A 72,089-nucleotide genomic window follows, 5' to 3' on the forward strand; every position below is an offset into this window, starting at 1 on the left:
GGGGGGGGGGTACCTCCTTGTGACCACTCTCCGGCGTGAGAATCAGACTAGATTGCTCTTGAATATAAGTGTATATTAAGAGATTGCTAGAGCAGATATCAGGTATAAGATGTAAGATACAAGATAAGATGAGATGATCATACCATTTGGGGTATTTATAGCCGAAGGTAGGTTTCCAAGAGGGTATAGCCGGTTGAATAGTATTCCTGTTCTACCAACTGTGGCCTACGCACGTGCCATGCTGGTAGTTGGTGGGTAGGCAGCGACTGACAGTGACCAGGCCTGCTGTGTACTATTCCTTTTCCACCAACTGCAGGCTATGCACGTGGTATGACAGGAGTTGGTGAGTAGGTGGCGGCTAATAGTGACATACAGTACAAGAGCATGCTGCTCGCCATACTGTTGTCAATGGGCTGTCGTATCTCTGGTCAGATCTTTTGCCCATACCTCGTCAGGTACAGTACAAAAGATCTTCCAGTATCGTACGGACTGGCTCATTTGGGCGGGAGTATTCCCCCTCCCGCCTTTGTGCGGGATTGTTCCCGGCTTTGCTCATTCCTTCAGGTGACTACTGAATTACTGAGAGCTAAGTGCCTTGTGCGTGTAGCCTTGCTGCGCGGGTGGCCTTCCCTGATGGCTTGTATCCGCAGCTGCGGGAACAGGCAGAGTACACCATTGGGAGGCATTTCCTGCGGGAACAGCTTGCGTACTGCGCGTAAGGACGTCACGTCTCTGAGCATGGTGGGTCCTGCGGATCCAGTTGGTTTCTGCGCAGACGTCTCTCTTCAAGGTGAGTCCTGTGGGTCCAACTGGGCTCTGCTGGGACCTACCTCTTCAATGGTAGATATATATGAAGACCACCCCACCCACAAAAGCAAAAATAATTGAACGGTCTTAGTATTTTAAAGAGTTCAAAAAATGGATATTGCTTTATTCCCCATATAATATGATACAGATTTTGATGTCATGTGTTCAAATATCACGGGCTATCTTCAGTCAGACATTCTATGCCATCAACTCAACTATTTATTTTAATGACCAGCAAATAAAGCTTGGTCACTTTGGATATCCTAATGGCAAAAGACACTCACGATTACAGATAATGCTGGGTAGTCCAAGTCTGTCATCTCATGTTTCAGGGAAAACTCATCGCTCGAAAAACCACTGCAATAAAACCTAATTAAGATCAGATTCGAACTTAAGACCTTATAGTCTTCTACCCAAAACTTCACTTCCCCTCCCATCAACTCAACTAGTACTTCGGTCAAATGAAATCCACAAATAAATTTTTGCTTTGTAAATTGCAAATTACATAAAATTTCGTTTTTAAATAAATTGACTTAGAGGGTGTTTAGGATTTCTTTTGAAATTTACTTTTGCACATTTTAACTTTAGAAAAAAAGTTATAAGGAGTTTGGTAGTAAAAAGTTGAGTGGGGAAAACAAGATTTTTGTTAGTGAAAGTTGCAAAAGTTCCAAGAGTCACAATATTATGACTTTTCCAATTTTTGTCAAAAGTAAATGGAGGCTCGTAAAAGAAATCCCAAACACCCTGTTAATGGGATTCTAATTAGGGGTGTTCGCAAGTTCAAGACTGAACAAACAACGTGAATGATTTGTTGAACCAAGGATAGGATCGTAAAGGTTTAGCAATCCCAGTTTAATATGATTTATATCAATAAGTTATTGACTACAACAGTAAACTAAGTTTTATATAAGAAAGTCAAAAGTAGTAGCCAAACGGTTTTCAAATTTTACTTCGTAAAATAGAAAATTTTATATAACTTTGTGTTTCACGGAAATTCATAAGTTTAATTAGTCAACATATCACCATTAATAATGTTGTTTTCTACTTTTGTTAATTAAGGTTACACCAACTCAATTGGATGTAGGGCTGTAAACGAGTCGAGCTAGAGTGGGCTCGAGCTCGAGCTCGAACTTAATCGAGGTCGGCTCGTTTTCTTTATCGAGCTGAAAAATCGAGCTCGAGATTGACTCGTTTAAAGCTCGAGCCGAGCTCGAGCTCGTCGAGCCAGTCTCCTTTAATTTTTTTGAATTTTGTAATTTTTAATTTTTTATTTTTTAATTTCTTATTTTACAAATTTTGATATATAAAAGATAAAAAAAATATAATTTTAACATACATATTATATAAAATTAATAATTAGAACTTTATATGTTTTATTTTCATTATTCTTTTATAAGGTTTTGGGTATCGAGTGACATAATATATGTATAAGTATGATATTATTATATATAAATATTAAAATTTAGTGTTTGATCTAAACGAGCCAACGAGCCGAGCTAACGAGTCGAGCCAAAACCGAGCCACGAGCCGAGCTGACCCTGGCTCGAGCTCGGCTCGTTCAGAAATCGAGCCGAGCTCATTTAGAATCAAGCTTTTTCTAGCGAGCCGCGAGCTTTTTGAACACCCCTAATTGGACGAGTGTGTGATTTTGTACACGCTAAATCAAAATGATATATTGTGTCACATTTTTTTTCTAAACCATGAATGACGATTATAGATATTATTTAGAAAATATTAATTATACAGATGGATAAGTTTGAAGCGATATCAACATGCATACCACGAGACTGAGAAATAAAAAAATATATATAGAGGTCTCAATAAAGTTTAATTACCTATGTCGGTGTCCAAAACTGACGGACCAACGAGTTCTCCACGTGGTAGCATGTGTTGATGTCACGTCAACGATTTTTTGTTTGTTTGTTTTACGATTTATGTTAGCACACACCAATGGTTAACATTCAGAAGAACTATAGGTGCTTTGCAATATTTGGTTTTCATGAGACGTGACCATAAGATTTTCATATATATATACTTTTTGGTCTCTCAACTATAGTTACAAGCTTTGGTTTGTTAAAATTTTGCGACAAAGTTTTATATATATACTTTCTTACCTCTCAACTTTGGTTTTACTTATATAGTAAAATAGTCCTTCAACTTTGTAATTAGACTTTCGCCCTTTCAACTTACATCTTTAATTTTTTGTCCCTCCACTTTGGTTATGAAACTTTTGTCATAAAACTTTTACCATAACGAATTCAACCTATACCGACCGACTTCCCTTCGCGTGCCCGCTGCAACGCATGGTAGTTTTCGAATATGTAATGCGTTTAACTCGCTACGTCGCCATGTGCGTGTATAAAAATACTTGTTTTTTTTCCCATATTGAAAATGTATGAAGAACGACAGATGTTTTATACGAACTAGGAAGTAGTATAGTGTTGCTCGTTCAAACAAATATGCAAAGTGTTGTTTTCGACACACATAGTAGTTGAGTTACCTTGGTTGACATCTCTTATGAATTTCTTTTACATGTCGAGTGCTCACCTACTTTATAGTGCAACAATTTAGGGCCACTTATATTCTCACTAACTCTTTATTTCATTATCGAACATAACAAATTAAGATTACCTACATGTTATATGACATAAATTTGGCTCATACACTATTCACCGGTTATATTTTGAATGTTCACCAACCTTATGATATCCTTATCAAAAAGCATATACTCGTCCATTTTCAATCATTTTGTCAAGTTTTACGCCCTTTTACGAAGATTTGAGACAATACATTTTGCCAACCTTATGATATTTAGTTTGTTGTTTTTTATGAGTTTGCTTGCTATATAAACTAGTTTATTGGTTAATACGTTTTTACTTACAACGGGCAAACCTTGTGGTGTTGTGTCAAACGGGTCGTGTTGCATGGCTATTCAACCTGAAAAAGACACTTTTGGTAAATGCGTCAATAACTTAGACAATACCAAGAACATATCTTAAATAAGCAATTACATGAAACATCATATCTAACACGATCAAGTTGAAACCAATTCAGTAACATAAATAGCATGACACGACATACATAACCCAATTACTATATGCATTTAAGTACATCAAGGTTGATAAATATCAAGACATAACTAACAAAACAAAAGTTATCAAAAATTACAATTCATGAATTTCTTAAAATTTATGTTGTTTTGAAAAATGTGGGATGAGTTTGAGATGGCACCGGTACCAATCGATACCAGTACTGAAAACGCTCACCCCTAGTCTTAAACATGTTGTGGGCGTGACTCATCTCGTGAACATGACGGGACCTATTTAAAACCCGAACCAGTTTGTTAACCGATAGAGTAGTTTGATGAAAAGTGACCTCAACAAACACGCTTTTGTCAACCGCGATTCGATCTCCATATCACTCACTCTCTTTCGATAACTAAACACTTGTCTCTGTTCGGATTCTCTGATTGGATCAAATCGAATCTTAGGGTTTAGTCTCTAACAATAACAATGGTGAGCTCACAATTCTACTTGATTCTAGGTTTTCCGTTAATCTAATTACTATCATTTACAATCACATTGTTATCCAACTATTGGATCTGTTGTGCTAATCATGCTTCATTTCTGTTGCTTTATGTTTCAATTGGAGCCAGCCTCTCAGACTCGAGATCAAGGTACTGCTGTTATTCAATTTGAATTCACTCATTGCTGTTATTATTAGGTTAAGATGTTAATTCACTAGTTATGCTAATTATGATTATTTTTAACAGAGGAAACTCTCTCAAAGATCAGAAAGAGTAAAATCAGTGGATCTGCACCCTACTGAACCATGGTACATAACCTTTTACTAATTATAACTTGGTGACTGGTGTGTTTTTGGTATTGAATTGATAGGCAATGATTTCTAGGCTACATATTGCTTCTAGCAGCTAAAATCTCTAATGGCATAAGTTATTGGTGAGCTATATGTATTAATTGTAATTGTTCTTTTTTTATCTACAGGATCCTTGCAAGTTTGTATTCCGGGACGGTTTGCGTCTGGGATTACCAGACCCAGGTATGACGCTAGTTTTGCCAATTCGATGTGACAGATAATTTCATTTATGGGACACAGTTGACTTAGTAAAAGTAAACATATATACTTGCCTGCTTGATGCATAATTTTTATTAATGCAGCATCAGTAATGTCAGCAGAAAGGGACTTTAAATTAGGTTATTTTTCCTTGTAGACTGCTAGTTTAATTGTTTGATGGAGTTATTTCCGTTGTGCTGCATAGGGAATGAGGTTACTGTTAGTTATTTTTATTGGCATTGCAGTCAAATTGTTGGCGATAAAAACGTGACCGCACAAAACATATTAGTTTTGACGTGTTTATGCTGTGTTGTGTCCTTTCAAATTGACGCATGATAATTTAGTTTTAGATCGAGTAGTTTTTTAAGAAGGAAATAAACATTATATAAAGGGTAAGACGACATGCTTTTTACCTCCTCATTGGTTGATAAATTTTGCTTATTTGTTACTATCAAAATTTTGGTTTTAAAAAGCACACCTCAGATGTGTCTAGGCTCGAGGCTCACTAAGCACACCTACATATTTTAAAATTCTCTTTTTAGCATTTGCAGGTAACCTATATGTTATTATGATAAAATTTCAAACAATAATTGACATATGCCTTGTAATTTTTTTATTGCAGGTTATGGTAAAATCCTTTGAGGTTACTGAGCTACCAGGTATGTTATCAGAGTTTAAAATTTTCTTACGTATTTTAAATTTATCATGCATGGTTTTATAGCCTGATGGGAAAAAACATTTTGTTTCTGATGCTTACACAATTTCTTTGCAGTCAGATCCGCAAAGTTTATAGCACGCAAGCAGTGGGTTGTTACTGGAGCAGATGATATGTTTATCCGAGTATACAACTATAATACAATGGACAAAGTCAAAGTATACGAGGCACATACTGATTACATCCGGTGTGTGGCGGTCCATCCTACACTGCCATATATACTGTCATCATCTGATGACATGCTTATAAAACTTTGGGACTGGGAGAAAAGCTGGTACTGCACTCAGATTTTTGAGGGTCATTCTCATTATGTCATGCAAGTGACATTTAATCCTAAAGACACCAACACTTTTGCAAGTGCATCACTTGATCGCACTGTAAAGGTAATATTACAATTCTGAATCACTTACAGTGTGTTTGATTCGCTGAAATTCTACAAGATTGGTTTATGCATCATTATCTTTCATATATAGATATGGAATCTTGGTTCACCTGATCCTAACTTCACACTGGATGCCCATCTCAAAGGAGTGAATTGTGTAGAATACTTTACAGGAGGCGATAAACCTTATCTTATTACTGGATCTGATGATCACACTGCTAAGGTTTGTGGCCTTTCACTTTTTCCTCCTGTTATATTTGTAGATTTCTTTAACATGTATCTTATGTTATAAACAAATTTAAACAGGTATGGGATTATCAAACTAAAGCCTGCGTCCAGACTTTAGAAGGTCATACACATAATGTTTCTGCTGCATGCTTCCATCCCGATCTTCCAATAATACTTACAGGGTCTGAGGACGGTACTGTACGTATATGGCATTCAACCACTTACAGGTACATCGTGTGTATGACATTGAATTAAAAAACTGAAGTTTTATTTATAGCTTCAGAAAGTATTGTGATTATTTTCATTCAGTTTGAGGATGGTGGTTTAGTTCTAGTTTGTATTGCATTGCATTTAAAGGTAGAACATATTATTAACTCTGTAACTTGTGATTGCTTATTACTCAAAGCCATTAAAAAGTCATAATTTCACAAGAATTGCGAGCTTTTAATCTTTTTCGAGTTTATGCACTTTTTATTTTTCAAGTTTCCTCAGTCTGTTCTATTTTTTGCAGACTTGAGAACACCTTGAACTATGGACTTGAAAGAGTTTGGTCTGTTGCGTATATGAAAGGTTCACGTCGGTAAGTTTGTTTTGTAGCTATACAACTCAAGTTTTAGCACTCTTTTTTTTTGCACTCGATACAGCTAGACTTGTCATTGCATGTTTCAAGATTCTTCTAGGTTCCTTCAATGTTCATATGATATTATTGACTTCTGTTAAATGAAATGCTTGGAGCAAGAGATTTTCCTGGAGATCTAAGTATATTACAATATTGCTGATGATGCTTTACGTTATACTCAGAATATTCTTGATGCTTCTTCACTTATCTGGTTCAATACTTATGCAGTTCATAATTTCTTCTTACAGGATTGCTATTGGATATGATGAGGGGCTGATAATGGTAAAAATTGGACGAGAAGAGCCTGTAGCTAGCATGGACAATAGTGGAAAAATTATATGGGCTAAACATAATGAAATTCAGACTGTTAACATTAAGAGTGTGGGAGCTGATTATGAGGTTTGGGCTCATATGCCTCTTGTCCTGTTGAAGATGAAATAAAATAAAGGAATAATGCTTATATACTTTCAATACTTGTAAATTTTCACTAAAGTCAACTGGCCACCCATATACTAAAACCGTTTTAGAGGCCACCCAAGTATTATCTTGGTTACATAAATGCCGATCCTGGCAACAAACTTGCCATAAGGTTGTAAAATGAGAAAATGCCCCTAACTTTGAAATTGTCACTTCTAGAGTTGTAAAATGACAAAAATCCGTTCAGTCTACTCAAGTATGTTCTAAAACTCATATGGGGCTGACTTTTGAATAGATTCAGGGGCATTTTTGTCATTTATACTTCTCTTATTTTGGATGTGACAGATGCTTAAAAATGAAGGGTGTTTTGTCATGTTACAGTTATTCGGAAAGTTTTTTGCTAGGTGACCTAAATAGTTGATGGTTTTGATATAGACTTTTGAATACTTGGGTGGCCTATGAATACATTATTCCTAAAACATGCAGTTCTGTTTATTCTTTCCCCTGTGTCTGCCAGGTGGTCACTGTACATTTTTTCTAATTTTCTTTTATTTTTTTAAGGTTTCTGATGGAGAGAGACTACCTTTAGCAGTTAAAGAGCTGGGAACATGTGATCTTTACCCTCAAGTGAGTTGTGCTTGTTTTGTTTTCTACTTTAAAAAGCTGAAAATATAATGGACTCTAAAAGGCCGCATATGAGGGTGATATGAGTCCATGAGGGTGATTAGTTTTCAAATTTTTGGAAACCTTAAAAACACCAAAAGTTGGCACTTAAGTTTGGACATGTGACTTGGTTTTGACTAGTTTTTAACCGTTCGACTTTCTTATTTGTGTTTTTTTTGCAGAGCTTGAAGCACAACCCAAATGGGAGGTTTGTGGTTGTGTGTGGTGATGGTGAATACATCATATATACAGCTTTGGCATGGAGAAATAGATCCTTTGGCTCTGCATTGGAGATTGTTTGGTCAACTGATGGTGAATATGCTGCTAGGGAAAGTACGTCCAAGATTAAGATTTTCAACAAATCTTTTCAGGTTTGTACGGTTTCCGTATTTCATGTTTAGACCATTAATTGTGTTTTGCTAATCTGGATTAAGATTTATGTCTTGAACTCTTTTGTTAATCAGGAAAAGAAGAGTATCCGGCCAACATTTTCAGCAGAACGGATATTTGGAGGAACTTTACTGGCTATGTGCTCAAATGATTTTATATGTTTCTATGACTGGGCTGAGTGTAGATTGATTCAACGGATTGATGTTAATGTTAAAGTAAGCAATACCTATCTGTCTTCATTTATCATGTTATGTCAGCTTCAGTTAATGATCCACGCCTTGATTTGCGTTCATTTGTTCAGAATCTTTACTGGGCTGATAGTGGTGATCTGGTGGCAATTGCTAGTGATTCATCATTCTACATACTAAAGTACAACGTAAGATTCTTATCTACATTCATTCTTCGAACTTTTGCCGCATCAGCTTGTTTTGTTTTGTTTTGGGGGTATTATAGTGGTGTAAAAATCGGTCCCAAACTCTAAACCGGTTCTGGTTTGAACCAGTTTGGTTTGATAAAAAAAGTTAACATCGGTTTGAGTTTTAAATCGGTTTTTAGTAGTTTTGGTTGGTTTTTGCCCACTTTTCGCCTGGTTCAGTTCAGTTTAACCAGTTTGGAACCAGTTTCAATGGAGAGGATCATAAACCTATCCTGAACCTATGGTTTCTATCAGCTCCAAACTGGTTTCAAAAAGTACTGGTTTCAAACCAATTCGGTTTCTGTGCTTTTGTTGGTGCACCCGGTAATGAATACATATGCCACTCAAATTTTCAGAATTTTCACCAAGGCCACTCAAACAATACAACTTTAGTGGCCACTCAAGTAGCAGTTTGGTTTTGTTTATGCGAAATTTCAACAAAAACTGACAGGAAAATTGTAAAATAACAATGTACCTCCAACTTTGAAGCTTGTCACTTATAAAGTTGTAAAATGGTAAGGGTGCCCATAAATCTACTCAAGAATCAACTATAGATGGATTTTCAGAACAATCTTGAGTAGATTCCATGGTGTTTTGTCATTGTACAAACTTTAGATGTGACAAAGTTGTAATTCAATGCTTGGGTGGCCTATGTATAACATTATCCTTCTTTCTTACACATTTCCACATGAAAATTTTGATTAATATAATAAATTTAATTGTTTTGCAGCGTGATGTAGTGTCTGCACGTCTAGATAGTGGAAAAACTGTAGACGAGGAAGGTGTTGACGATTCGTTGAGCTTCTTTATGAAGTTAGCGAAAGAGTTAGAACTGGATTATGGGTTGGGGACTGTTTTATTTACAATAATTCTTCATGGAGGCTTAACTATTGTGTGGGTGGCGAGGTAGGGCCCATCCTTATTACCCATCACAGAAACATTATTTACTCATGTTTGTTTAATATCATGAATCATTACATGGCTGTTTATATTGTTCAGGTAACCACCATGTTTCATTTGGATCGGCCAATGTATCTTCTAGGATATTTAGCTAATCAGAGTAGAGTTTATCTCATTGACAAAGAATTTAAGTGAGTGTTATCTTTGCAGATGCAACAAATTAAGCATCGTTATTGACCTTATCTTTCTGATCATTCAAATTTTAGTGTCATTGGATACACGTTGCTTCTCACCTTGATTGAGTATAAGACGCTTGTGATGCGTGGAGAACTTGAACGAGCTAGTGAACTTTTGCCATCAATTCCTAAGGAGCATTATAATAGGTAAGAGTTCAAATCTGCTATTTTATATTGTACCCTTGTAGGGATGGTGGGCTCGTATAACGCAACCTGACCGGTTCATTAATCTCGTCGAAAAGTGAAAAGCCTAATCTTGACACTTTTGTCTAGTTCACTGCCCGTTTTCTATAAATACTGTCATTGATATCGAAAACTACAAGAAAGACAAAACAAACTAATATAAGTCAATACACTAAAGAAACTAACGTAAGATCAAAAAGACAGGAATTGATATAAGATGAAAACAGGTGCTTCTAGTGTGGTATGTTTTAACATCTCGTTTTTTAATTTTAATTTTGAACGGGTGTGTGGGTTGAAAACGGATTAGTCAGCTAAACCTGGCCTGTTTACAAACTGAACCGTTTAGCCCCAACTCTAACTTGTTTATAATGTGTGTGTGTGCGAGTGTGTGTATGTATAAATTTTGTACAATTTTCAAGGATGCAAACTCTGAAGTCTGAACATAGGAGGATCTATGCTCTCTTATAACAAAATTCTTGTATTTTAATAAGATTTATGGTTCTTTTTACAGTGTTGCTCGTTTTCTGGAATCACGAGGGATGATTGAAGAGGCCTTGGAAGTTTCTACAGATCCTGACTACAGATTTGAGCTAGCCATTCAGCTTGGTAAACTAGAGGTTGCAAAGGTGATTGCTCCCAACTCTTACAAGCACCAGGTTACTATATATAGACTGCTTTACAAAAGAATTTCTATAACTTGCACTTTTGTTATATCCAATGCAGGATATTGCGCTAGTAGCTCAAAGTGAGTCAAAATGGAAGCAGTTGGGTGAACTGGCCATGTATACTGGATTGGTATTTATTTAGATTTATCATCAAATGTAATTAAATTCATCCCTAGATATTGGAGAGTTTTAAAACAATTTTACACACAAACAGTGTAAAAAGTTTAAGACCACATAAAATGGTTCATTATGATAAGAACATTTAAGTGGTATCCGTAATGCCGCTTTTAAATTTCGTCACAACCTTTCTTATATCTATCTTATCTGATTATTAATGACTATGTTTTTTGCATATTGCAGTTGGACATGGCTGAGGATTGTTTGAAGCATGCAAACGATTTGAGTGGTTTATTGTTACTTTATTCTTCTTTAGGAGATGCTGAAGAAATTAGCAAACTTGCATCTCTTGCAAAAGAGAATGGAAAGAACAATGTTGCGTTTGCTTGTCTTTTTATGTTGGGTAAATTGGAAGACTGTCTACAGTTATTGGTTGACAGGTTAGTCCTTATATTTGATACAAATTTGGACATGATGGCATATCTGAAATTACTGTCTTTTACAGCAATAGGATTCCCGAGGCTGCTTTGATGGCACGTTCATACCTTCCAAGTAAGGTTTCAGAAATAGTCGCCCTTTGGAGAAAAGACCTTAGCAAGGTTAATAAATTTCCTACTGTGTTACTTTCTTTTTTATGCTTAGTTATATTTGTAATTCATTATATGAAAATATATAATCCTGGGCCATTTATACGACATAATCTAACTGCAGGTTAACCAGAAGGCTGCAGAATCTTTAGCAGATCCTGATGAGTACTCAAATATGTTTGAAGACTGGCAATTAGCACTAGAAATTGAAGCAAGAGCTGCAGAAACAAGGTTACAATGCACATCTTTGTGTCTATTAAAAGTAGCTTTTAAGTTTTAACCCATTTTTGTTTTACTATGTCGATATGAATTGGGTTTTATCTTAAATGGGTCAAATTAAAAACATATCTAAAGGGGAAAATGTTTCCAACTTCTAGTTTTAATGCATGAGCTCTTTTAATTCATCTTCATTCAAAATTTGTTTTTACCATTTTATTATTTACATTTTTCTAAGAATGGACAAAAGAGTGTTAAATGAATCCCTGAAATTGATTGTGATATTAATAAATAAATTTCCTCTAATTGTTTACAGAGATCATTACCCTCCAGCAGAAGAATATGTGAACCATGTTGATAGATCACATGTTACACTAGTAGAAGCTTTCAAACACATGCAGTTAGATGTTGAGGAACCACATGAAAATGGAGAATTGGATGTGAGGTACATCTAAAGGAAAATAAGAATTTGAATAAAGGTTAAATTCTTTCAAATTTTCATTTTATGTTACTGTTTTATGACACAGGATGTAGAAGAACAAAATGAAAAGGAAGAGGAATTTGTTGATGGTCAAGAAGTCAAAGAGGTAGATGCGGTTAAGGACAGTGATTCTTCAGATGGTGCTGTACTTGTCAATGGTCACGAGGCTGATGAAGAGCGGGGCCCGGATAGTGCAGAAAAGCCGTCAACCTAAAATCAGTTGCTTCGGCCGTATGAAAGTTTTAACTCTGATGGTAATTAATTCTTTGTTTTCTAAATTCCATTTTTTGATTTTGTAATTCAACTGTGGCCATGTACTTGTGATCTGGTCAATTCAATAAATAAATAAATTTTCGACCTCTTTCGTAAGGTGCCTCTGAACAGCAAATGGAGAAGGGCTGAATGCGGAGTTTCAGAATGGTGTAATTTTGTAGCTTTGAAGATATTAAATACAAACTTGAGCTTCAATTTCATAGTGAGTTTCTATTTATTTTGCAGGGGGTTGTTTTACCAATAGTCTTTTGACTTTATATTATTCTTACTTTCTTATTGTGGCTGTAGAAATATCTTAACAATAGAACATTAACAAGAGTGAAAAATGTATGTTGCATAAATTCTATAAAAATGTATGAAGATTGATCTATATCGAGATAAGGACGCCGCAAGGCTATTTAAACAACTTCTTACATTATATTCACAAAGATTTATTTTCATGGTTAAAAATATATAATACTTGATTCAACAAATAACTTAATCAAAAGAAGTTGAATTAAATAAATTAAACATTGCATTATTGGTATGTTTGACTTTGTAATTTAAATAACAATATAATACAAGTTGTGTTAGTTAGAAGTTCCACTTCAAGATGCAACTGTCAGTGCCAACTGTAAGATTCTTTTGTTACATTAAACGTCCTGCTATTATCATCAATACTCACTATTGGTCCCTAAGTTCTTGATTTAGGTTTAGACATGTATAATGTATAAACAAGTAAAACAGAATTCATCCTCTTTCGCTTATCTTGGTTCATTTTTATTGCACATGTATGTTAAGTGGTTCACATGTAACGCAATAAAACAGGTTATTTAAAAATAAATAAAATTAGTGAATCTATAACAAAGAAGTTGTAATTAAAAAATCGTAAGCGGAACCATAGAGCAGTCTTGATGGTTCATTGAACCTAGGGCTGGTAAAATTGTGCAATTATGGAGTTATCCTCTAACATCCGGCTCCTTGTACCATTAATATTGTCCGCTTTGCTCATGAAGAGCTAACAAATTTGTTTTTGGTTGCCTAGGTGAAGACTTCCCATGAAGTCACCCATCATGCTATTACTTCCACCTGATTATGCTTAACTGTGGAGCTCTCCACTCGTCCACTAGCATTAAGCCCAAAATGCGTTGGTGATTTAAGAGGAACAACATTTACTTATGAACTAAGAATCTTTCATGCCCACGACCGATGTTAAATTTGCCTAGGGTGTTACATATCCAATATGGTCACTCTTTATAGTTTGAAACCTCAAATGTCTACTAGAGTAGTTAAAAAAGAAAAGACAAATAGTAAAATACGTGATCCTTGAATTGAAAAGTTTTAGTTTCGTACTATGGAAACTTATCATTCAAGCAAAAAATAATAATTATTATTTAAAAACTTATTCAAGCATCATAAAAGCAAAGTTTACATCTTGAATGAAATAAGTAAAAATAACACGCCATCAACGTCAAGAAGCAAACTCCACTAAGATGACCGAGCGCTTGAGTGTGACATAATGAAAAGGAATTTTGATGTTGAGAGCAAATTTTTTTTTAAATATAACTATATACAAATTTAGTTAGTTTTCTTTATTTTTATTAGTATTAAAACTAGCTTCTCATATATATATATATAATCACCAGCCTTCTTTTCTTTAGTGCAAACACGTGTTAACTGTATTGTTTCAAACCAATTTTGAGAATTAGTATTTCAATTTCTTTGTTCAGAAAGATGAGTAACAGATAATAATTGTAGTTTCTCATGTGTATACATTATAAGTAGAAGGGCTTTCTGGTATTATACTTAAACTAAAGGGATAACACATAAACCAATTGAAATTTATGTTTTCAGACGCAAGTTGTTCAACTACTTTTCATTTCACTCAAGGCGCCAACAAACATATACACATACACACAGTTGTGAGCTGTGAAGGAAATCAAGACCAAATACTTGTACTTGCTCAGCTTCACTTCAGAAGTTGATCCGTCTCAACGAACCGGTACAGTTGATGAATCAAATTGATGTTTTCTTTATCAAACTGACGTTTTCATATATTCAAACACGAGTTGATCATCGGTCAACTCCGTTTTGCTTTCCAAACGAAATTAGGAGCGATCAGTTCATATCCTTTTATTCTAATCGCGTTCGCAGCAATTGATACTTAAGTTGTATATTGTTAGCCCCAGGATCTGTATAATAGTTATTTGTTTAAGCTGTTTAATTGTGTATAGATTTAAGTTGGATAGACAATTAGACTCTCATAATCTAAGTACTGATGTGCTATCATCTTACGCTGATTCAAATCGATTAAAAGATAGTATGGATGTGCAAAGAAACTCAGGTAAACAATCATCGCCTAGAGACTCTCCATTTAGAAGATTAAATTCTAGTCCAACTTTTATAAGGGATGGAAGAACCAATGGGTTCAATACTAATTGTTTCCGAAGCAATAGGATATTACTTTGGTTACTTCTGATCACTCTTTGGGCTTATGCTGGATTTTGTATTCAGTCAAGGTGGGCTTATTATGATGGCAACAAGGATGATGATATTTTTTGGGGACATGATGAAGTTGAAAAGAGTTTTGAGTTGAGTGTGAGTAACGTTGTGGTTACAGATGATGTTGTTAAGGTTAATGTCAGTCAATCTGGTGTGAAGACAATGGATATTGGCATTGAAACGAATGGCAGTCGTGGTGTGAAGAAAAGGAGCAAAAGATCTAGACGCGGTTCTAGTTCTAGTGCAAAACATGGTAATAAGAAAAAGGTTTTGGAAATTAAAAACAGTAATGAAGTTGGAGTTCAAGAATATGAAATGCCTCAAACGAACGCTACTTTCGGGATGCTAGTTGGCCCGTTTGGTTCACTTGAAGACCGAGTTATGGATTGGAGTCCCGTGAAGCGATCAGGAACGTGTGACAGAGAAAGTCAATTTGCTCAGCTCGTTCGGTCAAGAAAGTTTGTTTTGATATTTCATGAGCTTTCAATGACCGGAGCGCCACTTTCAATGATGGAGCTGGCTTCAGAGATTTTGAGCTGTGGAGGCACGGTTTCTGTAGTTGCTCTTAGCAGAAAGGGTGGATTGCTTCCAGAGCTTTCTAGAAAGAAGATCAAAGTTATTGAGGATAAAGATAAGCTCAGTTTTAAGGCTGCAATGAAGGCAGATGTTGTTATTGCAGGTTCAGCTGTCTGCGCATCATGGATTGGTGAGACCTTTTTCTCATATTCTGTTTTTAGTTTCTCAGTGTATTATATCATAAAGTTATGCAAATTGTTAAAAGAATTTGTTTTCTTTGATTGTTTTGTCATAAAAAAAATCTTTAAATCCTTACAAGCGAAAGTTCATTACACGGATAGTAACTGTGGTTTGAGTCAACAGTCACATTTTTTTTGTCTGAACTTTTGTTATCTAATGACAGTTTGTTAAATGATTACAGAACAATATCTTGATCATTCGGTGGCGGGAACGCGTCACCTTGTTTGGTGGATAATGGAAAACCGGAGGGAGTATTTTGATCGATCTAAGCTCGTTCTAAACCGTGTAAAAACATTACTATTTCTTTCTGAATCACAATCTAAACAATGGATGTCTTGGTGTGAAGAAGAAAATATTCAATTCAAAACCGCACCCTCTTTAGTTCCACTCTCAGTAAACGACGAACTAGCTTTTGTAGTGGGCATTTCATGTTCCCTAAATACCCCTGCATTCACCACTGAGAAAATGCTGGAAAAAAGACTTTTGTTAAGAAAGTTAGTTAGAGAAGAAATGGGAGTAAAAGATAATGATATGCTTGTTATGGCATTAAGTAGTATAAACCCTGGTAAGGGTCATTTGTTGCTTCTTAAATCGGTACACCTGGCAACTAGTATAAAACCAGGTGGAATGATTAATAATGATATTAAGCTTCTCATGGGTTCAGTTGGATCCAAGAGTAATAAGGTTATTTATGTCAAATCGCTCTTCAAGTTCTTATCGAATCATTCTGATTTGCAAAGTTCGGTTATATGGACTCCTGCAACGACACGGGTCGCCTCACTTTATTCTGCAGCAGATGTTTATGTTATAAATTCCCAGGTATTATACTTGTTAATAATATCTCAAACGGGTTAAGTAAAAAATATTATCTAAAAGTGGGAGCGAGTCAAATGGCCGGTTGAAAATTGCCTAAAAATCTACTTATGACTCATGCTTCGTTAATCATATTTTTTCATAGATTTAGATTTTTTTTATGCAATATACAAAGTTACAATAATTTATACAAAACTCTTAAAAGATGGGAAAAAATGTTTTAATTGTTTATCTGATTTTAATAAAACACGATAAGCAAATAAGTTGTTTAAATATAAAAAAATTCGACTGATTAAATGAGCACAGGGAATTGGAGAAACATTTGGAAGAGTGACAATCGAAGCGATGGCGTATGGTATTCCGGTACGATAAATAGATGTGCTTTCTTATGTTTTGTTCAGTTAATGAAAATGTATATGTTTCATATTCCCATTATACCCTTGTGTGTTGTTGATTAGGTGCTAGGAACAGATGCAGGGGGGTACAAAGGAGATTGTTGTACATAATGTGAGTGGTCTTCTACATCCCACCCGGCGTTCAGGAACCGCTGTTCTTTCCACACACCTTCAATATTTGCTTAAAAACCCGTCAGAACGACAACGTTTGGGACTTGAAGGGAGAGAAAAGGTGAAGAAAATGTACTTGAAAACGCACATGTACAAGATATTTTCGCAGGTTCTTTATAACACTATGAAAGTAAAGTAAATATCTTGTACAAGTTTTCATTCAAATCATGTCCTGTTAAAAGTGTAAATTATTTTGAAACTGATTATACGATCGAAAAAAGACTCAAACTGTGACACCTAAATATCACATCGGCCGTAAATATAAGAGATGGTAGGCTCATGAGAAACACGCGATCTAACTATCATCAATGTGTTTCTAGTGTATTGAAGGTCAACTTATAGGTTGGCAATTGCAATGTGTATGTTTATTTGCTTGTAACTTATTATTAAAAATATTCATTAATGACTTATGTATAAGATTTCAGAATTTATACTAGTCTTTGATTTCTAGCTATATACAAAACATTTCGGACTAAGGCGTTACATATACTTTTTAAGTACGGGTCACAAGACAGAATTAAAGCCCTAAACCCTTGGTTATACATAGGAACTCGATCTTTATCGGCTACAAAATTTTTACTTGAGTTTTCATTGAATCAACTGAACCACAATTTACTTAATTTAACATCCCTAAATATATTTATATGTTTTGAATAGACCCTTAACCGTTTTGATGAATAACTTAATAATTTTGATGATGAGTTTAATTGTGTATGGTTCCTAGATTTGATGGTTGTTCCGCAATTATCGTCCATAAATATATCCATCCTTCTTCATCTTCATTAATCTCTCTCTAGATTCAAACTTTTTCTGGTTTCCCACTTCAAAAATTGGATCAGATCACATGCATGGTATGATTTTATCCCATCCCATCATCAGAAAGAAAAAGAAAGAAAGATTCATATGAAATCATGCAGCGACTCGTTGACAACTTCCTCGCTGTCACAAAAGAGTTAGTAATTCATTTCTATTCTATTCTATTATATTCTTCCTCCCTCATGCATATATATATATGCATTATAATTTACATACGTACCTTTTAATCAAACACAATTCATAATCTTGTTTAATCATGCCATGCATGAATTTATATATTTGTATGTATGATTTTTATGCAAAAAAAAAAATATATATAGCTAGCTAGGGTTTTGTGTTTGATTCAGATTAATTGTTGGTTTAGATGCATGAGGTATAATTAGGGTTTTGTATGTGTTTGATTCAGGTGTTTTCTTTTTATTGTTAATTAATTTGTATATATGATTTAGGTCCGTGAAGACGATCACGTACGAAACGTTAAGCAACATAGTGAGGCTGATTAATGGAATATCTGCATTACTATTGTCTATACTACCTGGCAAAGCCAACATTCTTGAAGGAATTCAAGGCTGGGAGCTCCGACCCAAAGTTCGCGGACCCCGCTTTCCTAGATGGATGGAAGAGTAAGTATTATTATTATTATTTTTTATCAAGATCATATGATGACATGATTTTAATGTTTGTTTGTGTTGTTGGTAGTGGGGTGTCACAGTTCAATTCGTTTCGTTCATGAACTATCGGTGGATTTAGATACAATATCATCAGGTATTGAGCATCCATCAGAAGCTGATATGGAAGATGATGATGATGATGCATACGTTCCCTCAACTCCATTAACACCCAACATAATACTTTCACGAGCAACTAGCTTCGCCAAGCGCGAAAGGAAGAGGAGGCATTGGATTGTGTCTATTATGATGTTCCTTTTGATTCCTGCAAGACTTATGTTTGGGATACCCTTTTATTTCTGTAAAAGGATCTTTAATAAAGGTGTAAGGTCACATACTGCTAGTCATAGAGGAGTGTCGTCTGCGAATATTACCAAGAAAGCTTTGGATCATGTTGTTCAACGGGCTACCGATAGAAGACGTGGGATTATAGAGGTTTGTTTGTTATATATGTTTAGATACTCCATCTTGATGTTAACATGGTTTCTTGTATATTGACAGGATCTTCATATGGGAATAGAGATAGTAATAGAAACCATATTTGATGTTATTCATCATGTAACCCATTGTCTTCTTTCACCATTGGAATCTTTAAGGAAGTTATTAAGGTGGTCTTATTCTTCAAATGGTACTACAAAGATTAATGATGATGACAATCCAGATGCCATTGTTCCAACCACCACTCTTGCTAAATCTGATCCTACACCAACCCAAAAGAAAGCCTCCGTAACTGGCGCCCTAAACACGGATGCTAGAACATGTCGGGATGTCATTACCGAGCTCGGGTAAGGCCTCAATCGGTCCTTAGTAATTTACTATTGTATCATTTAAAGTTTCTTAACATGCAACTTACAGGTACCCTTATGAAGCTATAGATGTTGTAACAAAAGATGGATATGTTCTTCTTCTGGAAAGAATTCCAAGGTTGAACACTAGAAATGTTTCTTTTTGGGGTAAATTTAGAAAATGACTATCTTGACCAATGAGTTTGGACAAAATAGACTTGACTTATGTTTTACTAAAATATCATTTGACTACTCTTTATTTTAAGAAAAATGTTTTAGCCAACCAGAAGTCACGCCATGCGTTAAGGCGCAACAGATTCAATCTATCAAAGGGACGCGTGTAAAACACTGGTTGATTCGGTCAAAGCTAGTTTATCAAACTTATATGTTAAGAGTGTCATTTTGATGATTTTCCTTTCATTTCTGGATCTACAAATTTCATATGATTAACAATGCCCGAATTTTTGTTGTAGACGCCATTCAAAAAAGGCTGTTTATCTACAACATGGTGTTTTTGATTCATCTATGTCGTAAGTTGATCAAACAATTTGCGCTTTTAAATTGTTTCATTCAAGGTTTAATCATGGTTTTGGTCTTTTCTCTAGTTGGGTGTCTAATGGCATTGTTGGCTCTCCAGCTTTTGCTGCTTATGATCACGGTATGTTATCTTTGTCGTCCGCAACCTCAAGATCTCATATATATGATTACCGAAATGTTAAAATGTTGTCTTCATTTTCAGGATACGATGTTTATCTGGGAAACTTTCGTGGTCGGGTTTCCAAAAAACACATCAACAAGAAACTATCTTCACGACAGTAAGTTGTTTGCAAAAGTTCATGATCACGGATAAGCTTAAACTTGTGACTTCATTATTCTGTTTGAAATCGACTAAAACCAAACCGAGTTACAATTTTGGTTTCTCGTTTCACAAAATAAACTAAATAACCAAATGAACCGAATAACGTACCTAAATAAACCAAACAACAAATAATGGTTATTTAAGTTTTGTCATTTATCTCATACCATTACAATTTAGCACTACAGTCTTATTTAACCCAACTCATTTTTATCAAAAATAAATACATAGATAAAAAGAATATAAAAAGTAATAATAAAAATTATTCAGTTTATTCGATCGAAATTGAAAACCGAACCAAATGCACATTCGGTTCAGTCTAAACTAGCTTACTATGTTCGGTTTGGTTTTGCCTATGGCCGATTAAAATTCCAAACCGATTAAGCTGAAAAACAAACCGATAATAAATGCTTTCTTTTCACTAAACTCATTTCAATACAAAAAATGTGTGTGATCATATTCTCACGTGCCAGGTATTGGCGTTACTCAATCAACGAACATGGAACCCAAGATTTACCAGCACTAATCGAAAAGATTAACGAAGTCAAAACCGTAGAACTCAAATCATTGTCCCAAACCGAAGAATCAAACCAGGACCAACAACCTTACAAGATCTGCGTGATATGCCACAGTTTAGGAGGAGCCGCACTCCTCATGTACATAATAACTCGTCGCGTAGAAAACAAGCCACACCGCTTATCACGAACCATAATGTTATCACCCGCAGCCTGCAGGGTTCCATCATGACTCCCCATTCTTCTTCACCGTCATCGAATACTCCTGCCTTTGGTTATCCCCGGTTTTATCCCCAATATGCCCGGGTTTATACGTACCCACTAGGTTCTTTCGCATGCTGATCAACAAACTGGCTCGAGATCTTCAAAACTACCCCGCGGTCGGCGGGTTAGTCCAAACTATAATGGGTTACCTTGTTGGTGGTGATTGTTCAAATTGGGTGGGAGTCATGGGCTTGCCTCATTACAACATGAATGATATGCCCGGTGTTTCATTTGGTGTGGCTCGGCATTTGGCTCAGATTAAACATGCAAAGAGGTTTGTGATGTTTGATTATGGGAGCCGGGAAGCGAACATGAAGATTTATGGTTCGCCCGAGCCTATGGATTTGGGAGAGCGGTATAACTTGATCGATATACCGATTGATCTTGTTGCTGGGATGAAAGATAAGGTGATTCTGCCGTCTATGATTATACATCATTATAGGTTGATGAAAGAGGCAGGTGTGAGTGCTTCTTATAAGCAGTTTGAGTATGCTCATTTGGATTTCACGTTTTCGCATCGCGAAGAGCTTTTGGAGTATGTGATGTCGAGGTTGTTGTTGGTGGAGTCGAAGCATAGATCATCGTTGAAGTTGAAGAGGAAAGATGAGATCTTGTCGGTAAAGTGAATTAATAATGTGTTGTGTTTTATGTTGTTAATTTGGTGTGTGATTTTGCATATATAATAGTTAGCAAAGTCTTGTGAAACTAGTTGGTTTTGTGTATATGTATGATCAGTAGTTTCTATCTTATTCACTTCTCCATCTATGAGGATGGAGATGTTTGTTTGGTTAGTGATGTGTATATACTATAGAATGATGATCTAGTTAATTTCTTAGTATCCATAAACCAAATCTAGTTTAAAACATAATTGATTATGAAGTATAGTTAATATTACCTATATAAAAATCTAATATAGTCATCGACTCACCTCATCGGTTTGTGTTTATCGGTAGTCTACTATCATTATTAATACTCATTTGTCTTCTTAGTTGTGTGATTCATTTAGTCACACTTAATATTACACATGTTAAAAATCGGTTCTTTTAAAGTCTGGGTCTCAGTTGATATGCATGCTGTCTAATATTCCTCGAGAGTCGAGATGAAGGAAATGTTTCATATTTGTCATGAATTGGACCTTAAGAATGCCGTCTCGAGGACAATCTTGTAGTCATCTATTGACACGACTAATAAGCTTATTTTGTCTTTCTGTATGTCGATCCTTGCTTTGGCACATTATGATACGCCTTCAATCTTGTAGTTTTATGTTTTGTTTAGTTTTTCAATTTATATAAATGTATATCTTTTTTATATTTCTATTATACCCTGTTGTTGATCAGGTGGAAGGAACACCTTCAATATTTACTTAAAAATCCATCTCAAAACTATGTATAGAACCGTGGGGTGTTGGGTTGTCACGTCCCTATATGGAAGTTGGTACATCAATGCATTCTATCAGTCCCGACCAGGATACCACCCTCATAAGAAAACCCGTCATATGTGAGAAAATCTCTAACCTAACCCGATACCTTTATATTGTCACGGTAAGATTTGAACACAAGACATCCTCATTTGTAATGAAGTCTTTGGGTAACTTACCTTAACCACTTGGGCTGAGAATTATTTACAAAATGTTGTATTCAATTAAGTTTGTTGTGAGGAATAAATTACATTTGAAAAAAAGTACACAAATAGTAGGTTGACACCTAAATCTAATATTGAGGCTCACAAGAAATGTACAATTTCAAATGTCAACAACGTATTTTATGTGCATTAATTGTGTCAAATAAGAGTTAAAGGCAACAAAGAAAACATGAACTCCATGTACATATAAAACCTACAATATTAATTATTTTAAGGACTCGAAGTAATTGTCAATAATAAGATAGGTCGCAAGTTATACGATCTTCTTAATTTGACATTTATAGTTAGATAATCATTAAAAAAAACAAACTATTGTAAAACATTTACATCCTATCCTTCAAATTCATGTGAGAGGAGTTATAATAGGGTGATTTTTTGAGTGGTTGTGAGTGCAAGACTGAGGGTAGTGGGGGTGATCGGTGGGCGCGGCCGCCTACGTGGCTCGCGAACACCGCTACACCCCTCCGATGAGCGAGGGCGCGGCCGGCCGGCGTGGCTGTGGTCGCGGGGCTAATTAGCCGTTGGAGAGGTTTTGGTTTTTAATAATAATAATAATAATAAAATAGTATAGGGGTTACAGGAAGAGGAGGCGAGGTTATTTCGGGAGGGCGGAGGAACGACGGAGTGAGTGCCGACATCGGAGATGAAGATGATGGTTGTTGCCTGTTGTTGTAAATTAGATTGAGGACGGTCCGTACATCGGAGATGAAGATGGTGGTTGTGGCCTTTGTTGTAAATAGAAAGAGGATTGTGATTGTGATTGTGATTGTGATTGTGATTGTGATTGTGATATTATGAAGGTGAGGTTAGTGGTGGGAATGAAGGTGACTTTGATTTGGTTTTGATATTATGAAGGTTTGGAATATGATTTTTCTATTTAATTATGTAATATTTAAAATAAATAAATAATCAATCAAGCCTCTGATCATCTGGACCACTACACCCTCTGGGATTTGGTTGAGGGGCTTGATCCATGGTCATGTCATCGCCTACGTGTCAGATTTTGCTTGGCTCACCTGGGGCTTAACCAAGCCCCATTACCCTTAGCCTAAATTATAGGATGAAGAGAGGAAATGTAGTAATTTTGTAAATTTGGGAAAAACAAAGTTTACCCCTATTTATTTTTAATATTTATTGAATTGGTTGTGAGTAGAAGAAATAAAAAACTGTAATGATAAAAGTATAAAAAATATTATTTATTAAACATGAGATAAAATTATAGTGTTTTTTAGTATAATTATAAAGATTAGATGAGAGATAAGTTAAGAATGCTCTACGTGAACTTATAAGTGAATAAATGTTACGTGAACTTATAAGTGAATAAATGTTGACTTAGACAAGAGGCCAGACATAATAAACCAAGGGATCCACATTATAAAAAAATTATAAATGACTCAACCTTTGTGATTTTGATAATATAAACCAACGACACCAAACATCATTCTATACGTTCTGTATAGGGTAATACAAGGGGTGTCCCTAAACGATATTTTTGAATACCATTATTAGTATAAAATCTTGTTGGTCATCAAATCATCATAAGAATTACATGGTTAATTTTAAAAATCGCAGTTATATTTCCAAACAACAACCAGACTGTATATGACTAGAATATTCGTCTGGTATATTTGCCTTTATCCACGTGGAGCTCCTCATATCTAACACGTACAACCCAAGGCTCCCACCTGATCCATCAGATCCAACAACGAGCAATCGACCTCCACATTTGATCATACAAGAGACCAAATTCATATCGTTTGGTATCTTTGTTGTGGAGGAAGAATTCAGCGTTGCCACTTCTCCATCACGATACATGTATATCGTGCCATCCCCGTCGTCCACACACGTTCGTGGACACATGCCATCTCTCAAAAAGTCATCAACTATCGGGTCCCACCACCACGAAAAAGGGTCAAACGCCTCTGCGCTTTTCCCAAACCGCCCTTGCATTAAAGTTTCATAACCACCAATGACATAAAACTTGCCACGGTGGAACACAACTTTACATTCATCCCGCTCATTTGCCATGTCAGCAACCAAAGTCCATTTATCTTCCGTCACGTCATACATCATTCCCGATCGAAGCGCATTCTTCTCGGTATCATGCCCACCAGCGACAAACACCCGCCTCTCGTTATCCGACGCACACCCAAAAAACAACCTCGTACACCCCGGCATATCACACCCACGCCGCCACGTGGCAGATGCAAAATCATACACGTATACATAACTACACGCCTCCCAATTCTCCGGGTTTAACCCGCCCATAACCACAAGATTAAACCCGACGGAAACAACCCGGCAAAAAAGCGGCAACCCGTTTGAAAACCCGGGAATCTCCGGCAGCCCGGTCCAACTACCCGTTTCCGGGTCATAAACCGTGAGACGGTAAACCGGTGTAACCGAATGTTTACTCAAACCTGACTTCTGGTTGGGGTCATTTTGAGATTGCACCATGACGATGACGTGGCAGGTGAGTCCGGCGGAGTTGCGGCGGTGGCGAAACGACGGGAGGTGAATCTCCGAGTGCAAGGTCCGGCAGACGGTGACGGCGGAGGGGAGGTGGGTGTAAGGGAGTCGGATCAAACAGTCTAAGCTGACGTCATTGGGGAGACCAGGTATAATTAGCTGATCCATGTGTAAGGTTTGAAATAATGAATGAATATTGTTATTATTTATATATTTATAAAGGTTTCATAAAGGTGATGAGAAAATAAAGAAAAGAAAAAGAGATGAGGGAATGGAATCAGTGAAAAAGTGACGATGAAGCATTAGATTGGAGTTTTGGAGGTTAAATATAAATAGAGAGGGAAAGTGTATGTATGTATGTATAATGTACAGTGTATAATGTATAATGTATGTATTAAATGAAAATGGAGATAAGGACTAAGTTTGTTTTCATGATTATCTCTCTCATTTCAATATATAAATTTCATGATTTTATTAAATATAAATCATAACTTATTCATTCATTAATATTAATGATGAAACAAAAAAAATAAGGATATATTAAAATTGAAATCGCATGGATGTTAAAATAAAATTTTAAAGTCACAGGTAATTACAAATTGAAAACAAATAAAGGTGCATCGTTATCGAAGAAGTTAGATTTGTATGGTAAACTACAATTTGTTTTTAAACTGGGATTCAAGGAGCAATGCATAATATTTTATATAAGATTGGTTTAAAATTTGGATTTAAAAGTTTCTTATATGCATTTGAACTCAGGAAAATATGTATTTTCTTAATTTTCTCAAAACATTTTGTATAAATATTACAAACATAGAGAATACATATTATATATATTTTGGTGTTTAGCATTAAATCACTGAAGTTGAATATTATAAATAAACGATTTACCATATGACCTATGTATCATTTATTTATATGATTTTTTTGTGTAGTATAAAAGGTTTTAGCAACAAGAATTAATATTTCGTTTTCAATATTTTCTTATATAATTCAGACCAAAATGCTTCAGAAGCATATATTTTATAACTTGATTTATATTTTTTTATACATTTAAATATATTTAATTTAATATGTCTTATACGACAAATTACTTAATTAAAAACATTTAAAAATTTTAAACCAAAAAATTTGTTTTGATCTCATTCCACTATTTTCGCTTTCTAAAAATCATTTAAGATATTGAAACCTAGAATATTGTTTTCATCAGTTATTTACATAATTTTAATATTATATTAACTTATTAATTTTATTTTTATACAAACACAATGATTTATATTTAAAATAATAAAGCTATAAACAAAAAAAAAATAAAATTACAATTATAACTTTTGTTATTAAAATATGTTATAAATTTATTAAGATTCACAACTTAATTATAATTAATGTAACTTAATAGGAATATTTATTATTTTTATTTTTTTATATATGTAACTTAATTATGCTCCTCATTACATTTCAAAGATATTTCATTTTCACATTACTTTTAAAAAAATATTTAATTCGGTTAAAGTCATTTACCATACTTCCATAATATTCGAAATCTTTGCTTCTTTTTTTATCTATAAGTTATTAAAATATATATATATATATATATATATATTTATATATATATATATATATATATCGATTAATTAAATATTCTAACAACTCCTCATAATATTAACTAATAACTAATAATGCAGGATTAGTATTCAAAATTTAAACAATCATAATCTATTTTTTTCAACTATTATAAATAAGAATCATTGCATTCACTTTATCAACTTTAAATATTTTAATATTATGTTAACTCGCTATTATTTGAGCATGGCTAGCTTTAAGGTTAGTGTGTCTTTGTCATTTTTCGGGCAATTACATTCATACGAAATGAAACAAATTATTTTTATTTTAAGTTTAAGTTTTATATGTTGCTTGATTATACAATTGTAAATTGTAAAATATAAAATCAATTAAAAATTTGTCATAACAGAATATTAATAACAAAAAATTTATCATGATCAATCAATTTTAAGTTCTAAATATTCTAAGGATGATTATATAATCAAAGTTCAAGTAATCTGTTTTTTTGGATAAATATGAGTAGATGATCTTAAATGACATTATATTTTCATCTCTGAATGTACACCCAATGAATTTTAATTGATTAGAATATATGATATTTTATGTAATAAGATACATTATATGTAATAACATAATATTGCGTAATAACTCATTTACATCATTAAATGCATGTAATAACATAATATTATAGTAATAACACCCAATGTGACATGCAATACGTAAAATTAAATAAACAAAATATTTTTAAGGCATATCAATAAAAGAGTGATGTTGAAGCATTGGAGGTTAAATATGAGGCAAGGTGTGTATAATGGAAAGGTACAAGTTTATTTTTCTGGTTTAATAAACAAATAACGTAAAGTATCTATATATGAAATCAATACTGGTAATTAAAATTGCTTTAAGTGGTAATTTAGTAGATGGGTAAGGTTGTTAGGTTTGGTTATGAGTTAAATCTAATCTGTAGTTTGGTGTTTTAATTTTACTATTTTGTTAATTGATTGGTATCGGATGAGCTTATTTTAGAATGAAAGTTGGTTCAAATAACTTGGTCGGTGGTTTAGTACCATTTTAACTAATAAATCCAATTATATTTTATGTAAGATATAAAAAAATCACTTAGAAAGGAGAATAATGAAATAAATGATATACTGTTTATCTAATGTTGTAAATTCAAATTTTCATTTGGAAAACTTAATAAAGGGTAGTATGGAAAACTTGATAAAACTTAAAAATACATGTTTATTTAATAAATAAAGTAACACATTATGGGATATTTTCTCGAGATCAATTCTATGGTGAGAACTCTAAGAAATGATTTTTTTTTTTTACTATTTATTATACAAAGTGACCATAATTCATGTAAATTTTAATACGGTTTTAGAAAAAATGAAGTATAATATTTATAGTCTTTTGTCTAAACACATATATATTATATCCATATGAGTATATATCACATTTTTTATACTTTTATAAAATCACAATATCACATGATGACAGAAAAAATTAAAAAAAAAAACAAATGAAAGAAAAAAATGCATGATAGATGAAAAAATCAAAAAGTAGAGATAGAGAGAACAACTTTATTTTTTACAGAAACCTCACATATACGGTTCTAATATAATAAGGGTTTTAAAATAATCAGAATAATAATATATATGTATATAATAAATAATAACTCACTGCTATGTATATAACTACTAACTATGGGTTGTAATATATCTTATAACAACAAAATTATAAATATAAGTTACACACGGTTATATATACAATGTATCAATGTTCATAAAAAATATTTTTAAGCTAATATTATACTAATACTAAAATAAAAAGGGATATACTTATGGTACAGCTTTTATAAAACAACCAAAATTAAATGATATTAGATCCATTTTGTACACTTGTCACGTTTTTTATAATTGTGTATTTGATTGCACCATTTGTGAGTGAGATGAATACTTTTACTAAAATACTAACAATTAGCTGGTGATAATGATTTGTGAATACAGTCAAATAATATTGTGCAAACTATTTCTAGAAGGTTGGAGTGAGGCCGGAAATGATAAGAAAATAACGGGTTTTACAGACAGCGATGAGACGGAATTATCAAGGTTGTGTATATACTTAATACATAGTACATCGGCCGTATGTCGTCTTTTTTTTTTCGAAAACTATATTTTTATAAACAACAGGTAAAAGAGCCGAGCAAGCACCCTCCACAAGCCAGAGGGAAGCCACACACAAGAACAAACACCACTACATAAAGACAAAATTACACCAATTTAACCAATCAATTTGGTCCTTGTTCGATCTACGGTTATACCAAAGAAAACCTAAAGACTTGATCTCCCCAATTATATAATCGATCTTGACCTCCTTATTTTCGAAAAGTTTTTCATTCCTTGCCTTCCAAATGCTCCAACAAGAAATTAACACAATCCCGTGTAATTTTGCCGTATGTCGTCTTGGTTTCTTCCGGTTAACGCTTTCTCTTTTCCATATTGATAAATGTAGGTTGTAATAACATTTAAACTAGGAAACGTGTATATTAGAAAATAAACGGATTTATTTATAAGGGTCTTGATTAAATATAAATAAAATTAATAACGTGTTAATTGTGAAAATCAATGAAAGTAATTATATATATAAGTAGATTAATGTGTAATTACATTGATGTAATTACATAATTGTTTTACTTATATATATAATTACTCTACTTGATTCTCACAAATAGCACGTTAATTTCATTTGTACGTTAACTTTCCTCTATTTACAAAAAACATTAGGTTTCATAATTTAAAAGCAAATTAGAAATACATAATCTCACCTTTTGTGTACATTTTGTGTATTAGTCGATAATAATCTCACCTTTAAAAGTTATTGCCAACGGTCCAATCTTCCGACAATTTTTCTCTCAATGAACATTCGTTTAAAAACAACCGTTGTTTTAGGGCCTTTGATTGGAAGAAATATACAAGTCGACTGATGTAAAACTTATCTCGAAACGATGACTCAAATGGCTTTATTTTTGTTCATTGTAAATTCAAACACCCGAATTGAAACATCGTTTTGTCGTTAGGATCACCGTTTCGATATAAGTTTTACATCAGTCGACTCATATCCTCCATCCGATCAAAAGCCTTAAAACTTCGGTTTGAAATTCGTAAAGAAAACTTAACGACGTTAAATGTTTTTTAACAGATGCCATTAAGAGAAAAATATTAAAAAAGTTGAACCGTTGGCAGATATCTTTAATAATTGGATTTTTTATTTCCAATTTACTTAATTTAAAAGGTGTTTCGTATAACGATGAAATAAAAGCGCTACATGTCATTTCTACACATTGTTTACAACACTAATGGTAATATTTGGTTATTTTATTAAGGTAAAATGTTAAAAGGGGAAAAAAATACATTATAAAATTATCTATTTAACATATTGTTTGTATAGATACATTATAACTGGGGAGTACTAGCCGACGGTGGTCTTTTATCATTGGGTCACCCAACTATGTAATTCTTTGCTTGTTAACTGTTAAAAAAATGATACACCGTATTATTCCTTTCATTTGCTTTATTCTCGTATCTCATTCTCTCCGTAGGGTCGTGTTTATTTTATGTTATATCACGCTACAACTAAGCCTGTGATTAAAAAAATTAACACAAATATACAACAAAAAGAAAAGTTTCAAAACTTTATTAATTTATAGTTTTTTCATTTACATATAATTAAAAATCAAGATCTTCTAGAAAGTAAGGCAGTGATAAGCATTTAAGCCTTTTGAGTAGCTTCTATTTGTTTAATGTCTTTAACCCTATTAGATTTTCTTAATAAACTAACTATAAACAAGTCAAAGACATGTATATAACTAATCGCAAGCACTTAAATGATTTAAATTGTCAATATATTCACCAAACTTTAAGTTGTCATCACTAAAGATAATATATAAACCGAAGAAACACGTCAAGTGTTTGTAGGGGCAATTTGGTGCGAAAACTAAAGGCCAAAGCTCAACTTGGATCCATGCCATCCCATCTTTTTTGAAGTTCAGTGTATATAAAACCATACACGATACAAGTTAGTTTTACATTTGTACGCAAACAAGATTAAATAATAATATTTTGAATTGGACCAACTATATGTCCAACAGAAACCGTTGGATAAGGCTTTGTCTTTAACCTAGCAATATCAAGGTGTTGGATAAGGCTTTGTTTTTTCCTAAGGAGTAAGAGTTCAAGTCCCGTAGTTTTAAAAAATAAGTAATAATTTACTATTAGAGTTAGGTATGTCGTTCAGAAACAAGATATGTCCAAACCGGAAACCATTGGTGTCAAACGGATTGCCACGTTAATCCATAATGTAATTTACCGCAGATTCTTGTTCGATTTGAATGCGACTTACTTTTTTTCTTTTTGTTTTTGCTTTTATCTTTCGCTACGCAAACCTTAACCTTTTTATATGAATCATTTTAGTCTTCAGGCACTCGCTCTTTGACAACCTTGACCCGATAGTCAACTCTGTTTGACATCATTGTATGTTTTATTCTAATAGTTTGTTTATATCAGATTTCATTGTTGTGTAGTTAGTTCAATATCATTTTTGTTATTGATTACATGTCATCAAATACTTGTCTTTGTTATATTGTGGAATCATCGCTCAACCTTTGCCATGTTTTGCATTTTGTTAATATGAAATTTAGATGTAAGTTATCTGATACTTCAAATACGGAATTTGAACTTATAATCTAGAAATGTTCCTTCTAATAAAACATTAGTACATGAGACATTTGATTATGATGATGCTATTGTTCCAAGTCAGAATGTTCTAAAAGCATTACTATGATACAATCTAATACATGTACAAACTCTATGATTCTTCTAGAAACATTTCCCACAAGACAACCATTTAGTCAAAGTCAACTCTCATCATCGAAGTCAAAAGACTGCCGTCTCCTTAACGACTCAAGCACAGCCGACGACCTTCCCTTGAGCCTAGTCGCGCCACCAGTCGACGACTTGAGCTTAGGCACGTTCATGGCACTAAGCGACGGGGTCCCTGCACCCTGGTTCACATCCCTCAACACAGACTTAGCCGTGGCTTCAGCCTTCGCACCAGCCACGGCTGAGCTCACCTTTGCACACGTGTGCACGCTGCTCACATGTGAACTACCCTTATCGACAGCCTCTGCGGCTGTCGACCTGGCTTTTTGAGCCTCGTATTTTTGCATGTCATAAATTAGTTCTTTTTGTAGTTGTTTGTCTGCAACAAGCATCTCTTCGATCTCGTTTTTGTAATCTTTAAGGAGGATTCGAAGACATTCCATTAATGATCCTGTGAGCGGGCTGTTTTTACTCTCGAGTAGACGTTTTAGTTCAATGAATATTGGGATTGTGTTTTGGATTAAGCTTTTCTTGACTACTTGAGTTATAACTCGTCCTTTAACTGCGCTTTCTGAAGCGTCTTCTTCAAGTTCTGATGATTCCGTTGCTGATGAGCCTTTGTTTGTTGGGATTTTGATTTCTTTACAAGAAAGAACTTGAAATGCATCCTGTTATTTGAAACAAAACTGAAATAGTCAAATGTCATATTATAAACATATTTAATATTTAAAAAGGTAACTTAAAGATATACCTGTAAAACAGACTGGCTGGTAACATCTTCAATTTTAAGCATACCATCGGATGCAGACGCTAAAATCTCTGCACATACTTTTGCAAATGTAGCCAAAAGATGCTCTGGAGCCATTTGTTTCAACAAAGCAACATATATATGCATTCGTTGACTTCTTGACTTTTCATCATTCCCTCTAGCATGTCAACAAAAATAATAATATGTAAAAACATTTTACAGAAAACATAAAGTTATTTGAAGTTTGACACCACAAACTGTTACCGAATGCAAAAAAGTCGGCTTTCTTTTTGAGAACTCAAAGGGTTGCTTTGTCCGGTATGGGCATTACAGTCATTTAACACAAAGATTGCTTCAACAAAGCTGTTATAAGCTAAGAGTAGTGCTTTAACTGTCAAAAGATGGTTATACAAGTCAAATGAGAATACTAACATTTGCAAGGGTAATATGGACAATAATTTGTAAAAGAAATTTCACACCTTTTAATATATTCCCAAAAAGAAAATCAGCAAGTTGTCTAATTTTCTCTGATTCATCAACAAGTGATAACAGAAATCTAAGAAAAAGCACTCCTCTCCACTTCACATAGTCCCTCTAAACATATGATAAATTCCAAAAGCGTTAACACGTCATCAACCTTAGAAAGTAAAATCTTTAACATAAAAATGTTGATTTAAGTGTACCTGTAATAATCTGCAGAGAAGTGTGAATGTTTGTCTTCTAACCAGTTCACACGGGTCACGAAGACATTTGGTGATGCTTGGTATATAACTATAATAATTAAAAGATTGCATAGTTATAATTCATTTTGAAAGAGAATTGATTACACGAATGGTTTCTATGGTTTAGCCATACTGCAACTTTGAACTTTAGACCAAAATTTTTACACAGGCGTAACACCATTGATCCCTATGTTATTATGAATGTATATTTTAGGAGAAGATAATGCATACGAGTCTTACCAATCAACCAATGCTGTATATCGTACACAAAAATCGGTCATCATTACCACAATGTTGTTACGAAGTGATGCAATGTCACTCTTTTCCATCTCCTGCATCAAGAATGTTTAAATTACTTTAAAAATAATGTGGAAAGAATATTGAAAACAATCAGACTGCGACACTTACAAAGACAGAAAATAAGACAAACAACCTATAATTAAGACTTTTGAACCAAGTGGTTGTGCACTTGTGCTAGGGGTGTGCATGCTAACGAAATAAACTAACCAAACCCAACCCAAAACTGATGATTTGTTTTAATTTTATTTTTCCAAAAAATGAATTTCCAGTTTGGTTTTGCATGTAGCGAAACCGGGAAAAAAGAAGGAACTATAAACTGAACTGACTTTTGTAACCAAACCTGTAAAAACCAGAGAAAATGACTTTATTTATTGAATTTATAGATTTTAATTTTTATTTTTGAATTTCAAGTAATTTATAAATATTAATATTAATATTAATATAATGGTGCTCAAATGTGTAATAACCGATTAATCATTAGTTAGAAACAAACAAAAAATCATGACCAAATTCGTCATTTCGGTCCATTTTTTCACCCAAAAATTTCAAGTCAAAACAGCAAAACCGAAAAAAGGCAAACCTAACCAAAACCACTGTGAAAATCAAAAACCAAAAAACAAAACTGAACGGTTTTTGGTTCAGTTTTAAGTCCAAAATAACAGATAAATATGATATTTTAAGTGTTTTCAAAGGGTTAATATGACATTGTGAAATTTAAGCTTTGAAGCAAAATGAACCTGCACAAATAGTGGAATATAACGCTTCGCAAGTTTGCCATCAGCAAGACAAATTTTGCCCATAGCTACCCAAGCTTGAATGTACAACGAAGGGGCGGTCTGCTTAAAAGAAACTAATACCCCTGGCACCTCTTTTTGTTTCGGGTCAGAAATTCCTGATGTGATGATATTATGCAGAACAGGAATAATTGCTTTCAAATCAGCAGAAGGGCAAACAACAACTAGTGATCCAATGGTGTAAACAGCAGTAATAGCTTGAGCTAATAACTTTGACATTTTTGTTGATGATCTGTTACCCTTTCGAGTCCCGCTTGGAGGTGTAAATAACCCATTATTTTTGTTGTTTTCCGATTCTTTTGTCATGTATGATTCTAGAGTTTTGGAAGCTTTGGAAAGTAGCTGGTGAACCCACTTGTTCACAAGTTTATCGGCTTCTTGCGAGTCTTTAGCCTTTCGTTTGCACAATGTTCGCAGTGCTTTCACATGCGCATCAACCTACCATCATGTAACATTATTGTTCACATTGTAAATGCTACAACAAAATAAACTTTAGTTTCAGCAACTAGGGGTGTAAATGAGTCAAACCGCTCGTGGGCTGCTCCAGTCGGCTCGTCAAAAGCTCGAATCAAGCTAATATTAAACGAGCTTGAGCCTAAAAAACAAGCTTGTTTGATAAACCAACCACAGCCCAGGGTTCACATATCAAGCTCAAGCTGTCTCACAAGCCTATTACTTATAAATTATTTTTTTAATATAACTATAGATTTGTATAATAAATATTATTATATCTAAAATTATTATAAAAATAACTAAACAATATATCATGTTATATATTAAAATTTATATTTAAAATAAACAATAAACAAGTCGAGCACGAAAGACTGCTCACGGGCCAAGCTCAAACTTCAGAAATAGAGCTTGAAACGAGCCAAGCTTAGAATTAAGCTTGTTAAAGTGAGACAAGCTCAAGCTATCTCACAAGCCTATCATTTATATGTATTTTAATATACTAAATATATATTTATATAAAATTCATTATTATATATGGAATTATGAAATATATACGTAAATAATACATGTTATGTTATATATAAATATAATTAAAAGTGAATATAAATTAATTAATAAATAATAACTGAGCCAAGTTTAACCTTGAAAAACTACTCACAAGCCGAGCTCGAGCTCTCGTAACCTTGAGCCTAGTCGAGCTCAGGCTTGGGCTCATTTACACCCCTAAAGCAACAAGTACCTCCATATAGTGCATACTGAAATCCTCAATTCTTTTAAGCAAATTATGAGCTAAATCTGCTGCAGCTTCATCAGGCAGTTCAACAGACACATTAGAAATCGTCTGCAACAAAAAGACACGATCTCCGGCCCAATTAACAGAATTAGATTCTATATCTTCTTCTTCTTCAACTGGCGCATTTACTGATTCATGTTTATCAAGAAGCTGCCAATGGTGATACAAAAACTCCCAATCAACCGCTTTCAACAAGAATCCAGAAACTTCTGATAACAGAAACCATGTTCCTGCTGGTGCTAACCACTTTTCAATCGGTTTGGACTCGGTCACCCACGTAGACTCAGACTTCTTGATTATGTTTTGAAGTGAGACTGCAACTCTGGGCTTAAGTTTCTTCTTTTTTCCAAGATTGGTGCAGATCTTTTTGACCCACGGGCTCACTTCCCCATTGCAGAGTTCTTTTAACAGATCCAAGACTCCGTTAGAAAGTGACATGTCAGCAACATTAGATCCTGCCCATGACACACGATCCACTACCAGCTCTAGAAACAAGTTTTCACATTCTTCTTGGATGCTTGTTTCATTGTCGGTTATTAAACGTGGAACCGAGTGTAACCACTCCTTAGTCACATTCTCATCATTAAATTTTCTGAAAGTCTATTAAAAAAATACAAACAAATAAATAAATAATGTTCTTGTTTAAATAAGCTTCAAGCATTGGATTTGAAACAGTAAAAAGAAGTTTAGGGGTGTTTAGCATTGCAATCTGAATGTGATTATCTGATTGTAGCCTACTCAAGTCTCAGATAATCAATTTTTAGTGTTTGGGTATATAGCAAAATTGATTCTGATAGTTTAAGGGTCAAATAATCAGTCTTCGTAAATAAAAGAAAAGTGGCTGCAACAAAACTAATTCTAATTTTCTGACTAAGATAAGGTCATGTTATAAGGAAATCCATAAATAATCAGAAGTTTTCAGTCACTCAAAACAACTAATTCTGATTTTCAAACAACATACATGCAAAGTTGCAAACACTAATACCTAGGGGTGTAAACAAACCAAATGACTCGTCAGCTACTCGATATTGGCTCGCTAAAAGCTTGAATCGATCCATGCATAAAAAAGCTTGTTTATCAAGCTTCACTTATCGGGCTCAAGCTGGTTCACGGGCCTAAACGGCTTATTATTTATATAATTATTATTTAATACATTAAGTATATATTTGGATAATAACTAATATTATGCATTAAATTATGATAAAGATAACTAAACTATACATATTATATTATAAATAAAACTTTTAAACAAAATGCATATCTAAAAAATTATAAATTATAAATACAAATAATAAGCAAGCCAAGCTCACGCTTAAAAAACTACTCACGAGCCAAATTCGAGTTCTAGTAAGTTAAGCGGGCCAAGCTAAAGCCTAGTTGAATTAGGGCTCGGCTCGGCTTGCTTACACCCCCTACAGTAACACCTTACTATCCGATTCAGATTATACCACATGTCCATATCATATAATGACTTTATAAACACAAAATAAAACAACCTTAAAAGGCTGAACTTTTGTTACTATTTACATAGAGCAGTTACGAAAAACAGAAAAAATAAAGAATAAGATTTAAGACTAAACCTCAGATAATACAGAAATTGCAGCCTTCCTTATGCTAACAAGCTGATCAGAACAAGCAACACCCATGATCTTCAACAGCATATCATCAAATCCACCACCTTCACCTTGTAAAGCTGTCAATTTGGATATCAAAACAAGTGCAGACTTCCTAACAGCCGCCTTCTCATCAACACACCGTTTCCTCAACAAATCATTAATCCCACCGTCTTCACCGAATCCCATTATCTTCATTAACCCTGCTTTATTCTCACTATTCCCTGACAAAAACCCTACTATTTGCGCCAAATTCGTAATCGCACGCGCCCTAATTCCTGCAGTTGAATCTGAACATCTTTCCAACAATGCTTGCAGACACTTAACACCCCAAGCACTTTCATGCCCTAATGGATCATCTAACAACATTATCAAATTATTAATAAGATCAACCGCTAGCAATCTAAGCTGAGCCTTCCCTTGACTCATTTTCACTACATAATCTGCAAACCCAATTTGATCTTCATATTCTAAAGACTTAACTACCTCTAGAATCGACTCAACCGCCAAAGCCCTAAGCTCAGCCCACTCGGGCGCTTTCCCAATTAAATACTTCGGGAAATTTACCACACATTTCCTGACCTCATCCGAATCTTTCGCCATCACACTCATCTTACTAACATACGACAACCCAAACGTTCTCGCAGGCGATTTCGACGCAATAATCGGTAAAGACAGATACTTTAACACCTCAGCAGCAGTAACCTCTTGTTCCCCATGCTCAGCCTTCAACAACTCACTCAAAATCTCCGAACATATGTTTTCGTGTAATTCGATGTCCCACCACACGTATCAAGCGCGGTCGTCGGAATCCCACCGATCGTCTGAACCAAACCCTTCAAACAGTCAGGAAACCTATCCAAATGAATCAACCCCAACACAAGATTCAACCTTTCCAGCACCGGAAACAAAACCCGAATATCAAATTCCCTCGGCACTTCAATTTCATCCTCTTCTTCACCGAATTCGACACGCTGCACGCGTTGTTTACCCCTGTTCTTATTCTTGTTATTATTCTTAACCCCACCTCTTTTCTTACCCACAGACTGTGAACCCAATTGGGTGTTCTTGAACGAGCAGCGAATGGTTCGGAGTAACGAATGGAAGGCGACCGGGTTAAAGAGTGAGATAACAGGGAAGTCTTTGGTTAATAATAAGGAGAAATAGACTTTGGAGGCTAGGAGAGAGTGGTGGGGTCCACCGGAGTCCATGGCGGCGGTGAGGGGTTGGAGGAGAGCGGTGGATAAAGAGAGGTTCTTGGCGGAGAGTTCGTCGGAGAAGTTTTGGAGTTCGATTGGGTCGTCTTTGTTGAGGGTGTAGTCAAATAGGGTCTGGAGGGCTTGTAGAGATGACTGTGTGATGGGTGTGTGGGATTGTGGGTTTGGTGGTGGTGTTCGAGTTCTGTCACGATTTCGTAGATGGCGTCTTCCATGGCTGCAATGTGAGTGATGAGATTTGGAGTGATTTTGCAGAAGTGACGATGGAGGAGATTTGATGGGCGGGAATTGAATTTTTGAAAGACTATGGTTTGGTGGGAATGAAAAAGAAAAGCCCCAATTTTCATTTTATGATTGGTTTTGGGGTGGGAAACAAACCGGTTAGCCGAGCTGGCTCGAAGCTGAACTAGTTTGAAACTGATTATGTAGAAATTATGGGTTTGGAACCGGTTTATAATTTTCTCCACCAAAATCGGTTTCAAACCAGTAACCGAACCGAAACAGTCAAAGCTCGAAACGAAATCGATCGTAATCTGATCAAGAAATCGGTTCCAACCCGAACCGACGCTCATAAATCAATTTTGAATTTTGTTGTTCAAACCGAACCAATTTCATCCCAAACCGATTTTGAGCTGTAAATCGATTTGTACACTTTTAATTTTGACTAAAGATAAATGTTTTTGACGTTGACTTGTCTGATTTAAGGAGTGTTTGGGTGGGCTTTTAAAGCCTACTTACTTACTTATATAATTTTCAAAAAACAAATAAACAGTTTTAAGAAGCTCGGCCAAACGCACTCTTAAATTGTTTCGTGTGATGGTTAGCCACATGTCAGAATAATTATGAACTACCATTTTTTTTCTTTTAAATGATAATTCTAAACTATCATAAGCCTAATGGCGGCTTATGACCTGTTTGGTTGAATGAAAACCATGAGATTATAAAGGAGTGTTTGAATGAGTTTTTAAAATTGTTTTTTTGTCTATATGCTTTTTGAAAAGCTCAAATTTAAAGCTTTTGGGAGGGGCTTATTTTGTTTTTCAAAAACCAAAAAAACAAGTTTTAAAAAGTCATCCAAACACCCCGTAAAGTAACTGGAGTTTAAATTCCTTTTTTTATTGTGTTTGGATGCCTAATATTAGAAATGGAATTTGAAATCAATTCCAACTAAATCATTCAATTAGTAGAATTCAAAATCCTTCAATGTTCTAAGGAAAGTGTGGAAATATCAACGATCTTCATTATTTTACCTAAATAACCTTAGCTTCTTCACTATCATCACCATTTTTCTCCGGTCACCGCCACCATTGTAATTCCGATGAGATGTAAATTATATTTTTCATCCGACAATAACATTTCCAAAACACTGTTGGCCACCACCACCAACGTAAGTCCGATGAGATCTGAACCACGTTCTTTTGGCCCAATCGGAACCACCGCAGGTCTACAACCATGGAAGGCGACAGGTGGTCAGTCGGTGGTAGCCGGTGATGAATTTTGGTTTCAGATCTCGACTGTTTTCCATACCTTGTTTTAAGACGGCAATGGTACTCGTAGTGGTGGTGCCGGACACCGACGATTAGGAGAAAAGGGGATGGCTTTTGAAGAGGTTGAATTTGTAAATTTATGTTAAAAATTTAAGGGCAATCTTTTCTTTTTGTAGATTGTTTTCATTCCAATTCATTTCACAAAAACACATAATTGATTTTCAAAGGAATTCATTTCATTCCAATTCAAATTTCAATTCCTTGCAAATTCAAATTTCAATGTCAACGCATTCCGTGAACCAAACGCACTCAAAAGTTAAGAGATGCAGTTTTGGGCTATCTTCTTTCATTTTCTTCAAATATATGTCAATTTACACATTTACTACTACTCAACTATTAATATCATATTTAGTAGGCATACATACAGAACAAAAAAATATGCATTATGTATGATGTGATGTATAAAGTACAAACAAAACAATGTTGGCTAAAAAGTCATAAACAACCAACTAACTAACAACATTTTACTCAGGTAGTTATTTTAATTTGTGAATCAAGAAAACACGTTAGAAACAAAAAATTACGGCTAGGGTTAAACATTAATATTTAACTAGAAACAACTCATAATAGAAACCACATAGGGATAATATTTCATTCATTAAAGCGAAATTTTACGAACCCAAGAATTGAATACATGCAAAATAGAAGACGTCTAAACGTAAAATAAAATAATGTGCAAATCAAATTTGATTATCAACACGCAATACTGATTGGAGAGACAAATGTCTCAACATACATCCCGAAATATCCAAATCAACAATGTTCAACTAGTCAGATTCTTGGCCATTCAAATCCACTTTGTAAACATCATATATGGACATCATAAGCCACTCACCAGTCTTCAATATTTGCACTTATGCAATAGGATTTGAGAGTTGTAGCTAGGTTTAGGCAACCAGCTTTTAATCTTTGTCCAGCTTGTCTCACCGTTCAATGTCCATAGTTACCCTATTTATGCCAAAATTTAACATACAAATGAATTATATCATTTTCCAGGGTGATATTCCAACAATATGCATGGTTGTGGAGTGACGAGGACCTTTAATCATTTTGAATATATTTGTGTTGGTAAAGTTTTACATCAGATTGGTTTATGAAGAATATTTTTTTTCCTTAAACACAACATCTGGGTAAATTTATAAAAATCCCAATCTTGAGACTCTATTTCTACTAGCTTCCCCCATAAATCATCTTTCAAATAATGAATAAGTACGTTTAAAGATTTAGAAACCCTAGTCATCACAAGAAGATGTGTAGCATCCTAAAAACCCCATTATCGACCACATAACATTCTTTATGGTGATTTTGAGATATCTCCTGTAATCCGCCGTATTCGGGTTTCATATAAAAAGATAATAGTATCTGTCATGTTCTTCATCCAAATCACCAAAGGTTTTTTTAATGAAGGTTAAACATAACAATCTTGCACAAAAATATTTTATGAAATGTTATCCAAATCTTCAATTTGGAATGGAAAAGTTGAACGTGACATTTTGAAGGGTTTTGTGCAGTCTATCGAGAATAAATCATGATTGTAGTGGTTTTCCATGTTTATAATGGCCGAATTTTAGAGACAACTTTATCTGCCTGAACAAACAAAAGAGTTCTACCATTATCTAGTTTATCACGTCAAATAGAAATCCCTTTGGAGGTCTTCAATTTTAAAACACAACGAATATTCATAACTGAAAAAAAACGATAATTAAATAAAATAAGATTTCGTAGAAAAAGAGAATTATTGTGTTCAAACTAACCGTGTTGTTTCCACGATCATTTTGGAAATATAGTTATAAGTTGTCATCCCGATTGACATGAGCCCATAATAATATGACCTTGGAACATTGTCACAATTAATGGGGGTTTTGAATCATATAACCATGAAAATCTTGGACTAGTAGATTTTCTTCGAGTGGCTCATTGGTTATCATGACCTAGACATCCTATCATCGCATTTCAATGAGTAGACATTGGTTATTGTGGGAAAAAAAATTTCTTTCAAACCCCTAAAATTGCTTTGGGGTTGAGAGCAAGAATGATGTCGTGCCGTTTCTCAAATTTACACAAATGATCGGTGTACGAGTCAGTTGGCAAAAGGCACACAAATGATTCACGTAAGGAAATTCTACTAAAATGTGACATGTTATATGTAACTTAAAACAACCGGTAACCGTTCGATTCAACTAACTTGATTCGGTAAAATCAGTTAATTCGGCCATGGTTTGGTTAATTCGGTAATCTGCTCACTCCTTAAAGATGTGGAGTTTTAAAAGTAAAGGTTTTGAGAAGAAACGTACTAAAGGGAGTATGGGAATATGACAATTGGATATTTTGGAAAAATCAACATACAAGGTAAACTTTTCCTGTGGAAAGGGATAGATTCGCATATCGTAGGTTGGAACATCAAAATCTAATTCATAAAGAACGAGATACTGATCCCTAGTGTCATGAACTTTTTTGTCACGATTATAGCAGAAAATTTGTTGAAGATGTCTTTGCTGGTCATAATTAAGAGAAGGTAAAAGAAAAAAACTCACCTAAAAATAGAGAAGAAGATGGAGATGTCCACAAATAAGGAAACTCGAAAGAGAGGAAAGAGGGAGATAACGAAGATAAGATGTGGTAGAGTAGCAACATAATGGTTGTGGCTAATCGTATGAAGAGGTAGGTCCCAGCAGAGCCCAGTTGGACCCGCAGGACTCACCTTGAAGAGAGACGTCTGCGCAGAAACCAACTGGATCCGCAGGACCCACCATGCTCAGAGACGTGACGTCCTTACGCGCAGTACGCAAGCTGTTCCCGCAGGAAATGCCTCCCAATGGTGAAGTACTCCGCCTGTTCCCGCAGCTGCGGATACAAGCCATCAGGGAAGGCCACCCGCGCAGCAAGGCTACACGCACAAGGCACAGCTCTCAATAATTCAGTTGTCACCTGAAGGAATGAGCAAAGCCGGGAACAATCCCGCACAAAGGCGGGAGGGGGAATACTTCCGCCCAAATAAGCCAGTCCGTACGATACGGGAAGATCTTTTGTACTGTACCTGACGAGGTATGGGCAAAAGATCTGACCAAAGATACGACAGCTCATTGACAACAGTATGGCGAGCAGCATGCTCTTGTACTGTATGTCACTATTAGCCGCTGCCTACTCACCAACTCCTGTCATACCACGTGCATAGCCAGCAGTTGGTGGAAAAGGAATAGTACACAGCAGGCCTGGTCACTGTCAGCCGCTGCCTACCCACCAACTACCAGCATGGCACGTGCGTAGGCCACAGTTGGTAGAACAGGAATACTATTCAGCCGGCTATACCTTCTTGGAAACCTACCTTCGGCTATAAATACCCCAAATGGTATGATCATCTCATCTTATCATATACTATCTTGTATCTTACATATTATACCTGATATCTGCTCTAGCAATCTCTTAATATATACTTATATTCAAGAGCAATCTAGTCTGATTCTCACGCCGGAGGGTGGTCACAAGGAGGAACCCCCCTCTTCTCAGTGACGAGCTCACGGTGTCTGTTTTGCAGGTTATCAGAAGAACCATCTTTGCCGGATCTAACCCCTCGTGGGAAACATCTATTTAACCCCCAGATTATCCGTAATCTGCCCGGGGTCCATTAGTGTTTCTTCATTGGCCCCATCCGTGCATAAAAGCTAGAACTTCATTTCTTTTCAGTTTTTTCAAACTTCTGGAAAGATGGTTAAATAAACTCCGGTAACCACAACCCCAACTACTGGGGGGAATACCGGCGACTACACAGTTTTTACGAACACTACCCCGGTTACCCAAGCCGGGGCAAGTGCAGTAAATTTTACGAACACTACCCCAGTTACCCAAGCTGGGGCAAGTGCAGTAAATAATCGCTCACTGGGATTACCCGGTTAGAGAGAGAACGAACGAGGCTCCCCCGCCAAACACTAGATGAAGTTAAAGCGTGGGCGGAAGCACGTCAAAAAGAATTCCAAGCCGAGTTGGATGAACGCTTACGTTCACTCCAACAACTTGAGGAATTCGAAGAATACTTTGACGATGATTCGGAGGAATCCGATAGTGACGCAAACCCTCGTCATAGGGCGAAAGGGAAGCGTAAGGAAACGGACTCCCAACCGAGAAGGCATTTTGGAGAAACCTTCAAACCAAAAAACGCGGGTGGAAACCCAAGTGACTTCTCCAAAACATTTACACCAACTGCTGCAAAGGCGGGAACGTCCAAATTTGCAAGGGATATTGCGGAAGCAATCGTCCTGAAAAGTGCCAAACAGATGTCCAACATCGGCACTTACGATGGTATATCTGATCCAGACGATCATTTGAACAGGTTCATAGCGGGGGCAACCGTCAGTAGTTGGACGGAACCTACGTGGTGTTACATGTTCCAAATGACGCTTGTTGGGCCAACTAGAGCGTGGTTCGATGTCTACCGGTCAACCACATCTACGACTGGGCAGACTTCCAACAGAAGTTTAGCCAACACTTCAGCCAACAAAGAAAGTATACCGAAGAGCAATGGACAATCCTCAAATGCATTCGAGAGGAAGATGAATCTTTGCCAGACTTCATCACTCGCTTCAACTCAAAAAAGCTAAGTCTGGGTAATATCAGCGAAGATCTTGTTCGCGCTGCTTTCATCCAGGGCGCGAACGACCCAGAGCTCATCCGCACCTTAACGGGTAAAGATGGCATGCCATCCACATGGGATGCCATCATGACAGCAGCAAAACACTTTGCGGAAACGGAGAAGCAATTGGGTAGATATCTCCCCCAGAGCACAAACCTCTACACCCAGAAAACAAGGGAAAACAACGTCCTTACCGCCCGACTAAACAAAAAGCGGAAGCTAGGCATTTGGCAGTCAAGGGTCAACTTTGACACCTCATCCGGCTTGCAACATCGGTTAGGCGGAAGGGATAACGTACAGCCGAACCAGAACTCCAGATGGACGCCACTCACCAAGAGCGTCACCGAGATATTCGCCACTGAGGAGCTCCCATGGCCAAAGGCTCCAATAATCCGACATCGTCACAATGCTGATCGGAGCAAATACTGTGACTTTCACAGGACAAAAGGCCACAACACTGAAGAATGCACAGACGTAAAGGACATGGTCGAAGCATTTGTCAGAGATGGGACGCTCGCGCACCTCGTGGCGCAATGAACGCTGAACAGGCTGATGCGTGTAGAACCCCAGTTGGGGAAAACACGAATAAAATTGCAGCTTCAATGTTGGAGACTACATACTGCGTAAACAACGAGATCCCGAACCAGGCGCATATCGGCTCGATGGCACTCCCATCCCAACAACATGGAAGGGAGCTCAATTACACAGTTTGCATGTAGATCAATTCCAAATTTGTAAAGAAAAGGCCCAGAGCCACTTCTAATGGAAATGATTCTCCTTAGAACATCGACGCTGATGATTTTACATTTATACTTTATGAACTTTCCACACGGATATGCCGGTTTTCACCGCATAATTACGTGGAAAGTCGTTGCGTGGGGAAGGCGGCAAAACCCGCATAAACCCAAAAAACGGCAAACCTTCACGCAGGTCAGTTAAAGGTAAAGTTCAGTCATCCCACTAAATGAAAGTGCCGGTCCTAACCGCACGAATCATGATAGAGGAAACTGAACACTAACCTATTAACAACCGCGCGTCGAACGGTTAATTTATTCAACACGGATATGCCGGTTTTCACCGCATAATTACGTGGAAAGTCGTTGCGTGGGGAAGGCGGCAAAACCCGCATAAACCCAAAAAACGGCAAACCTTCACGCAGGTCAGTTAAAGGTAAAGTTCAGTCATCCCACTAAATGAAAGTGCCGGTCCTAACCGCACGAATCATGATAGAGAAAACTGAACACTAACCTATTAACAACCGCGCGTCGAACGGTTAATTTATTCAACACTGATATGCCGGTTTTCACCGCATAATTACGTGGAAAGTCGTTGCGTGGGGAAGGCGGCAAAACCCGTATAAACCCAAAAAACGGCAAACCTTCACGCAGGTCAGTCATAGGTAAACTTTGGTCATCCAACTAAATGAAAGTGCCGGTCCTAACCGCACAAATCATGAGAGGAAACCGAACCTATTGACAACCGCGCGTCGAACGGTTAACTTATTCAAAATACTTTAGAAAATTTCTAACAGGATGAGGAAAACCTCCACGCAGGTTAGATGTAGGTAAAGTTTAGCCATCCTACTAAGTGCAAGTGACGGTCCTACCCGCACAATCACGAAAGAGGAAACAAAACTTCAACCTATTATCTACCACGTTCAAAGGTTAACTTATTCTAAACACTTAGAAATTTCTAAAAAGATGAGGAAAACCTCCACGCAGGTCAGATATAGGTAAAGTTTAGCCATCCTACTAAGTGCAAGTGACGGTCCTACCCGCACAATCACGAAGGAGGAAGCAAAACTTCAACCTATTATCTACCACGTTCAAAGGTTAACTTATTCTAAACACTTGGAAAATTGCTAATTTAAACTAAAGTATGCATGAGCAAGTCATATAACGTTTATAAAGCAAGTAATCCAGTGAAAGTAGCGGTCTTACCCGCACAAAGATTTATATTTCATAATATTCATTACAAGGGCCGGGTAACTACCCGCCTACAAGAATATAAATCTATATTAGCTAAACCTATCCTAACAGTGGGAAGGGATCTTCAGGATCAAGCTTCAGGGCCACTTCCACTTGGACCAGCACCATCAGTAGAGCGTGGCGGTTCAAGGAAAGCTTTAAGGATAGTTAGCCCATCATCAGCAGCAGCAACTTCGTTCACCTTCTCCACCACCGGATGCGGGAAGGCGGCATACTGATTCACTGCTTGGTCATAAACAGCTTCAGTATCCACATCATACAAAGGGAAGTTGGAAGGCGGGATGCCTTTCTCAACGAACCCTAGACCAAGCAGGAAGCCGGCCTTTTCCCCATCCTCATGAGAAGCGTTGAGAGCTGCGCTCATAGCATCGTCATAAGACGTATCCGTGAAGACCCGATGCACAACCTACAAAAAAGAAAATACAAGTATCAAAACCTTTTCTATTTACAAAGAAAAGCGTGAAGACATTATAAAGCTAAGCTTACCTGAGACAACGCTTCTCGAAGAAGCCATTCCTTGGTAACCAGAGCTTCCTGGAGGGCAACTTGAGCTTGATTACGGGCGCGTTCGGCTTCACTTTTGTTAAGGTTGGCAAGCAACACTTCTTTAGCCGCAGCCTCTTCAACGCCCTTTAGCTTCCGCTCAGTATGGTCAAGCACCCCCCTCTGGTCCAAGATCTCTTGGAGCTTCTTGGCGTCTTCCATCGCCAAGGCATCATGAGCCTGTTGGAGCGCCTCTAGTTTGGCTTTAAGTTCCTCATTCTCGAGGCGTAAAGGCTCAGCAACAGCTTCAGCCTTGGTGGCCCTCTCAGTTGCGTTCCTTGCAGTTTCCTTAGCCAGCCGAAGCTGTTCGTTAACAGCTTGGGCAGCCTTGGAACGGGCCTCGAGCCGGGCCTGAACTTCAACCTCGAGGGCCTTGAAGGCATTCTCCTTTTCCGCAGCCACTGCGGTAAGCCTTACGTTCTCCTCCCGGACAGCCCGCCCCTGAGCTACTTCTTGAATACGAGCTGCTTGTAACTTGTCATTTTCACGACAAAGCAGCTCGACGCGCGGCTGCATCCGGGCCAGGAGAATCCGAAGCTCATTGGTTAGCCTACCCTCCTGGTAGCTAGCCATAGCTTCCTCCAACGCACCGCTGGGAGCTGCGTGACGAGCCCACTCTCCACAGGCGTACGAAGGGTTGTTCCTCGGCGGATGTTCCATCGTGGAACATACACTTCATTGGAATCCGACACTGCAAAAAACAAAAAGCAGTTAGGAAAAGATGATATATAATAAAAAAAAAAAAAGGCCAAAAGAACCCTACGCACCTGTAGGGTCGACAACAGGCCGATAGCCGCCAAACCCATCACCTGAACCCAAGGGAAATCCGTCCAAGAGGTCAGGTAGATGGGAAGGAGGCAGAGGTTGGCGAGAAGCCCCATGCATACCTGAAGGATCGGCCGTCGTTGCCGATGACGGAGGAGGCATGGTGAAGGCCGCCGCGGTAGTAGAAACCAACGGAGGTGAACTCACCGTAGGTGAACTCACAACCGTGGTCGCCGCTGCGGAGTCCGCAGAAAAAGTAACCGCCGGCTCAGTGAAAGACTCAGTAAATATGGCACTGACAGCCGGCGGTGATGTCATCACAGTTGGAACAGTTGGCTCAACGGGGTGAGCAACTGAACCAACGGAAGCAGGCGCAGCCGCCTGGGTCGTCGCCTCAGGTAGGCTGACCAAGCCTACCGTCATGGGTCCGGAGGTACTCCTCCCCGCTCCACCCTGGAATGCGGTAGCATCCACGCCTGCACAAAGAAGATAAGTGTTAATGATGGAAAGCTATGAAGTCAAAAATAAAGGAAGTTTGTACTTACGGGTTTTCTTGAGCCTAAAAGTGCGGACAGGCGGGGACGAACCCGATGGAGCCGGCCTCTTTACGCCGCTCACCGTCGTCATCCTGGGCTCTCTGGAGGTGACAGTCGTCGCAGCCTCCGGAGAAGTGGTCTTATCACCACCAGGGTTCCCCGCCACCTCCTCGCTATCGGTCTCTGAATCAGACCGAGGCACCGGATCGGCAGTGGAGGCCACATTCGCTTTCCCCTTCCCGCCGGCAGCCTTCTTCTTCCGCACCAACGGAGGACCATCTGCGGATTCCTCATCAGAACACAAGATTAGAGGAATTCCAGCAGAGGTTTCAGCATTGAGGGGTCGAGGGTTGAATAACGCCTTACCTGGCCGCCTGGCGCTCAGGATCTCGTGGCCTGGCGGGTAGACCTCCACGAACCGATCCGCCGTCTGTTCAAGGATGGGCAACTCGTTCTCATCTAGATCGAGTACCCATCCGAGCGGGACTATCAGCCTCCCGCGGATGCAAGAGCGATTGCAAGTCGTTCCCCTCTGAAATAAAAGAAAAACAGTTAGAAGACAAACCTATATAAACAAAGAAGACAGAAGCATACCGTAAGGGACAGAGTTCAAACCGTATTCAAGGACGATCGGGATCTTTTGCGCCTCCGCATCCTTCCACACCCGGCTCATCCCGAGCATCACCATCCCGGACTCCGCAAAGCGGTAAACCGGAGATTGGACTCGGGAAATCTTTGAAAACCATTCCGCCTCCTGGTAGTTGGAGGCGTGAAGGCTGGGGAGTGCTTGCCCATTCTTGAACTTCATGGCAAGGGGGATGGCGCGAGCGGAGATATAAAAAAACTCCCGCTTCCATGAACGAAGACTGCGCTCGGTTGCGCAAATCTTCAAACCCTTGATCCGGGTTATCAGAGTATACCACCCCTGGATGCACCTCCAAGAGTAGAAGGTCATCAGGCGGTCGACGAAGGGCTCAACGCCCAGAATCCGGCACACCCACTCGAAGTGGCGAATCTTTGCGATCGCCATCGGGTGTACCTCGGTCAGGTGCACACCGTGCCTCTCCAGAACACGGTACACAAACTTCGTCAAGGGGAACCTAAGATTCCAATAGACAAAGAATGCGGCATATACCCCGATCTTGCCTCTGGGAGCATCATACACCGTCTGATGAGGTTCAGGAAACTCAGGCTCGAAAGACTCGAGCATGAACTTCCTGACGATGTACTGATATAGATCGACAGGCAGAGCACACTGGCACTCGCCAGCAGTACTCTTGTCATCGGCGTACACCCCAGCCTCCTGGGCTGTAGCCTCAAGATCGTGAGAAGACATCTTGCAGGTATGAAAGAAAACGATTTCAAGAGAATGCTCGACTGAAAAGGTGAGTATTCGCCGGAAATCGTTTGAAGATGAAGTGAAAGTGTGGATTACAAAGGACCCTCTCCCCCTTTATATACTAATCACAATTAATGCGATGAATTTAATGCGGAAGAGAGAGAAATCGCAGGTGCAATGAAACTATGACACGTGGCAAAAAGCAAGCTGGCAACAGCTGTTGAAAGGACGCGTGCCATTAATTTCGCGGCCACGCGCCCGAAAATCGCGCCCACGCGCCTGAAAAAGCGTCTGGAATGACCATGTACTATCACGTCACCATAACTTCCTGCACGTCCTGACACAGTCAGAAGAAACCGTCGCACGACTTTTCAACAGTTTGGACTGTTCTTATCCTTTCACCAACTCTTCGAATTTCAAAAATTCAAAAAGATTCAAAAGTAAGCGGGAAAATACCCCTTACCTTGGCAACCAAGTAACTGTAAGACAGGTGCGGGTACAGTGTTAAGGCAAAACCCTTCACATACTTAGCACCAGCAGGGAATTGAAGCCAAGAATACCTCGGCGACCAAGTAACTATAAGACGGGTGCGGGTACAGTGTTAAGGCAAAACCCTTCACATACTTAGCACCCGCAGGGAATTGACGCCAGGAATACCTTGGCAACCAAGTAACTATAAGACGGGTGCGGGTACAGTGTTAAGGCAAAACCCTTCACATACTTAGCACCCGCAGGGAATTGACGCCAGGAATACCATGGAAGTAAAGTAACCGTAAGACGAGTGCGGGTACAGTGTCAAGGCAAAACCCTTCACATACCTAGCGCTCCGCAGGGAATTGAAACCAAGAAGGATCTTCTGGGCAATGCTTGCGGAAACGGGAATAACATCCCCGCATAGCGGGAACGTCGAGAACTACATTGTTTGAAGCTCCAGGATGGAATTGGTGGTTTTAACATAATTGATCACTATGTTCAAAACTACCAAAACCTCATGGAGAATCCACACAAGTGGGACTCAACGCTCCTGACTTGCGAGGAGGTTACAGACCTACCCGCATCATACCCAAAGATCAAGCAGGAAAGTCGGGAATTTCTGCAAGTGACATAAGGACTTCCGCGGGAAGAATCCCCATGGAAAACCTTAAAACTAAACCCTTTTCAAAACCCTTTGCTTAAGTCCAAAAGTTCACCTCATTTTATTAAACATTCATGAGAAGAACATTGGACTGGGGGGACTTGAAGAGGTAGGTCCCAGCAGAGCCCAGTTGGACCCGCAGGACTCACCTTGAAGAGAGACGTCTGCGCAGAAACTAACTGGATCCGCAGGACCCACCATGCTCAGAGACGTGACGTCCTTACGCGCAGTACGCAAGCTGTTCCCGCAGGAAATGCCTCCCAATGGTGAAGTACTCCGCCTGTTCCCGCAGTTGCGGATACAAGCCATCAGGGAAGGCCACCCGCGCAGCAAGGCTACACGCACAAGGCACAGCTCTCAATAATTCAGTTGTCACCTGAAGGAATGAGCAAAGCCGGGAACAATCCCGCACAAAGGCGGGAGGGGGAATACTCCCGCCCAAATAAGCCAGTCCGTACGATACGGGAAGATCTTTTGTACTGTACCTGACGAGGTATGGGCAAAAGATCTGACCAAAGATACGACAGCTCATTGACAACAGTATGGCGAGCAGCATGCTCTTGTACTGTATGTCACTATTAGCCGCTGCCTACTCACCAACTCCTGTCATACCACGTGCATAGCCGGCAGTTGGTGGAAAAGGAATAGTACACAGCAGGCCTGGTCACTATCAGCCGCTGCCTACCCACCAACTACCAGCATGGCACGTGCGTAGGCCACAGTTGGTAGAACAGGAATACTATTCAGCCGGCTATACCTTCTTGGAAACCTACCTTCGGCTATAAATACCCCAAATGGTATGATCATCTCATCTTATCATATACTATCTTGTATCTTACATATTATACCTGATATCTGCTCTAGCAATCTCTTAATATATACTTATATTCAAGAGCAATCTAGTCTGATTCTCACGCCGGAGGGTGGTCACAAGGAGGAACCCCCCTCTTCTCAGTGACGAGCTCACGGTGTCTGTTTTGCAGGTTATCAGAAGAACCATCTTTGCCGGATCTAACCCCTCGTGGGAAACATCTATTTAACCCCCAGATTATCCGTAATCTGCCCGGGGTCCATTAGTGTTTCTTCATCGTACAATCATAAAAAAAAAGAATCAACCAGTCTGACGGGTACTCATAATAACAAATCACAACAAAAGTGTGATAAAAAGTTAGATGAGAAACGTTAAATAAAATAGGGCAACAAGGCTATTGTGGGTTGTGGAGTAACCCTAGGCACCATAACATGTTCAAGTTGTGACGATTTGGTTAATTAAATATATTGTGTATTAAATAAATATTTTTGTTAGTTTTTGTTAAATATTGCAATGAGAACTCCATAAAAACATGAACTTTGTATCTAAGATCTAATATTGCCCACTCGTTCATATTAAATGAACTGAAGCAAATACGAACTCACTAGGTTATTTTTTTTCTTTTTCATATTTATCTTAATATTATGGCTATATCGTTAAATGTAGTATATAAGAACTCGTAAACTTTACTGTTGAAGCTCTACCGAGACTATACTTTAATCTTTTGATATATATATAATTTAATATTTTATCATTCATAACTCAAATAATCAAACAGCAACCAGACTTAACACGACCAGAGTACTCGACCGGCATGTGCACTTTCGTCCATACACGCTCATTTAAGTCCATCTTATAAACATTACTAGGCCGCCATATTTTGGTGTACCGATCAACAAGAGATGCCCTAGGAACGATACTAGGTACAACATGTTTGTCACCTTAACAGGTAGTCTTGCAACAAATTGCCATGTGCCATCTTTTAGCACGACCACGTCATTAGCATGACATGTATATAGTTTCTTATCAGTACCTTCAACATAAATGTTGGGAGTGTGCGTGGTCTCTGATAACACGTCATTACGTTTTGACCACTTTCTAGTTGACGTGTCATATACCTCTATGCTTTGATGGAATTGACCTTGCATGTTTGTTGAATACCCACTGATGACGTGTAACTTACCACGGTAGAACAAGCATTCACACTCGTCACGCTCTTTTTCCATGTCAGGTAACTGGGTCCAGTCGTCATTCGCCAGGTCATACGCCCATACGGATTTAAGCGCCTTTTTCTCGAGATCATGCCCACCGGCAACAAACACCGTCCGATAACCGTCGCCAGCACAACCGAAAAACGATACGGGCCCACCAGGCATGTCAGCACCACGACGCCACGTGGATGAGAGAAAATAAAAAAAAAACGAATTAAGACAGTCCCAAGTCCCTGGGGTGTACCCGCCCATAACAACCAGATCCGACCCAACAGCAACCATCCCGCAAAACAACGGCAATCCGTTTGAAAACTCCGGTAAACTCGGTATCTCGGACCATCTACCCGTTTCAGGCTCCAATGCCACCAACCGGTAGACCGGAGCATCCAAACACTTCTTTTTTCCGGCTGGATTCACCTTCTTCGCCTGAGAAAGAACCACGAGAGATTGAGCTTTTCCTGTGGACTTCCGGAGCCGGAGAAGCTCGGGCAAATCAACCTCGGTTTTCCACGCCTTACATACGGATCGCATAGAGTGAAATTGATTAAAAGGAACCCGAATAAAGCACTGAAGTGCAATATCATGAGGAAGATCTTGAAAGCGATCCATGAAATTGTTGTTGAATATGTTTGAATTTGAAAATGGACTATTTATAGACATAATCAACGTACAACATGTTGCTGCAATCGAGTGATTTTTATTTCTATCGACTAATGAATATCTGTTGGCTACAATTTTGATATAATAGTATTTGTAAGAAGACACTGGTGTTGGAATTTTTCTGTTGCCACAATCTTGATATGATAGATATATTTATAACAAACTATATGACTAGTCTATGTATAATATTTAAATTGAAATATACAACAATGGGCTCATCCCTTGAACATTGGCGGCTGTAGCATTTATTTACAGAGAAGATATGGATGGCGTCTTTGTCTATAGACGTTGTTATCTGTGCTCTCAAGTGGTGTTTAGTTGACATCTTTTGTGATCCACTTCAGGAAACATTGTAAGCACATTCGACGATACCATTGACATTTGGGATTTGGTCCATCACACGTATTATTACTATAGACAACTTTTTTTACAACGTCGGTGTTTTTTACAACTTTTTTCCCGACAACGCTAGGGTTTACCAACGTCCGTGTTTTACTGACTAGTTACTAGTCATTTTAAACATTTTTATTTTTTATATATGTTAAATTTTATTTCTTAACATGACTAATTTAATTTTTGGGTTTTAACTCTTGGGTTCTACCAACGTTGTTTACACCATTACGAACATAACAAATATCGACCAAATATGTGTCGAGATCCCGCTACAACGTTTGGGTTTTACCAACTCCTGGGTTTTTACAGGCGGAATACACATTGTTTTAAATATGATATTTTTTAATACGTTATACGAATGTCACTACTTTTTTTTATATATTTTAAATATGTTAATTTGACAAATTTAATTTTTAAGTTTCGTTCCGGCACTATAACAATCTTTCGGATGCACATATGAAAAATGGATTTTGGTTAGTTGTTGGCTAGAAAGACGAAGGGCGAGACAAAAAGAGAAATGTGTTTGTGTATGCAGAGGAGAGAGATAGATATATAATGGGCGGGTAATGGTGGTTTGCGATGAGTTATCCACTGGTGGTATGGATCTCCAGCAGGTTCCTTCAGTGACTGGCACTGCCCGTGCCCATGTGCCCTTAGGTCGGCCGGTGTGTGTGTGTGTGTGGTGGGGTGACTTAATGTTACGCTAAGCTGGCTGACCCTTAGCACTAGCTACACCGCTAAGTGACGTTAGAGTCTGGCAGTATGGAGCATCTGATAACACAGTAACGAGAAAAGTTGGACCATCAAACTAACAACCAATCAAACTTTTTTATCTATCTTTTGTTATCTCTTCCATCATCCATAACTAGCTATTTAAAACTTGTTAACCAACACCCTAGTTAACGGATAAGTTAGATATATCATTTTAACCAACCTTTACTTGTTAAAACAAAAACACCTGTGGATCAACTTAACCATAGTCATCATGACACTTGACACGTGGATGTGTAAGTGAGTTCTGGGTTATACAACCACCAAGTCATCCTTTTCCTAGAGGAGCAAAGCCACAGCCGGCGACCGTTACTGAAACAACCGGTAAGCATGTGCAGTTTTCACGGATATATTGCGTATAAATAATATAATACCCATTCATTAGCCACCGACCGAACCTCAAATTGTACTCTTCCCAATCAATTAGTCTCTCTATAGGTTCGGATCTTTATTTCAGCCTTCCAGATTTAGTCATAGGCTAAACCTAATTCGTACTATCAAGTACTTGATTGCTTCATATTCGCAGCAGTTTCATTATTATATTATAAAATTTCAAATCAATTACTGATTATTTTGGTCTATTATGTCATTAATCAACCTTTTTAGGCATTTTGAATAACTAGTGTAAAACTTGTATCAAGTAGGACATGCCTGATTCCGGAAGTCATAAGGCCACAGGGCGGGCTCTCCCGTCATGGATGAGCTCAAGGGATGCCGATAAAAACTCCGACCGTAAGGAACCGGTTAATAATAATCACAAAGATAAACGGCCTGCCGATCAAACCGCTAATAAGTTCTCCAAACTCATGGTACAAGCCAGTCTATAACTGTGTGTTACATTATTATTTATTGTACGTTTCTTGATATTATGTTTTATGACTGTAGGAAGGGGTTGTGTTTGTACTTTCAGGGTTTGTTAACCCTGAACGCAGCACGTTACGGTCTCAAGCATTGGAAATGGGGGCTCAGTATCAAGGTGATTGGAACGCCAATTGCACACTGCTAGTCTGTGCTTTTGTTAATACTCCGAAGTTTCGACAAGTTGAGGCTGATAACGGAACCATTGTCTCTAAGGTTAACTTCTTATCAAACTTTTCATTTAAGAATGTTTATTCGTTGTTGCGACATCGGTTCTTGTGTATAAGTTTAAAGCCTGTTTTATTCAAACATTAAAGTTTGAACCTGATAGGGTTATTCTTAAGACCAGTTACGGTTTTGCACTTGGACTTTAAACCAGTACCACTATGTGATATTCTATTGTATTATTTGATATATGGCTGTCAGTCTGTACCGAGTATCTTACAAAGTTGATAATGTTATTTAGGGATGGATAACAGAGTGTTATGAACAGAAACAGCTTGTTGCTATTGAACCTTTCCTTTTGCATGCTGGTAAACCATGGAGGCGTCAAAGTAGCTCCACTGGGCCTAGCCAAGGTCTCTTTCTCTCTATACACACAAACATGCGTGCATACATACATATGTGTAGTCGGACATTGATAACTGTACTATCTGTACTTGGTTTTACCATTCCAGCATATTGATCATGTACATGTTCGTCAATTGACATCCGATGCACGCCCAAAAGTTTCTTCAAAATCAAGTTTGTAACTTTATTTACATTTAATCATTTGTTTAGTAGTTCCCAATGTATAAGCGTAGTATTGAATTTAAACGTCTTTTGTTGATAACTTGATATGCAACTAAAATTTGCATTTTGTGATTTTTTTTCGTTTCTTTTTTCTCTTGAGTCTGTTTTCCACTCATCAAGTTTAAGGGCTTGCAAACTGTTTCTGTTTTGCATTTGACACCTGATTTTATTGGTGCTTGCAGATCCAAAACAGTCTTCATCAAAGAGCCCTTATAAGAAAGCAGATAATTCTATAGATTCAAAGCCACAAGCTTCTACCTCGAGCAAGGTTGATTTTGCTTTTTTAGTTTTATAATTGAGCAACATATAACAGTTGTAATGACATTTTTGTATGTGATGTCTGAAACAGAGTCAACAACAGACAGCCCATAAGCCTGCTAGAAAAGAGTTTTTAACTTCTGAAGTGAAGAAATGGGCAATCGATGACATGAAAAAAACTATGTCATGATTAAACAGTCAGGAGGAAAAGGTAAGGCATATTGGTCTTTCTGATTTATATTAGAAATATAATCATATTAATAAGGCAGCTCACTCATTTGCATTACTCAGCCTGATTCAAGTGAGATAAAGAAGATAGCAGCTGAAGGAATCTTGACATGTTTACAGGATGCAATAGATTCTCTCAAGGAGGGGCGGGTATGTAAATTTTTATGTTTGTAAGTAAATTTTATATATTTAAGTTATTAACCTTATGTCTATAGGGCATGGGAAAAATACTTGAGGAGTGAAGTTTTGTCCCACGGGTCGTTGATGAGCTGAACAAGCTCGATATAGCTGGAGATAGTCCGGTTAAAAAAGACGTTTACCACCAAGCTATCGTGTGCAAACGCATTTATGAATTTGAGCTCGGAAAATCAGAAGATGAAAAACCAACCGATAAAAATAAACGAGCAAAGGTCGAAAAAAGTGGAAAAACAGAAAATTATGATAGTGATGATACAATTGAGATGACAGAAGATGAAGTAAAGGAAGCATATGATAGTGTTGCTTCCAGCATTCCTAAATGATAACCACTTACCATAGTTGATTGCTCTAAGTTTTTGCCTGCTGTCTCATGGTGTTTATGAACAGTCACTTTGTATTATCTAAAAAGCAGAGAGTTGGCTTTCGGGCCTTTGTGTTTGACCTTTTTCGTCAAGTGGCTCGGTTCTTTTGAAGGTTTGGCACGTTTCTTTAGTTGATTCGACCACATGATACTATGCCAGTGGATTAGGTAACCGGATTCAGTTTTGAGAGAAGTTTTCAGGCACTATTTACAGTTTCAGTGCCAAAAGTTATGTATAACTATTATAAATGAATTTGCGTTATAATCGTTAATCATCTTACTATTTTAATGTTTTTATACTATAAAGTTATAATTTTGTAAAAAAAGAAAAAAAAAAGCTAAACAAAACCATCAAACTGGTAAAACCGTCTGGTTTAATTTGTTTTACTCTTTTGTCCGGTTGAATTTGTTGTTTCTCAAAAGAGTAATTAGCAGTTCGGTTTAGAATTTGTATTAAAATCGTTTAGATGGACTGCGAACATTCTATGTGGCATATTGAGTAGCTAAGTGTGTTGTATGTGACTGGGTGTATCATGTGCAATGTTTAAATATGTTTAATTATTTGAAAGGAAATTTGGATTTAAAAAAAAATGTTTAATTATTTGTGTTGTAGAAAGTAAATAGTTTAAAAAGATTCAAGTCCGCTAAGTGGTATTGTAACCGGTTTATTGGAAGGTTAATGCCAACCCATCTCAAATGAGAATCATGAGAAACATTGTTATATCTTTCAAAAAAAAAATGAGAAACATTGTTATGTGCTTTGCGGGTGTACCATGTGCAATGTTTAATTATTTGTGTTGTAGAAAGTAATAGTTAAAAAAGATTCAAGTCCGTTATGTGATCTTGTAACTGGTTCATTGAAAGGTTAATGTCAACCCATCTCAAATGAGAATCACGATAAACATTATTATGTGCTTTGCTTTGGATGTCCTAGATTTGGTTCATAGATAGGAAAGAGTCTTGTGTTCATCTTCTCTATATGTAAAATCTTATCAATGTCTTTTTTAGTATTCTTATATAATTGTTTTAAGCTGACAATTATCTTGTTATGCTCATAGACAACGAGACAAGCCGACTTTATAAAGCATTACTTCTTCGTGTCAATCGCAAGTTTTGAGACAATGTCTTTAGTAAATGTAAAACTGGTCAATAATGGTCATCGTAGGTTCATCCATGTGGTCAGTCAGACGGTTTTGCCATGAGGCTTTCCCCCTTGGAGGTCCCAAGTTTGAATCCAATAAATGTTGTATGCCATTAAAATGACGAGAACACTACTTTCTATTATCGAACTTGGGTAAGGAGAGGTTGATAAGTGTTATAACCTACAAATTATAATCATTTGGGAGAGACACCGTTGTCACCAAGCTAATGCCGTTAAAAGAAGGTAAGTATAAAGTTCACATCTTATCAAACCAAAAATTGAACCGAAAAGTCGAAAACCGAATTCACAATTAAGTAATTTTTAACCAGGTCCAAACCGAGTGCGGTAGAGTTACAAACACACCCCTCGTAGTTTATCAACACTCGCAAACCTTCGTTGCGTCTCCCTCACCCTATGAGTAGTAGTAGGGTTGCAGCAGATAGACGCCACGCCACCACCACTCTTCTCATCTATCTACAGTGACCTAACTGAACATCAAACAAACCGCCGTGTGTCCTACATCTGCTTATCTCTCTTGAACCGTTTAATTTAATCTACAACAATGGGCGCTTCGCTTCCTCCAAAAGAGGCCAATCTCTTCAAGCTAATTGTCGTAAGTTTTTCAATCCGTATGGATTTAATTAGTGTATCGATTTATTGTTTCGTTAGAAACCCTAGCTTATGTCTAGCTCGTTAATTGTGCCATTCACAGTGTAGTTTTAGTAGTTATTAACACTTTTTTATTGCCGTGCAATTATTAAGTAATAATATAATTGTTATGGAGTCTAGCAGCATGCTGCCATCGTTACTGGTCATGCAATTTGATATGTGACATTGAAATAGCTACTTAACCTGATGTTACATTCTAATTAAAATACAAGCATGCTTACTTCAAATGTGTGATTTCTAAATCATTTTGTTTTGTTGGTGAGTGGTTTGCTAATGAAATGATTATATGTTTGTCAGAAATCGTATGAAACAAAACAGTACAAGAAGGGGCTGAAGGCTGCAGATGCTATACTGAAGAAGTTTCCAAATCATGGAGGTTTGTTTCTTACAAGTTATTTATTACCTAATGCAAATTTTAGTTGTTAGCCTTGATGATACTTGTCTTAGTCAATACAGTAACACTCACATTCTGCTGTTCCTAAACAATGCAGCACTCTTTTTATTTTTATATGTTGCATACTAGACTAGAGAGCTGCTTATGATATTAGTCATATTTGTTGTAACGTGTAAGAATTAAAATCAGATTAGATATAGCTCTTGTGTTCTAAATATGCAGTTTCTCGAACAGAGCGAGCTACAGTTGAGAAATTTATTTCAACTTAGTTATTTTGAACTGTTGTGTCATTGCTCCTCGGTCGTATATGTACAAACACATCACTTTCACAAAATAAAATCACAAGCCTATAGGTTGAGTAGTTATGATTTTTTATTTTATTTTTGTCTTCTGGTTATTAAAATTCTTTCATTCGTGATACTTTTGATTCTAGAAACTCTTTCGATGAAAGGATTAACATTGAACTGTATGGATCGTAAGCCAGAGGCATACGAGCTAGTACGATTGGGATTAAAGGTCAGATTTTTTTCTTCTTTCTGTCACTAAATATTTTTGTAAGTGCAAGTTTTGTGGTATGATATGAATTTTACAATATCTTATTTTATTGCAGAATGATTTGAAAAGCCATGTTTGCTGGCACGTGTATGGTCTTCTCTATCGTTCAGATAGAGAGTATAGGGAGGCAATAAAGTGTTACCGGAATGCATTGAGGATAGATCCAGATAACATTGAAATACTGAGGGACCTATCATTATTGCAGGTATCATATCACCACATAAATCTTCTTTACATAAGTATTATTCTCGTTTGGAGTTGCTATGAGTCTGCATACTGATATGGAGACTGTTGACACCTCATAGTTTAAGGATTTGGAAGATGCGATATTGAATATTTTCTGTTGACATTTATTGTTTAGGTGAATTATGTAATGCCCTGTTTTAAAGTTGGAATTATTCCGTAGGGAATTGCCTTAATATGCATATATCTTTGGGGTTTATACTATAGCTGCATTAGTTATCTTTTGAGCTTTTGTTGTTCTAAAAGAGATGTAGTGATGTTGGGGGTTAAGTCAAACATGTAAAATTCTAAATGTGATTTAAAACCCTAAAAGCTAAATTCATACAGTGATTAAGAGGGATTCAACTGGGTAGAGTTAGAGCTGGCATTTTATCATTGTTAAGTGATTAAGGTGAATTTGTTTTCTGATTATGAATTAGTATCTAGTAGGACTTTTATAGTTTATACTATTAAAATCTTAAGAGAAGAAGGCTGCATTTTGATTGGTCGATTTCATATTTTCATGCAATTAATGTATACCACGTGTATCATATTCTCCACTTGCAGGCACAAATGCGAGACTTGGCTGGTTTTGTTGAAACTAGACAACAGTTGCTGACACTGAAACCAAGTCATCGAATGAATTGGATTGGTTTTGCAGTTTCTCAGCATCTGAACTCAAAGTAAATGTGATATTTGGTTATATTCCTTAACTTTCTATTATCCTTATTTTACAATGATAAGTGTGAATTTGCTTAGGTTTCATTGAGATATGTTTCATCTTTGCCCTTATAAAAGTTCAAACTTTTGTGTTTACCCCTTTAAGTTTTATAATGTGACATTTACTTTTCATAACACTAAGTCTCATATTTACCTTTTTCATAGTAAATAACTAAATATAATATAATTTAGTACTTGTACAGCATGTTTAACAGAATAAATGAATTGGAAAACAATGCTATTACTGTGAATCATTTCAATGCATAGTATTCTTTTTGTTTTTTTCTATGTGAAAATAGTTTGTTATAACTTAGGAGTAACTGGTTTAAGTTTATTTACTATGAAATGAGAACTTTTAGTGTCTTAAAAGGGAAATATATTATTATGAAATATAGAGGAGCAAATACGAAATCTTGACGTTAGATTGTAACATATATGCACTTTCCCTATTAATTATTATGCTCATCAAGTGAACAGGGCCCACAAATCTACAATCACAATTTTATTCTTCCCACACAATCATACATATATGGCACTCAAAATATTATAATTTCATATTGACCCGTCATGTTCTTTTGCTAGTGCATCGAAAGCAATTGACATTCTTGAAGCATATGAAGGGACTCTTGAAGACAATTATCCTCCAGATAGTGAACAATGTGAGCATGGTGAAATGCTGTTATACAAGGTAATATTTGTATTAGTCAACACCATAATAACTTACCTTACTTGTAACTAGTTTACTGATTTAGTTGGTACTAATATGCATGCCAAAACATTAGTGATGTATATCTTCAGGCAATTGAGCAGTTAAACATGGAATACATATTTATGTGCATATAACGTTTTTTGTTTGCATTTTTTGTCCTTTAGGTATCTTTGTTAGAGGAATGTGGATTGCTTGAGAAAGCCCTTCTGGAATTATGCAAGAAAGAATTAAAGATAGTATGTTATCACTTCAATGTTTCTTTTCTTTTGAATCATATAAATGAAAAAGTGGTCTAATTTATTACCTTCTGCAAATATTATCATAGGTTGATAAATTATCCTACAAGGAAATGGAGGCTTCTCTTCTTTTGAAGCTTAATCGCCTTGAAGAAGGTGAAAAGCTATATAGAATTTTGTTATCAATGAATCCTGACAACTACAGGTAAAAATGTTTACTTATTTTATAGTTTCAGTGTTTGGAGCCTTACCGTGAGGGGAAAATTAATGATATTAATTGGACTCTTGTTTTGTTAGATACTATGAAGGATTGCAAAAGTGTGTTGGACTATATTCAAAAGGTGGTCAATATTTTTCTGATGAAATTGACCAGTTGGAGTTGTTGTACAAGTCTCTTGGGCAGCAGTATACTTGGTCTTCTGCTGTTAAGGTGATATACATCATACAGCGCGAAATTCTTAATGTTTTATTCGAATTGTATATCTTTCATTATCTAAAGTGTGACACTTTGCTTTCAGAGAATCCCTTTAGATTTTCTGGAGGATGTAAAGTTTCGAGATGCAGCAGATAATTATATTAGGCCACTTCTAACAAAGGTGCATACAATTTTATTTTATTTTTTATTTTTTTTCTTTTCTTTTTGATAAACGACACCTAACAATTTTAGTAATGTAAACTTTAGGGAGTGCCTTCACTTTTCTCTGATCTTTCTCCTCTATATGATCATCCTGGCAAGGTTTGTGCAAGCTACCATCTAGAAACTTCTGGAACATCTAACTTCATGAGTTCTTTTTTACTATGATAATCTCTACCCTTTTTTTACAGGCTAATATTCTTGAGAAGTTACTCCTTGAGTTGGAGGAATCAATTAAAACCACTGGTGGATACCCTGGAAGGTAATTGTGGCTTGTGTATATAGTATAATGTAATAACTACAATTTCTTTACATTTTTTATTACCACTAAATTAATGTGTTGGATTTAATATGTAGATCGGATAAAGAGCCCCCTTCAACACGCATGTGGACCTTGTTTTATTTGGCTCAAGTTTGTTCTCACTTCATGAATATTTTATATTTAAAATTCTTTTTTGTTGCTCATTATAAGATAGTTTTGCTTGTGTAGCATTATGACAGACTTGGCCTGTATGATGTTGCTCTTGCTAAAATTGATGAGGCTTTGCAACACACTCCAACTGTCATTGATTTATACTCTGTTAAGGTTTGTTTATACTATCCCCTTTTCATTTTGTATACAGTTTGAATGAAGGTTAATTTACGAGGCTTATAATAATGAAGTTTATTTTATTCACAGAGCAAAATATTAAAACATGGTGGGGACTTTGCAGCCGCTGCTGAGCTGGCAGATGAAGCTAGGTGCATGGATCTTGCTGATCGATATGTAAACAGCCAATGTGCCAAAAGAATGTTGCAAGCTGATCAGGTTGATAGCGTCAAATGATATTTTTCTTTAACCTGATATGTTTTGTTTATGATGTTTGATTTACCAATTTTACTATCGTTTATAGGTTCCACTTGCCGAAAAGACAGCTGTATTGTTCACAAAAGATGGAGATCAGCACAATAATCTTCATGACATGCAATGCATGTGGTTGGTGTCTGTTATAATCTTAATAGTTATCCATAAAACTTTTTTAACATCTTTAACTTATCTTCATTTATAGGTATGAAATTGCTTGTGGAGAAAGTTACATCCGTCAGGGTGACCTTGGGCGCGCTTTAAAAAAATTCTTAGCTGTGGAGAAACATTATGCGGACATCACAGAAGACCAATTTGACTTCCATTCTTATTGTTTAAGAAAAATGACTCTGCGTTCCTATATCGAAATGTTAAGGTTTCAAGATCGGCTTCATGCACATGCTTACTTTAGGAAAGCAGCAATTGGAGCTATAAAGTATGAATTAAGACATTCTTCTCATTTATTATTTTCTCTCTCTTATATCCCTTTTACATGTTGGTTTTCTTATTCTTAATTACTGATACAGATGCTACATCAAGCTGTATGATTTTCCTTCAAAGTCATCAACAGAAGAAGAAGATGAACTTGCGAAATTACCTGCTGCTCAAAAGAAAAAATTGAGGCAGAAACAGAGGAAGGCTGAAGCACGAGCTAAAAAGGTATTAAGCTTAGGGTTACATATAGTCAAATACAATGTTTTGGTTTTGTCATTTATGTAAATCTTATTTGTACTCTTTTCTTTAATTCTTTTAGGAGGCAGAAGTGAAAAATGAGGAAGCAAATGCTGGTGGTGTTTCTAAATCTGGGAAACGATCGGTCAAACCAGTTGACCCGGATCCACATGGAGAGAAACTCTTGCAGGTGCCCATTTTGTGATGCAATTGTTAATTTTTTTATTCTGTTTTTTAATCCTTTATGTATCTATTGACAATTTTTTTATTCTGTTTTTTTTAAATGTTAGACTGAAGATCCTTTAATGGAAGCTGGAAAGTATCTGAAGTTACTGCAGAAACATTCATCTGATTTCTTGGAAACACATTTGCTTTCTTTTGAAGTAAATATGAGAAAGAAAAAGATTTTGCTAGCACTGCAGGTAAGTTTATTCTATCCATGATGCTTTCTTGGAAGCCTTAATGACAAACAGATGGTTTTGGTAGTATTTTAATATATACTCGTTTCATATTAAATAAAATAAAATCAGTTACATATAACACCCTGTGTCACTGAATAAAGAATATAAAAAACATTATTGTTTATTACTGTGAATAATTTGTATTCAGTGATTCACACTGTCATAAGTAAATACTTCTATCTTTTTATTGGGAAATTTGTATTATAGTCTGTACTTTGATAGCGTAAACACGATACTATTAAATTGTGAATATATATATGAAATTGCTCCAACTGTACTTCTAGTTAATGCACAATTTAATAAAAAAACTAAACATTAAAGCGATGAAGAGTCTATCAAATAAGATTAGATTAATAATTGAACTTCTATTTACCTTTGGAAGCTATTTTTCTATCAGAAGAGGTAAGTTAAAAGTTTGATTTATTTGATATTTCTTATAACTTGACTGCCCCTTTCTTTATCAGGCTCTGAAGCAGCTACAACGAATAGATCCTGAAAACCCAGATGCTCATAAATGTTTGGTATGCAAGTTTAGTTTTTGTATTAAGCAGATTAAGTTGATACTTTGCATACACATCATCTAATTGCTGCCAGTTTCATTTTTATTTCATACTTTGGTCTCGTCATTTCTCAATAAGAAAGTAGTGAACATGGCTTTCTTTGTTCAAGATCAATGGTTTTATTTTTTTATTTTATTTTTACAGATAAGATTTTTCCATGAAGTTGCATCAATGCCAGCTCCTACCACTGATGGTGAAAAACTTATTTCTTGCGTCTTAGAAGCAGAGCGACCAACTTTCAGGTTATTTCTATGGTGTCAAAGTATATGAAATTGATTTTAAAGATTATAGATTGCATATTCATAGATCATATTGAAGTTCTGATTTGGCTTATTTTGTTGAAATTATTTCCTGAAGGTTACCTCATCATTGAGAAAAACTGGTTCAGTTACTTTTTCTAATATGTTTGATTTAGGAGTTAGCTTCTACCAAACCTGTGGCATGACAGATTGATAGGATGTTGCTTTTGTGGCCTTAAGTTTAGATGCTTAAAAGATTAATTGTTGATATTACCTTCTGAGTTAGAAACATATGCTGGCTTGTCTTTTTAGTTACTGCTAATCAAGTCTTTGCATTTTCTATTTTAGTCAGTTGCATGGTAAATCTCTGATGGAAGCAAATACTGTTTTTCTAGAGCAACATAAAGGTAATTTTCTTTTTTACATTATGCTACCGGTTATACTCTTGTTAATATGGGTTCCACATTTATGATCATTGTTCTACATCTAAGATGGTTGTCTTGGTGGCAATGCAGATTCCTTGTTGCACAGAGCAGCAGTTGCTGAGATGATTTATTGTTTAGAAGGAAACAAGGGTGATGCGGTTAAATTGATAGAAGAATCAGCCAATAACTTTGTGTCTAGGTAAGAGTGCATGTGTGTTTCACTTCAATTTGATCTCTTTTTCTTCAGTTAGTTTGATAGAATGGCTAACGTCTTGGATGCTTTGTTTTTGAGTCAGTAATGGATCAATCGGATCGGTTAGAGAATGGAAGCTGAAAGACTGTGTTGCAGTTCACAAAATACTGGGGACTGTTTTAATTGATAATGATGCTGCAAAAAGTAAGTTTGCTATCATTTTCCTTCATACATTTCTTACTGAGTAGACACACAAGAAATGTTAAATACTGAAATTTAATTGGGCTTTAGTTCACGCCAGAGTTTGGAACATGAGTGTGTCGGGGAACGGGTCAAACTGGGTTTTTGTTGAAACATATTACTTTTTGGTACGGGTCGAACCAGTCTAGTTGGTTTAGTTGACCACCAAAAGCTGTCAATTTCTACGGTGATCATTAATGTGTTGATTATTAAATATTACAACAGTAATAATAATCTAAAACTACGATTACAGCTATTTCAGAGCCGTAATGGCGTATACATTAAAAATAAGCTTCAGTTGAATTTTACCTATATGATATTTGTTTTAGCTGTTCTTTTAGGTTTGACCTGTTTCTCTTCTACTTTTTATTTGACATGATTGAGATAAATCACAACCTGATTTGTTTATCTGAAAATTAAAGACAAAATGAACATCTTAAGTTTATAATACAATTACTGAATAATTGTCCATTAATGAGCTAATTTTTGAAAAATGGAGGTTAAATCTGTAATAGATTTAATATTTATTGAATGCTATTAATTTTTTTCTGTATTAATAATTTAATATTTAATTACATATGGTAAATATTATTAATCTAGTATAACTTGTATATATATTATTTTGCAGGATGGAAACTTCGATGTGCCGAATATTTTCCATACTCAACCTACTTTGAAGGCAGACTTTGCTCTACTCAGGCTTCAAACAAAGATTCCAAACAAATGCACACCGAAAATGGTTCAGTTGAATTTATACCATCAAATGCATTAAACAATCTAGCAATCTAGATAAACACAAGAGTTTGGATTATTTCATGGGTATAATAAACAAATGACAAACATCTATCTCCTAATGGGACAAAACCATTTTGCGGGGTTGGTACAATGATGAAATAACACGACAGCCGACCTAGGCAAAATGAAACAGACAGTAACAACCTTTGTACCACCACCCTTTAGTACTTGTGTTCTTAGACGATTCGTTTTTAAAATGTGTATACTGTTAGTTTGTGTTCACTACTAAAATGTTTTTTGTTTTAGTTTTAAAATTTTGAGTATTTTTATTCGATAGATGAGAAGAAAGTTGAGAAGATTTCATAAGTTTGTTGTACTTGTCTTTTTATTCTTTGTTTTTTTTTTGTTTGGATTTATGTTGTACAAATTCTATAAAATTTTTGGCATTAAAGCACTTTTTGCTGCTATAAACAAGTTGACTCTTTATTTGTGTGTGGGGATATAGTATAACAATTGTGTGTGTTGGGACTTGGTACCAATAATTTGGCGGGTTATCTGGTTAGGTGATGGTAAACAACTGCTGCTGGTAATTTGCTTAAAACCGGCTGGTAATAGAACTGTTATGTAAACTCTCTGCATTTTGTGAATTTTGGAGCCAAAGACGCATACATGGAGAGGCTGCATGGCAGAGCGAGACAGAGGGCTTGCTCCGATATAACATCCTAGCGAATTCCTTGTTGGCTATGAATAGGAGAGATGAGTGGCAATGAGAAAGGGAGAGCTTGCTCCGATATAAGGCAAAGCTGTGGACTAGGTCTCAAATACCAACCATGCTTAATTGCTTATTGGGCGTGATAATTGTATATGAGAGAAGACACTTTTAAGAATGCTCAAATGCGAGTTACTCTTATGAGTATCTGTTAGTTTTTTGTGAACAAGACAGTTTTTTTATGAACAAAACAGACAATATTGATTGCCATGAAAGGTCGGATATTTAATCCAAGACGGGGAATTTTTAGAGTATAGAATATAAGTGAAAGGGGAGGAGATATAATGTGGATGAGTTATGGACATTTGTCTTTGCATTTGTGTTATTATCTAAACAGTTACGACTTGACTTACGATTCAAGCGTAAAGTAGAACACGAAGTCATTGTTATGTCTCATACGGTTTAAGAATTCATGGATAATCAAATTATGTGATTTAGGGCACAGTCGAGGCTCCTTAACATATCCACGTGGCATCCATTTCTCCATTTATAAAATATCTGTATCCATGGACACATGTATGCACACGTTTTTGAGATACTATCCATACACCATCAATCAATCAACATTCAGGCTGACCAAAGTAGGAAGTAGGGACCATATCTTTCAGGCACATAGTCTTGTTAGGGTAATATCTCTATCTCTACTATATATAAAGAGTGAGTGACGACCTCTTAAATTTTAAAAGGTCCAATCAATTATACAATATGTACAATTGTAAATGCATATATTTTTTTCAAATTTGAGGGTAATTATGTCTTTACTCAACATCCACTAACCGTAGATTTTCATTTAATTCAGTAGTTACAACAATTACCCTTCTATAGTTACAATAGTTACCCTTGAACTTTAGATAACATTTGTAATATCTAATAATAGTTACACATCTAACCTTCATCTTTATCCAAAAACTTGACAAATTTATTTATGTTTTTGTTTCCGTCTATATCTTTAAAAATATTATGTTTTAAAAAAAACTGAACATACCATTACGATATGCTAATTTTTGTCGACGTTTAGATATAAAAAATCTCCCAAACCAATATGTAGATTATAATGTACAAGTTAATCAAGCATTAATGTACAAGTTAGATATGCAACTATAAACCTATAAATAAATTTACATTCTCTAACTATAGTTACAATAACTACCCTTAAACTTTATATGACTTTTATAATATATAGAAATTGTTGCATATTTTACCCATCATCTTTAGCCAATAATTTGACAAATTTATATATTTATTTTTTCTCTCAATATTTTTAAATATATTATGTTTATAAAAGAACCAAAACCTATATTACGACGTGCATATTTTTTTCGACGTTTAGATGTAAAAAATTTTCAACACTAGTGTGTAAATTATAATTTACAAGTTAATGAAGCATTAAAATACAAACTTAGATATGCATTATGAACCTATAAAATGTTTAATCTCATAAAGATGCCTCCTGTTTGACTTTATCAAATTATAATTTACAAAACCTGTCTTCCCAATTATACAACTCAAATTACAAAATAAAAAGAAATAAATAAACTCCAATTAATATTATTTTGAATATGAGTTGTAATTCTTTTGGTGAGATATACATTTATGGGTGTCCAAAAACCCCGCGGCTCGCCCAATACTTGAAAAAAAAAATCGCTCGAACATGTGGCCGAATTTTGGCTAGGCTAAAACTTGGCATTAAAAAAAGACACTATCAATAAAACTTTTGTAAAACATTAAACGATTAAGAAAACCATCGAATTTATAGACTATTATTATTAACGTATAATAATAAGGCTTGTTGGGACCTACGCTGTCTTTTTCGTTTTTATTATGGGTGAAAGTAATAACTAAATAAATACTATATGTTGTTTTGTTAAAGTTTACAAAATCATTCTTATGTTAATAATATATGGAATACCGTAATTCAATGTAGTGACAAGAACAAATTTTCAAACTTTCAATGACATTGATAAAAAAATGTTATGGTTTCACTGATAACAAAGAGATAATTAAAACTATGGAACAATTTTATACAAAATACTATACTAAATTTGTTATTACTGATTGATATTAAATAACATAATTAAAATTATATGAAAATAATTTATTAATATTTTATATTGCTTTATGTTTTTCTTTTTGCTGTTTTAATCATGTTGGTTGTTTCGAGTTCGAGCTAAGCTAGCTCGACATGTATTCGAGTCGAGCTTGGCTCGGCTCGGCTCATTGACAACCCAACATACATGTATCAACCGAACCAATTCAACAAGTAACGTAATAAACTTTTGTAAAACATTAAAGATTAAGAAAACTATTATTAGTATAGGAAAACTGTTAATCTATAAAGGAAGACAAAAACAAACAGTGTGAGAAGTATTTGTGACCTCGAAAGAAACCCTTAAAAAATTTCAAGGAAAATATTAAAAAAATAATAACTCAAAATATAAATAAAACACTATAAAAAACCTAATATAACATAATGCCGAGAAAAATATAACACAATGTTGATTAACATAAAACAATATTTAAAAAAAAGGACACTATCAATAAACGAGACACAATCAATGATGAAAATAAATAAAAATACACTATGATATTTTTTTCAACATTTTTTTAGAATGAAGAAGACGGGGGGAATATTTTTGGTTTTTTCTTGTTTATTTTTTTCTCTTTTATTTAAATTTTGAGTGATGAGTTTTTTTTATTATATTCTTTATTCTTTTTCTTTCTTTCTCTAATTTTTATTATTTTTTAAGGGTTTTTTTATATACACAAATCCTTTGTATCTTTCTCAATGTTATCTCATTTTTGTAAAATAACTTGAATACGTATGAATAAATACTATACACTATATCATGAAAGGATTGATAAACTAACATAAACAATTATCAAATTGCAAATTCTTGCCGCCGCAGCATCGCTCGGGTTTCATACCAGTGGAACATAAAATTTGGTTTTAGTGCATTACATATCTACGTAGGCCCATGGCCCACCATATTTGTCCATGACTACATGTGGACCATGTTTATCTTAATCTATATTTACATGAAGTGAGTTAGGGTTAGTCTTTAATTTAACATATTCTACATGAACATAGTTTAGATTATGACGTATTTTGTCTTCTACCAACAAACAAATTTTCGTAACATTGTTTATTTGTTAAATCATTAAAATAATCCGATTATATCCTTGTGTATCTATGTATCGTAGACGAAGTTCTACAAACTCATTTTGGAGAGTCTTTTTGTTTGTTAATCGTCAAACGTTTACACAAATGAAGAACTTAAGAGCAACTCATAATGTAGATGAATGAAACTATATATTGCAACCATATTCAATCTCTATCCCTATAATCATCCATATTTTTTTATTCGTATCAATTTCGATGATAAATGAGTCTTTCATTGTAATGGTAGTTCATATCCAGATATCCTATGTAATTTAAGTGCACCATGCTAGGTACCCAATAGCTTAATTAAACTCATCATTAGATAAAACGGACTTCGTTTCGATTATTCTAACGTCAATCATAAAACCATTAGCTATTATATATTAAAGAGTATACAATATTCCGGCTATGGCATCTTATACGAATCTCTTCATCATTGTGATACATGCAACCAACTAAAGCAATAAATATTGTAATAACTAATGTTATATTAATTAATTACTTTGTATATGATTGACTCACTGTGTGAGTGTATTGTAACAAAGTTGGTCGTGTTTGATAAGACAAGAGATCACATGGTTTGTCTCCACACTGAACTAACAGCCACAAAGATCAAGAAAATCAACAATTAAGCAACCCTATTAAATAATATCCAGTGTTGTAAAAATCGTTAGGCGCTAGTCGGACGGTGGGGTAGGGGTAATCAGGATTAACTTGGACTAATCGAGATTAATTAGATTGAAATTTATATGCAAATTTTCTAATATACATACATACATTTTCGAAATTTTATATACAAAATTTTCTATTTTGACACAAATGGGGATTAATTGGCTACAAGTCAGTGGGGTAACGACTAGCGATTAATCGGGGTCTAATCGGGATTATTGCAACATTAATACTATCCCCCAACATACGTTATATATTTATTTAAACAAAAATATCCCGGTTTCTAACTAGTGTACGTTAATGTTTTGTTGGTTGCAATCTATCACCACACTCCCTTTGATCATGTGACCGACCATTAACACAATTGACCCCCTTTGCTCTTTCAATTATTCGATATTCCTCATTCATATGTGTGTGTATATAAGTATAAATATAAGCATTACCTACAAGCTACAACAATTATCTCATCTTCTAATTGTTTCTATCAAAATAGAAAAAAAAAAGTGAAAAAAATGGGATATGAATTGTTTGGGCTCGAAATTACCGAACTTAGACTAGGGTTACCTGACGGTGGTGGCAGTGGCGACAATGGTGGTGAGAGAAAGGATAAGAAGAGGGTATTTTCGGGAGGCGGGTGGGAGGTGGATGCTAGTGGTGGAGTGAAGAACAAAAATGTGGATTTGGTGGTAGGGTGGCCGCCTGTGTGTTTGCATCGAAAGAAGACTATATGCAACGACGTC

General features: G+C 36.1%; 1 protein-coding gene and 8 pseudogenes across 5 annotated transcripts; 6 read left to right on the plus strand and 3 right to left on the minus strand.

Annotated features, from left to right (window-relative positions):
* The first annotated feature begins 4,256 nt into the window (after positions 1-4,256).
* LOC143553619 (coatomer subunit beta'-2-like) lies at positions 4,257-12,103 on the plus strand (annotated as a pseudogene). The gene is made up of 23 exons (XR_013138862.1): positions 4,257-4,322; positions 4,463-4,483; positions 4,580-4,641; positions 4,812-4,866; positions 5,504-5,540; positions 5,654-5,979; positions 6,070-6,201; positions 6,285-6,433; positions 6,718-6,786; positions 7,074-7,224; positions 7,804-7,869; positions 8,088-8,276; positions 8,370-8,510; positions 8,597-8,671; positions 9,441-9,616; positions 9,710-9,801; positions 9,877-9,993; positions 10,541-10,655; positions 10,753-10,824; positions 11,055-11,251; positions 11,317-11,410; positions 11,523-11,629; positions 11,931-12,103. The product of XR_013138862.1 is annotated as a coatomer subunit beta'-2-like (transcript).
* Positions 12,104-14,669: 2,566 nt separating this feature from the next.
* LOC143553627 (uncharacterized) lies at positions 14,670-17,244 on the plus strand (annotated as a pseudogene). The gene is made up of 4 exons (XR_013138864.1): positions 14,670-15,555; positions 15,787-16,424; positions 16,725-16,781; positions 16,877-17,244. The product of XR_013138864.1 is annotated as an uncharacterized LOC143553627 (transcript).
* A 1,695-nt stretch (positions 17,245-18,939) lies between these two features.
* Positions 18,940-21,669, plus strand: LOC143553611 (uncharacterized; annotated as a pseudogene).
* Positions 21,670-24,101: 2,432 nt separating this feature from the next.
* LOC143553612 (F-box/kelch-repeat protein At1g80440 pseudogene) lies at positions 24,102-25,168 on the minus strand (annotated as a pseudogene).
* Positions 25,169-31,266: 6,098 nt separating this feature from the next.
* On the minus strand, positions 31,267-38,296 carry LOC143553621 (condensin-2 complex subunit CAP-D3-like; annotated as a pseudogene). The gene is made up of 9 exons (XR_013138863.1): positions 36,832-38,296; positions 35,198-35,851; positions 33,949-34,443; positions 33,152-33,243; positions 32,873-32,960; positions 32,669-32,783; positions 32,454-32,580; positions 32,193-32,367; positions 31,267-32,109 (listed from the first exon to the last, which is right to left on the minus strand). The product of XR_013138863.1 is annotated as a condensin-2 complex subunit CAP-D3-like (transcript).
* A 13,832-nt stretch (positions 38,297-52,128) lies between these two features.
* LOC143553613 (F-box/kelch-repeat protein At1g15670 pseudogene) lies at positions 52,129-53,364 on the minus strand (annotated as a pseudogene).
* Positions 53,365-54,625: 1,261 nt separating this feature from the next.
* On the plus strand, positions 54,626-57,165 carry LOC143553614 (DNA-repair protein XRCC1-like; annotated as a pseudogene). Its single transcript, XR_013138860.1, has 8 exons — positions 54,626-54,731; positions 55,014-55,216; positions 55,293-55,481; positions 55,732-55,843; positions 56,240-56,325; positions 56,407-56,526; positions 56,607-56,693; positions 56,759-57,165. The product of XR_013138860.1 is annotated as a DNA-repair protein XRCC1-like (transcript).
* A 1,491-nt stretch (positions 57,166-58,656) lies between these two features.
* On the plus strand, positions 58,657-67,112 carry LOC143553622 (N-terminal acetyltransferase A complex auxiliary subunit NAA15-like). The gene is made up of 26 exons (XM_077043570.1): positions 58,657-58,856; positions 59,210-59,288; positions 59,740-59,822; positions 59,917-60,066; positions 60,651-60,766; positions 61,386-61,491; positions 61,677-61,748; positions 61,838-61,953; positions 62,046-62,178; positions 62,267-62,344; positions 62,431-62,484; positions 62,574-62,644; positions 62,740-62,794; positions 62,873-62,968; positions 63,062-63,190; positions 63,276-63,358; positions 63,432-63,662; positions 63,754-63,886; positions 63,981-64,088; positions 64,189-64,320; positions 64,824-64,880; positions 65,064-65,161; positions 65,507-65,565; positions 65,674-65,782; positions 65,880-65,980; positions 66,645-67,112. Exons 1-26 carry the CDS (start codon positions 58,806-58,808, stop codon positions 66,803-66,805), a joined length of 2,661 nt encoding a protein of 886 aa, XP_076899685.1. The 5' UTR covers positions 58,657-58,805; the 3' UTR covers positions 66,806-67,112.
* A 4,749-nt stretch (positions 67,113-71,861) lies between these two features.
* The window catches only part of LOC143553628 (auxin-induced protein AUX22 pseudogene), a 249-nt pseudogene continuing 21 nt past the window's right edge, over positions 71,862-72,089 (plus strand).

The sequence above is a fragment of the Bidens hawaiensis genome, unplaced genomic scaffold (genome assembly GCF_021521415.1).
Source record: "Bidens hawaiensis isolate Kalapana, Puna unplaced genomic scaffold, B.hawaiensis_p1.1 tig00017343_1, whole genome shotgun sequence".
Classification (NCBI taxonomy): Eukaryota; Viridiplantae; Streptophyta; class Magnoliopsida; order Asterales; family Asteraceae; genus Bidens; species Bidens hawaiensis.

Coding starts and splice junctions, on each gene's coding strand:
- LOC143553622 (XM_077043570.1), top strand. CDS start 58,806: ATGGGCGCTTCGCTTCCTCCAAAAGAGGCCAATCTCTTCAAGCTAATT. Junction 62,345..62,430: donor TTAGGCCACTTCTAACAAAG/GTGCATACAATT, acceptor TGTAAACTTTAG/GGAGTGCCTTCACTTTTCTC. Junction 64,881..65,063: donor CAGATGCTCATAAATGTTTG/GTATGCAAGTTT, acceptor TTATTTTTACAG/ATAAGATTTTTCCATGAAGT.